The 72089-nt window shown below is 41.2% G+C and overlaps 1 long non-coding RNA gene and 1 pseudogene across 1 annotated transcript; one reads left to right on the forward strand and one right to left on the reverse strand.

Annotated features, from left to right (window-relative positions):
* Positions 1 to 15764: 15764 nt before the first annotated feature.
* LOC147439539 (BURP domain-containing protein 3-like) lies at positions 15765 to 16773 on the reverse strand (annotated as a pseudogene).
* Positions 16774 to 33683: 16910 nt separating this feature from the next.
* LOC147439540 (uncharacterized) lies at positions 33684 to 37868 on the forward strand. The gene is made up of 2 exons (XR_015184472.1): positions 33684 to 35971; positions 36883 to 37868. It is a non-coding gene; the product is annotated as an uncharacterized LOC147439540 (long non-coding RNA).
* Positions 37869 to 72089: the final 34221 nt, after the last annotated feature.

The raw sequence follows: 72089 nt of genomic DNA on the forward strand, positions 1-72089 counted from the left end.
CTTCAACTCCTAGTTGAGGATTCATTGGTCTAGAAGAATATCTTGGCAGTGGTGGTGGTGCTGGCATCCTTTGTTTGATACAAAGGATTCACTGGTGGGTTAGGTCGGTATTGTTGGTTAGGCTGATAAGGCCCTTCTGTAACTTGACACCTATTATAGTAACAATCCTCAATTGCATGGTTAGTCCACTTACGCACGCTCAATGGCACACCACTTCTATCTAAGATATTCTTATGGCATCACAAGACACTTCTATGTCGTTGGATGATCTCCTTCACATGTCAAGCAACATATCAATGGTGGTATTCTCTAGTTTTGGACTCTTATCGTCTGATCCATTCTCTTCATAAGTTAATTTGTAAGATGATCCATATTCACTTGATGTTGTATCGGCACTGTAGTTGCATCACTAGATGTAGCTCATGAGTCATTTGAAGCTATATCCACTTCCTATGATACCTCTATGTAGATTGTGCAGTTGTCTACTAAATAGATAGTTTCTCTTATGACCACTTCTAAAGTCGTGCATTTTTTCAAGTGCAGGTCCTTCTTGAGGTGCTTGTTCTTTATCCCCTCAATGAATAACACTACATGCCTATCTTCTTGGGGTTTCTCACATGGTGGACATCTCTCAATATACTCCTTGAATCGCAATGCAACCTCTCGTACTCTTGCATTGTCTTTCTGTTGAGATGGAGAGAGAGAGAGAGAGAGAGAGAGAGAGAGAGAAAAGAGAGATGTCACAGCGAGATGTGCTCCCTCCTTAGGGCTTCCGTCTGTACAGCAGAGTGCAGTCCAAGTTAAAGGTCTGTACAACAGAGCGTAGTCCACTTGTACAGTAGAGTGCACGTTGCCCAGCAGAACAGAGGTCGACCTTTGCCATCTCTTATCGCCATTGGGTGGGGGATGTTCAACTGTTTACACAGGTGATAACCATCACCTTTGCATTTGTCTCTTGCAAGCTTGAACAGGTCCACCTTTGATTCTCTTGAACATGGCTCTCCCCACCTCATTTTGTTTGAACCCTAGAGAGGCCTCCATGGCCCCTGAGGTTGAAGGTTGTGAAATTCTGTCTACGATTGAATTGTCTAATTGTTTAACGGAGGTGCTCACCAATGACCCCCAAGTTAAAGGCCTGCATAAAGTCACCATTTCTGCTCAAACAGTCCTGACACAGGTTTTTGTATTTAAATATCGGGCCATTGTGCTGTATTTTACGGGTAAGCTCGCCGCATTAAATGAAATAGCCAGATTCTTTGATCAGGGATTTAAACGTGCCATAGTGGACAAAATTTTCTATAACGGTTCAAGTCTGTGTGAGGTCCTTTTTTCCTCTGCTGACGACCAGAGAGCATTCAAATCATCCTCCACCATTATCTTATGTGGACAAGTGGTGCATGTATTCCCCTGGCAGCCAGTAAAGCAAATTAGAGAGGAGCTGCTCTCTAAATGCCTCATCTGGGTAGATTTTGTTGAGTTACCAACCTTCTTGTGGCCTTGCATCAGAGAATTGGTTGCCTCCCTTGGAAAAGTCCAAATAGGAATAGAGCTTGTGTTATGTGGAATACTGACAAACCGATGCCAAATACTATGGAAAAGAACTGGAATCAATTGGTAGAATTGTGCTTTATCTCAAATAGGGAAAATTACCTGGCTCTTGTTATCATTGTGGTCGCCTAGGGCATTTTTCAAAAAACTGCCCGACCTTGGCCAAGGAAATGTGGAGCTCATGCCCTCGTACCCAGGTAGTAAGCATCTAGTACCAAAAGAACAAAACTTTGGGAAAGCCCTTGGCACTCAACTAGAAAAAATCCCAACTTCACCTCCACAAACAGCCTCTCCTAAATATGCCACCCACCCTGGCAGATACAAAGCAGCTCTAGAAGTAAATAAGCCCAAGAATCCCCCACATGCAGAGAACAAGGCCCCTCATCCATCCTCCTCTAAACACCCTAGGCAAGGTGATAAAGGTAAAAGGGTGGTTGACTCAGAAGGGTATCAATTATCCTAAAGAACATTTAGGGCCAGACCTGGCAGACCTGGGATTACAGGGTATACCTCCCCTAATGTCTTTGATGTTCTACAAGATGTCCCATCACCAGTTACACTTGCGGTTATAGATTCCATGATTTTGCAACACTCAGTAGCCAAAAGTAATATTGTTGAGCCTTCTGGGGTGCATGTTAACATAGAAGTACACATGACCGATACCCCCAGTGATGATGAAACACAGCAAGGTTTAAATACCCCCAATCATAATGTACATTGCATCTTTCAATGTAAAGGGATTAAGCCAGCATTCAAGTCTTCTTGCATTTCAATGCTAGCTCCTAAGCTCTGACTTGGATGTGTGTTTGGATCAAGAACATAAGCTACATGCCAAAGCTGGGTCTGTTATGCATTATAAGGGTTACACTCTCTTTTTTTGGTAAAAAAGGTCAGTATTCTGGCACTCTTACCTATGTCAGAACATCTCTAAATCCACAATGGATTCTAGATGATCCTTTAGGGAGATGCTCTATTCTTCACATTGACTCCTTATGGGGCTTATTGAAAATTGCTAATGTGTATGCATCTAATGATGCTGTTGTGAAAAATGATTTATGGAGCTGGCTGTCTCAGCTCGACTGGAAGCAAGGGGTGATGGGAGGTGACTTCAACATGGTTCAGTCTACTGATCATACTACCTCCTTGTCCATTGTCATGTCTGTGCTAGAGAGCAATGCATGGGACCGGTTTGCAGGGGAAGCTAAGTTGATGCATGGTTTGCTGCCACAAGACCCTGTCCAGGCTTCACTTTTCACTCATTATCTCATCAAGGATCATGGTCAACTTTAGATAGGATCTACTTTATTGGGACTAATTGGTTACCCAACTCTGAAAACATGCAGGTTGATGTGTCTTCTGCTTTGTCTGACCATTTTTTAGTAACTCTGCAATTGAAAGATGCTATTCTGGATAGTCAACTCTCATTTGATCACTCTAAACCCTTGATTAATAATTTCATTTTGAATCATAAGTGCTTTAGACAACAACTTGAGCAGCTCATTTCAAAGTGCATCTGGTCTATATACAAATCCTCTGTCTATCTCATTGCATGTAGTCTTTGGGATGCAACACTATATTAGCTCAGTTGGTAAACAACTTAAGCAGCAAAGTAACTTGAAACTGAAAAATGCAATTCAGTTGGCTGGGAACTGGTCAACAAAGCAGGTTGCACTGTACTCTGTCACAAGGATTTGTAGGACTTGGCTGATGCAAGAGCAACCATATTAGAATGGGAACTGGTACAGACTACTAAGCAGAGATTCCTATGCATACAATGGGTGCTGGCTGATGGTAATGATGTATCAAAAAGATTTTATAAGAAACTGAGGTGCAAGAGTAAGAGGAAAAATCTGTCGGTTCTCCATCAAGATGATGGGCCTCCTCTCACAAAAGGATCTGCCATTCTGGACATGGCCACTACATATTATAATGATCTGTTGAATGTACAGCCTGAGGCTTCACTTGAGAGGAACAATGCTATGCAAAATCTCTTGGGGGTAGTTGATCCATGCATTGATGTAGGAACAGCTGGCAGGTTGGAACAACCACTTGAGGAGGCTGAGATACTACATGCTTTGAAAAAACTACCAAATGACAAATGTCCTGGCATATGTGTGTTGTCCATTGAATTTGTGCTATCATTTTGGATGGAGCTGAAACCAATTATCTGTCCTTTGTTGAATGCAGTCTGGCTGTCTCAATGCATGGACCCTACTCTCAAGTAGGGGATTATCAAACTGATTCCTAAGACCACCTTTCCTAAGACCTTGGCAGATTGGAGGCCCATCACCATGATGGGGATTCTGTACAAGATTTTGGCAAAACCTGTTGCAATAAGGATCACACCTGAGCTTAGAAAGCATATCCACCCGGCTCAGGTAGGGTTTAATAGTGGTAGGTCTATCTACATTAACATTCTTACAGTGCAATTAGGGATAGAGCATGCAATAAAGTCTCACCAAGATATGGTGATGTTTCAGATAGACCTTGCAAAAGCCTTTGACACAGTGCAGTGGGACTTTGTTTTCAACATATTGCAGAAAATGGGATTTGGGGCTAGAATAAGTGGGTTCATCAACCTGTTGGGGAACAATGCATTTTTTCAAATTGTTGTGAATGGTAGACTGTCAACTCTAGTGCACATAGCTAGATCTGTCAAGCAAGGGTGCCCCATTAGTCCTTTGTGCAGATGACCAGTGGCAGCCAAAGAGTCCAAATACAAATACAGTGGATGAGTAGCCACAGCAAACATTGCAATTAGGGTCAAAGCAAGTTGATGGAAAAGGTTTTGCTGATGACACTTTTCTGTTTTTGAAAGCCTATAATGTGAATATTCTAAGATGTGTTAAAGTGTTGGATCTGTATGCTTTGGCAGCTGGACTGAACTTGAGGACTGAACTTGAACCTGAACTTGAACCTTTCCAAGTCTGTGCATTAATAGACATCTCAGCCAGATCTTTTGATGCATTCATTTGGTCTGGGAAGAGGTACCCTAAAGGGCATGTCTTTAGACACTTAGGATATCCAATTGGTGTAGGAGTATCTCAGCAGCAACTCCAACAATGGGTGGTTGACAGGGTTCAAACCAAAATTTCAGCATGCTTTTGTGATGAGTGGCCACTGCATGTGAGGTTGAGGATTGTACAATCAATATTCATTCCATATCTATTGTTCTATCTGCCCTTTTTGGATTGGTCTAAAAAATGCTATAGAAATGTACCATGCCTATGGTTAAGTTTTTGTGGAATCTCAAATCTGCATTTGCTACTCTTGTATCACAGGATAAAGTATGCTTTCTATATGCATTGGGGGGGCTTCATATTTTGAATTTGATTTCACATGCACATGCTAGGAGGGCTTGTCTGTTGAAGCATATGCTAGCCTCAGATACTGACTGGTCACTTTGCATGTGGAGACTTGTAGATACAGCTGTTGTATATTTCCATGGGGTGTGTCAAATGTCTTCTTGGGATAAACTCTTTATTGTTGCTCCTCTAAAAACAGGGTTTGATGTTTCAACTATGCTCTTGAGGTCATGGAAAAACACATGCTCAATGTTGATTTGGAATGGTAGAAACAGATACACAGGGAATTCATTAGGAGCTGAAAACTTGTTTTGGAGTTTTGTTTTCAAAGTTCCACCTGCTAAACTAATGGGAAAACCTGCCCTCTCCCTTTTTGAAAAGGGAATTGTTCAAATTGTTATATGCTATTTGGTGTATTCTTAATTAGTTTAAATTCAAAGTTTTTCTATGGAAAGTATGTACTGGGGTCTTGTCTATTGCATCTAATCTTCATAGGAAAGGGTTCACTGATGGTAAGTGATGTGTATGTAAAAGGGATGATATTGTCAGACACGTTTTGTGGCATTGTAAGATGGATTTAGAATGGTGGAGATGGGCTAATCTCATGTGGAATACTATGGTGGAGATGGGCTAATCTCATGTGGAATACTACTTGGGGTGTACATGTAACAAAGTTTAAACTCACTTTTTCTCAATTGAACACTCACCAAGACACTGCCTTGGAATTTTCTATTCAGTCCTTCAGAGTATGGTTTTTATGGTTCATCTAGCCCATGAGGAATATGGTGCTATTTGATAACCACATTGGGTTCACCCACACTGTTCCAATGTCGGTCATTAGGGATAGGATGTTGGAAGATACTATGGTTTTACAGGACATGTCCTTCAGGGACAGGGTGCTACTGATCATTGGGAAGCTGAAGGTCTGAGGATGTGATATTATTGAAAAAGAGAGAGAGAGAGAGAGAGAAAGAAGAAGAAAAAATAAGATGTGGATTTTTGACGTGAGGGATCTGCTTGGAGTCTCTGATGCTTCTCTATCTCTATGAGAGGCCGAGGTGTATTCTACTCAGACTCAGAATTGGACCTTCTCCCGCTGCTCCCAATTCAACCGTCTTATCTCAGGTCCTCGTTTGACCACTTTGCGCCATGGCTCTACCAACGGTGTTTTGTCTGAATCCTAAGGAAGAATCCATGCCACCTATAAGGGCTGACAATGGCACGCTCTCTGAAGCTGAACTAACCAATTGCCTAATTGAGGCATTAACCTTCGATCTTCAAGTTAAAGGGCAGCATACAGTTTGCATCCCTGCCATAACATTCATGTCTCAGGTCTCAGCTTTTAAGAGTCATGCTATAGTGCTGTATTTCACAAGCAACTTCCGGCCCTAAATGAGATAGCAGGTTATCTGGACCAGGGCTTTAAGAGAGTTGTAGTCGACAAGGTTTTCTACAATGGGTCAAGATTGTATGAAGTTCTGTCTTTTTTTCCAAAGTCCAGAAAGCCTTTCATTCTACCTCAACAATTATCTTATGTGGGCAAGTGGTTCATGTTCTTCCCTGGTAGCCGGTCAAGAAAATTAAGGAGGAATAGTTGTCTAAATGCCCAGTATGGGTTGACTTTGTGGATTTACTTGCTTTCGTGTGGCCTTATATCAAGGATCTGGCTGCCTCCCTAGGCAAAGTTCTATTTGCCCCCACTATCAACTGTCCCAACAGGAACACAGCTTGTGTTATATGGAACACTGATAAGCATATGCCTGACACTATGGAAATTGAGTTAGAATCTATAGGCAGGCTGGTCATTTTCCTTAAGTGGGGAAATCTCTCAGGATCATGTTATCATTGTGGACCTCTTGGACATTTCTCCAAAAATTGCCCTACATTGGCTAAAGGCTCAGTCGAGTTGATTCCTTCTTATACTGGCAGTAAGCACTTGGTGCCCAAAGAACATATTTTTGGCAAAACAGGTTCAAACTCTATAGAGCGACCTTCCCCCCTGCCTGCTCAAGCAACTACCCCTGAATATGCAGTCCCTCTTGGTAGGTATAAAGCAGTAGTTCAGACAGGTAGGAGTAAAAACTCCCCTCATGTAGGGAGCCAAGCAACTCCTCTCCCTCTTCTTCTAGGAACCCAAGATTTCTAGACAAGGGTAAAAGAGTGGTTGACTCTGATGGATACTAGTTATCAAAGAAAACTTTCAGGACTCGACCAGGTATATCAAGATATACCTCACCTAATATGTTTGATGTTCTTCAAGGTATTCCTTCGCTAGATACTTTGGCAGCTATTGACTCTGTGCTCATGCAACACTCTGCCACTAAGAGCAATGCAGCTCCAAACCATGTCAATATTGAGGCGTTGATGACAGATAGTCCTAGTGGTGAGGACACTCAGTTAGTTATGGATACCCCTCAATAAATCTCCTCATGAAAGTTGCATCCTTCAATGTTAAGGGCCTTAGCCACCCTCTAGGCTGCTAGTATTTCAAAATTGGTTGCTGACCTCTGATTTGGATGTCTGTCTAGTTCAAGAGCATAAGTTGCATGATAAAGCTGGGGATGTAATGCACTTTAAAGGATACAATCTGTTTTTTGGTGGGAAAAAAGGACAATACTCACATATATCAGAAACTCCCTAAAGCCTCAATGGATCCTTGACCATCAATCAGGGAGATTCTTTGTCTTCCAAGTGGAATCCCAATGGGGACCAATGCAAATAAGTAATGTTTATGCTCCCAATGATGTTGCATCTAGAATAGAGTTGTGGAGATGGCTCACCCATCTAAAGTGGTCACAAGGTATGCTTGGAGGAGACTTTAACATGGTCGAGACCTTTGCCCAAACCACCTCCTTATCTACCGTAATGTCGGTTGCTAAAAGCTCTGAATGGGACACATTGCAGAGCCAAGCTCATTTGGCTGATGCTTGGACTGCTGCTTCTAGATCCTCTACAGGATTTACCTTTCACTCCCTATCCCACCAAGGATCCTGGTCCAGATTAGATAGAATCTACTTTGTTGGACCTGCTTGGCTCCCGAACTCAAAAAAAAATGGAAGTTGATGTTGGTACTACGCTATTAGATCACTTTCCTATTGTCTTACAGCTTATTGATATCGAAATGCAAAATATCAAGGCAGCTGGACATTCCAAACCCTTTATGATTAAAAACTCATTGCTTACTCACAAGCTGTTTAGGATACAGGTCCTCGATCTTATTCACTCTGCATCTGTTGCTAACCCAAATCCTCTCTCAACCTGGCTGTGTATAGTCTCTAACATGCAGCATTGCATCAGAACTGTTGGTAAATTGAATGCTCAAAAAGGCAGTCAAAAGGTAATGCAAGCCAGAGAAAGAGCAAAACAATTTGTGCTCAAAGCTGGTAGACAGTCTATTTCATTGTGTCACAAGGAAATACAAGAGCTAACTGTTGCTAGAGATGTAATTTTAGATTGGGAAATGGATCAATGTAAAAAATAGAGATATCTATGTAGACAATGGGTGGTTGCAGATGGGAAAGACTCATTCAAATCCTTTTATAAAAAACTCACGTACAAAAGGAAAAGGTAGAATCTGTCAGTTCTTCACAATGGTGATGGGCCTCCTCTAACCAAGGGAACTAAAATTATAGATATGGCTACCCAGTATTGTAGTGCTCTGCTTAATGTAATCCCAGATGTATCTTTTGAAAGAATAAATGCTATTGAATCTCTCTTGATTGCAGTCACTTCATGCATTGAGGTTGCAAAAGCTAACAGCTTGGAGCAGCCACTAAATGAGGCAGAGTTGGAATATGCGTTGAGCAAATTACCAAATGAAAAATGTCATGGCATCTGTGGATTATCCAAGGAATTTATGCAGTCTTTTTGGTCAGAATTGAAAGGAAGAGTGTGCCCATTGCTGAATGCAATTTGGATGTCTCAATGCATGGATCCTGTCCTCAAGTAGGGAATCATAAAGCTGATCCCTAAGAACACCTTCCCTAAAACTCTGGCTGATTGGAGGCCCATCATCATGATGGGGATTCTTTACAAAATGTTGGCTAAATGTATTGCCATCAGAATAGCACCTGAGCTACGAAAACACATTCACCCTACCCAAACAGGCTTCATTGGTGGCAGATCTATTTATGATAACATACTTACAGTCCAGTTGGGTATAAACCATGCTATAAATTCTAAGCAGGACATGGTTATGTTTCAAATTGATTTTGTCAAGGCTTTTGACACAGTGCAGTGGGATTTTGTGCAAAGTATACTAAAGAAGATGGGGTTTGGTAACAAAATAAGAAACTTCATCAACTTGCTCGGATAGCAGGCCTTTTCTAGAATTGTGATTAATGGTAGACTCTCTGAGAAGGTGAGTATTGCAAGATCTGTTAGGCAAGGTTGCCCTATAAGTCCACTTTTTTTTGCGATTGCAACTCACCCTTTGTATTCTTATTTGGATGCCTTGGCTGCAAATGGGCACTTGCAAACTCTTCATCTGGGCTCCAAACAAGTAACATGTAAAGGATTTGCAGATGACACCTTTGTGTTCCTCAAAGCAAACAATATCAATGTATTGTAATGTATAAAAGTATTGGACTTATATGCATTAGCAACTGGGCTAAATCTAAATTTAAGCAAACCTGCCTTCATCGATATTTCAGCCAGGGACTTTGATGCTTTAATCTGGTCTGGGAAGAGGTACCCAAAAGGCCATGTATTCAGACACTTGGGGTACCCATTGGAGTGGGTGTGTCTCAAACCCAATTGCAACAATGGGTAGTGGAGAAGGTGCAAGCCAAAATTGCAGCTTGGTACTGTGATGAATGGCCCTTGCATGTCAGATTAAGGATAGTCCAATCTATCTTCATCCCTTACATATTGTACTACTTGCCTTTGTTGGGCTGGTCCGACAAAATGTTACAAAAATGTACAACGGCCATGTCTAGGTTTTTGTGGAGGATTCATTCTGTCGCCGTTGCCTTGATTGCCTGAAATAAATTGACCTTGCCATACACATTGGGTAGTCTGCACATTCTAAATATGAAATACCATGCCCAGGCAAGAAGGGCTTGTCTCATAAAGCACATGTTGGATAGTGATACTGACTAGTCAGTATGCTTGTGGAAATTGATTGATACAGCCGTAGAGTACTTTCATGGGGTTGGGCATATGAATGCTTGGGATAAACTGTTTTTAGCTACTCCATTAAAAATTGGGTTTGATATCTCCAATATGCAGATAAAATTATGGAAAAAGAGCTACTCAGTTTTGCATTGGGAAGGTAGAATCAGGTACACTGGTAATTCTTTGGGTGCTGAAAATGTATTTTGGAGCTTTGTGTTTAAAGTTCCTCCAGCCAAAGTGATGGGAAAACCTACTATTAACCCTATTCAAAAAGGGTATTGTTCAAATTAATCAAATGTTGGACTCTAACCTTGAGTTGAAACTATTTTCTACAGCCAGACGACAATACAAATGTGGAGTCAGGTTCAGAGGACTGTGGCACCAGCTGGGAGCGCATGTATTCAACCTACTTGTTTTTGGCCAGTCGAACTTGGAGGACAGACATAGAGACTGGACTTTGCCAAGATGTACGACCAACTGGTGGAAATCATACTCTGCAGTTTTTTACTCATCTTCTTTACCAGATTCTTGTATTGATGAAAGATGTAATAAATAGTGGGGAGTACATATGCACAATAAATGGTGGTTGAATGTATTATCTGCTATATGGTTAATGTACAGGGGTATTGCCTACAGGTTGTAACCTTAAAAAAAAGGGATTTACAGATGGGAAGTGCAACAGATGTAAGGGTAATGAGATTGTTAGACATGTTTTTTGCCATTGTAAAATAGTTACGCTCATCTTCTAAAACCAATTACAATCCTCATTTGGATCAATGGCTTCTTCGCAAATGAGCATGATTCTCCAAGTTTTCAGTTGTTTTGGTTTTGTACCTTTATGTCGATAAACGAATTAAATTTTTTGGAAGTGGTTACCGAATTAAGAATCACGTTCGGCCCAAAAAAAGGACCTGCGACTCTGTAACCTTAGGTCAATTCACAAGGAGATGACAATACCCGACACTCGGATACACTCTCCAAGCATTTGCATAGCTAAAAGAACGAGGTTAGCACACTATTTACTATACATAATTACTCCCTTCGGGCTTTTTCATTTTCCTAGTGGGCCCGCCGGGCTACTGTATATACCCGGCGGTCCGCCGAGAAAATGAAAAAGCCCGACAGGCTCCGCAGGGAAAATGAAAAAACCCGGAGGGCTAATCGGCTCTTTAGGTTTTTGCAGGTCAAAATCAAATTCACCTTAACAATTAACGTGATCATGTGATTTTTTTGTGTAAATACTAGAGTTATTTACGTAATCACCCAATCGTCAGTACGCTAATGAAATCCCTGAGAGTATGTTTCAAAATGTGTAGTATGCCAAAAGACCAAGTATGATAGAGGAAAGCAACATGGATTACTCCAGCCATTGCCTATCCCAAATTCACCACGGGAGAGTATATCCATGGATTTCATCTTTGATTACCCAAGTCTATCCATGGGACTATGGGAATATGGACACTAGTCGATAGTTTTAGCAAGCAAGCACATTTTATTCATGTCAGAAAGACTATTAAGGCACATCAAATGGCAACTCTCTTCACATCTCAAATTTTCAAGCACCATGGATTACCCACATCCATCGTGTCAGATACAGATCCTAGAATGACCATTAATTTTTGGAAGGTCTCTTTGAAAATCTACGAACAAGATTGAATTTCTCTTCGGCATATCACCCACAAACGGATTGGCCAAAGTGAGATAGACAATCTTACCATACTCGATCTACTCAAGACTTATGTTACCAAAGTAGATCAACACTCACAATGGGAAAAGTACTTACCTCTTGTTGAGTATGCCTACAATAATACTGTACATACTTCTACGGGAAAACCACCTTTTCATATCATTTAGGGAAAACCTAAAAGTCCTTGCTTCTCAAAGTACATGGGAAGATCTTCGCCACCGATGAGTATAGCCGTGACCTACAAGAATCTTTTCAAAAGATTAAGGAGGCTATATCCATCTCTCAACAAAGGCAAAAAGCTGTTGCTTATAAGCACAAAAGGGCCTTAACATTCAAAGAAAATTATTGGGTCTTACTCAAGTTTCCTAAGGCTTGATTAAGGCAAACGACGAGCAAAAATCCTACGGGCCATCAAAAGTATTATGCTAAACTAGCAAGAAGATATTATGGTCCTTTCCAAATCATGAAGCCTATCAAATGAGACGGCTTATCAACTCAAGTTGACCAACCATTGGATTATACATAATGCCTTTCATGTAAGCCTACTTAAGACCTACAAAGGAGAGCCACCAAGTGAACCAATTATTGAAGACCCTCCCGAAGTTGAAGACCAAGAAGACCAAGCAGAGGTGCTACAACCCGAAGCTATCCTTTGGCATAAAGACAAGGTACTAAGACATGGTAAGATTATCCGACGGTATCTTATTAAGTTCAAAAATTATCCTTTTGAGGATGCTAGATGGATGCAAGGAATACAGCTTAAGGATAGTATGAACCTTGCCAATGCTTACAATGCTACATTAGAGTATGCAAATGTACAAAATTCTTTTAAATGACTCATGTTTTTGTCTTATAAGACTAGTCCTCTTTTTAATTGTGCACAAATTTAACTCGTATGCATGCTTAGAATCATGTTTGTGATGACGACGTCTCTCAAACACCAAGTAGAATTTGTCACTCTACTTTGGGAGAATGAATGGACTAAAGAGCAGACATGCTTACGGCAGCAGTGTCTCCCAAGTACCAAATGGATTACTCATTCATCTTAGAAAGATGTTGTAGGGTAAAAAGGGATCCTCTACCCGCTAAGTAAAATTGATTAATGACTAAGGCTTTATCTCTTCTACCTCATAGTCGAGGACGACTATGATTTCAAGAGAGAGGTAATGTCATAAAATCATATATCTAATATCTAACCAACCCAAATTATTTTCTCATGTCAGACTCATCACTTAATGTGGGAGAATAAACGGGAACAAGGGTTATGATATGTGCTTATAGATCTATCTCAACACGGGGCCAATGGTAAAGGTGCCCAAATGAGAGATGGTCTATGAAAGAGCAAGGCTAACCAATGGAGCATAATAATTTAGGGTTAGATTCCTTGAAGACCTTCAATAATGTGTGTAATAGTCCTTTGACCTTAGATAAGCTATGGCTGAGCTTGAGCCAGCAACCCGACCCAGCTCGAGGTGCTTGTCCTGCTTATCATGCTTGGTGATTGAGATGATTGAGGTGCTTAAGATTCTTGAGGTGCTTGATGATTGAGATGCTTGAGGTGCTTGACATGCTTGAGATGCTAGGGTTGCACTTGAGGTGAGAACCTTAACGTGCTTAAGGGCCAAGCTTGTGGTGGGAACTGCGCCTATGCATGAGGGGCTTGAGGTGTCAAAAGGTCAATATTCAATCCCTACAAGAAAGGGGTGATCCCTAAAAGAGGAGGGATGAGAGAGAACACCCACACACTCACACAAGGCATGCATGGTACAAAGAAATCAGAAGGGACACTTGTCAAGTCCCTCCTCATGTTGCCCTCATGGTGTGCCTGAAGCCTATTTGTTGGCCACCCAACTTGTCCAATGATAATTTAGGAGATTTAATTAATTGATTTTTCATTTATCAAGTCCTCTCTCTCAAAGGGAAAAGGGGGACACTTGTCCCAAAGCTACCCTTGTTGCTTGTAATGCCTCCTGCTTGTGATTGGCTAGGCCTGGAGGGGTCCAATGCGCTTCAAGCATGGCTACAAGGGGGGGCGGGGGGGGGGGGGGGGGGGGGGGGGGGGGGGGGGGTCGACCCAAGCAAGCTAGGGGGTTGCTTAGGGGGTATACTCACCCACACACACTCACAAACACTCTCATTGTGTGCTATGCAAAGTGCAAGAGCTCCCTCTCCTTCTCCAAGAAAGTAGAGGTTGAGAGCCTATACCAACACTCTTGGCTATGGAGTGCAAATCCAACCAAGAGCCATGCTTCAATGCTTAAGGTTTCCATATCCTTCTTCTTCATTACTATGCTATTATGTATGCTAGCAAGAAGAGTTATGATAAGTGAGGAACTAATTATTTCTCCTATGAAATGTTTCTTCTTCCTCTTCCCTACCCTCATTCCCTGCTAGCTCTCTCCACCTTTGACGGTTTTTGAAGTCTTGGGACTGAGACTTGGGATAGTTACAGCTTTATTCAAGTTTATGCTATGCTTGTGATGCATGAAGCTTTCCATCTTCATTGCATCACCTAGGTCACAAGGAACACAAAGATTGTATTGTAAGAAGTCTATCTTAATGGGAGAAATCATAATACAAATGCCTATTGGAGGGGGGACCGGCTCCACATAGATCTGGTCCTCAACTGATGTCATGTTCTCCAAATTCTCTCTCTTGCAAAAGTATTGTTCATGCCAAGTTAGCTAATTGCTATGATTATGTTTCTATGCTATGCTCACAAAGTCATTTCTCAAAAGTACTCTCATTAATTTCCACTACTCTCAAGTTAAATAGGCCAATTCCATTACATGATTGGGGTGGGTAGTTTGAGTCAGTGATAAATTTCTTGCACATCCAAGCATGCCTAGGTAGATGGATATTATGGTGACACATTTTGGATTAGCATAGTTGATTATGTGTTGGGGATTTTAGGGTATTTAAGATAGTGAGAACTATTGTTCGTAACAAACATGTCTCAACATACAATCATCCCTTGGAAAGAATTGCTTGACAGTAGGGAAGAAGTAAAGAATGCTTCTCAAAGATTTAGCAAAACTTGTTCTTTGGAAAAAGAGATGTCGTGAATGGGTGCTTAGCAAACATTTTGAGTAATCAAGGCAATCCACAAAGATGGAGAGCCCTAATTACAAGAATGGTAACTAAACAAACATTTTTGATTGCCAAGTCATGGTTCCATAAAGGAGAAAAGAAGCCTCTTGCAATGACATCATTACCTCTTGAAGGACAAGCTCCGTTGGCACAATTTGTTGCACAATTTTTTGTGAAGCCATACGAGTGTTTGGGGTTAGCCATTATCAAAGAATGCTAGTCTGCATTCTCGCAACCTTATCACCCAATTGAACATGAACTCACGCCATCAAGCACCAACACATCACCCTTGCCATGCACTTATAGTTTTTTTGTGTTGACATGGGAGGTGTCTACATCTCATTTATGGTCCATTTGTGTTAAAGCCTCCACATACCTTCTGCATGCCAATGTGTTGGCTACAAAATGTGTATCTTTTCTCTGTCGGTTCTCTCTACTGGACCTAGCTGAACACCAACGAGAGTACTATCTCAAAATGAGCGAGAGACAAAGGCGACCTTTCCCCAAACCTTAGGTGATTGTTGATATCTAGAATAACCTGAAGGTCATCATGTGATAGATGACAAAAAGTGTAAAGTAAAAATGTTTGTAGCCTTGACTTTATTGGAGCCATTAAAGGATCTCGTTCATTGTTATCACACACATACGATTGCCTCATTGTGCACACATCGACGAGAAGTCTTTGAAGGATTTTCACTAACGACAATGATCATGAGCTACGGCATTGTCGCATGCACTCAACCGCGCCCTAGCTTTGCACCAAGAAGAGCAGTAGCTCAAAATGAGTGAGAGACACTTGGAGAAGACCTTCTTGGGAGTGGTTGACATGTAGAACAACATGGAGGTGATTAGGTGCTAGATGAAAAAAAAAGTAAAGTAAAAATATTTATAGCCTTCACTGTATTGGAGCCATATAGTATACTTTCAGTTCATCGTTCTTCACTATATTTATGTTATCATATAATACGCTGCCACCAACTTATAGCTAGATATCATATAATTATATAATTTGAGCTAGCTTAGGAGGGCGCGGCGTAGACGACAGCATTGACGAGGAGGTGGCAGACCTCGCCCTGACCGGGCTTGATGTTGAGCTTGCGCATGGCTGGGTGGTTGGGACTGAAGCCGTTGGTGTCCAGGTGGCAGGAAACGCCCAGGTTGTCGTAGGTGGTAGTCTTGCCTGACATCTTGTCGGTGACACTGGCCGACGTCTTGTAGATCTTGGTGCTAGGCAGGTTGTGGCAGTTTTGCGCCGTGAAGGCGAAGGACATGGTGTGGCAGGAGTACTGCTTGGTGCCAGCGGGGCTGACCAGGTCTAGGCTCAGGATGGTGAGCGGTTGGTCCACGATGGTGGCATCGTAGAAGAACTCCATGGACTTGGGTGTGCTGGTGCCCAGCCTGCTGGTAACGAAGGAGGTGAGGTCCTCCAGGGAAAACGAGCACGTGCGATCATTGAAGCCCTTGGGATCCTTGTCCTTGCACATTTGCAGGTTGGTGGCCATGTTGGAGGTGGACGCGATGTCCAGTGTGCTGAGTACGCTGGGCATCTCGTTGACGGACATGGGGAGCAGGTTGGAGATGGGCTTGGGCAGGAAGGACCTGGAGGTGGAGAGGCACGACCCTAGCAACTCGGGCTCGGAGACTGTGATCGTATTTTCGGGCTGCATGTCGTTGAAGCGGGTGAAGAAGAGCTTCAGGGTGGTCACGGCTTCCGCCGCATGCTTGCTACAGCATTGAAGGATGGAGTCATCCAGCAGCCTACGGTGCCTGGACATGCGCGTGCAGATGTTGAAGGCGAGAGGACGAGGCCGTGGCACCGCATAGGATGCGGGCCTGGCCGCAGAACTCCTTAGTATTGGTGAAGCGGCCGGAGGAGGTGAGCTGCTGCGTGTAGGTAGCCACCTGGCCTGCGGAAAGAGGGGACTTGAGTGACGCTAGGCCTGAGGACAGCAGTCCTTCTGCCGCTGCGAGTGAGGCGAATAATAATATGGATGCTTGCACTAATGCGGCGGCGCATGACAGGCGCATGAGCAGGGCACGCTGACGTTGCCAGGTGGAGGCCGCCATTTTAACTCTGTTGATCAACTAAAGCTGTGCCTAGGGTATTGACAACTGTGCACTGCTGCTCCGAATTATCAAGGATGTATATGTACTATGGAGTGCCACAGACGACAAATATTCTTGCTCCTCTGGCCGATTCTCTCGAGGCGGCCAGCTTATATATTTTACTATCTGTAGAATAGTTGGATTAAGGATTCTGTCGAGGCGGCCAGCTTCATGTGGAGAGTCTAGTACTGTAGCGTCCTGTAGACCTCGCTGATTGCGACACACAGAGACTAGAGAGAGTGGACCGTCCACAGTACTAGATAATGTTCTTGCCTCATCGGAGCTGTTTGGCTTCCTCGGTGCTAACATATAGAGATGTCATTGGAGATGTCGTCAAAGTTCAAACTTTGACATCTCCGTGGGGCCGCTGGCTCCTGAATCCTTCGGGGCTGTTGTACTTTCGTCTTTCCTTTTAATTAATTCAATACTGCCCTCGTTGCCTCTGCGTGTAAGATTAAAAACTGTGCAAGAACATGCCCAACAGTAAATGTTGCAGATGTAGTAGAGCATAAACCATGAGACACATGTTGTGGAACTGTTTTGTAGTATGAAACTCGTGGAAATGGGCCACTTATGCGTAGATGGAATCACGAGGCATTAAGCTCTCTAAATTTACTGTCACTCTTGGTATTATTGACAATATCAATGATGCTATGCTATATCATTGAGAGTATGGTTCGTTATATTTATATGGTCTATGATAATTTAGTTTTGTCTTTGATAATGTTGTATACTTAAAAAGTAGTCTTTCATGGAAACTTCTTAAAAGTACGATGTGGGAAGATGGTATTGAGGTAGAAACAATCAAGATACAAGGATAACTCCTCAATTTGGAGGATTAACCTATACAAGAACGCATTCATTTGATACTCTAAAAGAACGCATTCATTTGATAATGGTCTTTTGAATTGCATTCGATCAAGGTTAAGGATAAGCTTGGATTTATTTCACTAGCCAAAAAAGAATTTGGTACTATGGTATTATGATCATGAGAGAGGTCTTCTCACATATGTAGGTGTGAGCTTTCTCCCTTGTTTGTTCTCATGTTATTCAACATGATGAGAGACATTCTTTGGAGAGGTATATCATACTTGAGTTGGCAAATGTGATTTTGCAAGTAGTAACGGATAACTTCCACCCCAAGCAAGGTATACCCTTTGCCCAACCGCATCCAAGGGTATAGCTTAAAAATTATACGGTAGTCTACAGTTTGGGAATGTCTCTAAGACATTTTTCCAAGAGAAGAGAGAAGCTCTCTTTTCATTGGGTCTCAATTCTTTCTTAGAAGGGATCATATTCTTATATATTAGGAGGGATCATACCACGGTAGGTGTTATGATTGTCATAAAATCTAATATCTAATATCTAACCAACCCAAATGATTTTCTCATATTAAACTGATCACTTAATGTGGGAGAATAAACGGGAACAAGGGTTAAGATATAGACATGTGCTTATAGATTGATCTCAACACGGGGCCAATGGTAAAGGGGCCCAAATGAGAGATGGTCTATCAAAGAGCAAGGCTAACCAATGGAGCATAAGAACGTAGGGTTAGCTTCATTAAAGACCTCCAATAATGTGTGTAAATGTCCTTTAACCTTAGATAAGCTAGGAGCTTGATGCAGGAACTTGACCCAGCTCGAGGTGCTTGTCCTGCTTGATGATTGAGATGCTTGAGGTACTTGATGATGAGGTGCTTGATGATTGAGATGGTTGAGGTGCTTGACATGCTTGAGATGCTAGGGTTGCACTTGAGGTGAGAACCCTACCCAAGCTTAAAGTGCTTAAGGGCCAAGGTTGTGGTAGGAACTAGGCCTATGCATGAGGGGCTTGAGGTGTCAAAAGGTCAACATGAAATCCCTACAAGGAAGGGGCAAGCCCTACAAGAGGGGGGATGAGAGAGAACACCCACACACTCACACAAGGCATGCATGGTACAAAGAAATCAGAAGGGAAACTTGTCAAATTTCTCCTCATGTTGCCCTCATGGTGTCCTTGAAGCCTATTGGTTGGCCACCCAAGGGGTCCAATGATAATTTAGGAGATTTAATTAATTTATTTTTCATTTATCAAGTCCTCTCTCTCAAAGGGGAAAGGGGGACACTTGTCCCAAGGCTACCCTTGCTGCTTGTAATACCTCCTGCTTGTGATTGGCTAGGTTGGAGGGGTCCAATGATCTTCAAGCATGAGCTACAAGGGGGGGTCGACCAAGAAAGCTACGGGGTTGCTTAGGGGGTATACTCACCCACACACACTCTCATTGTGTGCTATGCAAAGTGCAAGAGCTTCCTCTCCTTCTCCAAGCAAGTAGAGGTTGAGAGCCTACACCAACACTCTTGGCTATGGAGTGCAAATCCAATCGGGAGCCATGCTTCAATGCTTAAGCTTTCCATATCCTTCTTCTTCAGTACTGTGCTATTATGTATGCTAGCAAGAAGAGTTATGATAAGTGAGGAACTAATTGTTCCTCCTATGAAATGTTTCTTCTTCCTCTTCCCTACCCTCATTCCATGCTAGCTCTCTCCACCTTCGAAGGTGTTTGAGGTCTTGGGACTGAGACTTGGGATAGTTAAATCTTTCTTCAAGTTTATGCTATGCTTGTGATGCATGAAGCTTTCCATCTTCATTGCATCACCTAGGTCACAAGGAACACAAAGATTGTATCACTACAAGAGGTTGTGTGCTCTTGTGACGCTGTTAGCGACGGAAATACACTGGGTTTTTATAACCCCCGGCGTCGCTATAACCGTCGCTAAAAGCGTCGTTACGAGAGCGTCGCTATCTGCGTCGCTATAGGCGTCGCTATATAGCGACGCTCATAGCGACGCCTATAGCGACGCCTATAGCGACGCTCTCACAGAAGAGTATAGCGACGCATATAGCGACGCTATAGAGCCATAAATAGCGACGCTTATAGCGACGCCTGAGAGAATATTTTTTTGGTGGCAGGGCATTGAATGCCCTGCCACCCATCAACCATATTGTACTTGATTCACTTTTTAAAAAAAGTGCAAAGGTAAATAATAGACCCAAAATAGTCACCCACAAGACGCATTGTTTGCAAAATTGACAATTGTACACATCATAGACAAACTGAATTGATTGGCAAATGTAATAATGACAATTGTACAACATCATAGGCATAAAGAATTGATTGGCAAAAGGAATTGCGGTGACAAATGTAATAATATACATGGTTCAAAAAGACGTATAAAATCCGTCTCATGATACATAAGCTATGAGAAACCCTAAACTAATGCTATCTAGCTACGGCTAAACTGACGTCGTCTAATCAGACGTCTCATCGCGTCCAAGCGGCGTATCTGTCGGATTCTGCAAAAAAAGACAATAAGACAGTTTTCAGTAAATATAAACATATAACGACATTTATAAAACAATACAAAAAATAAAAAAGAGTAAACCCTAATACTAACCATGCCGCCGCGAGAACTGAGAATGTCCATCAGGGCGTTTAAGCCCTTCCTGCCTGCGTACTCGCGCTCGTACGGTGTGGGATCACGTCCTGTCATCGACCACTGTCAAAACATACAAAGATTTCATTATGTTAGAACTAAAAAACTCATAAACCCTAAACTATCGAACATGCATAAAGAGCAATGTGAAAAGACTTACAAAATCGGCCTCAAATGATGCCCATCCACCGCTCCCCAAGTGGTGCGAGCTCCCTGCCTCTACTCGCGCTCTGGCTGCATCCTTTTGTTGCTTCCACTTGTCGGGATTCTCGCGCGCTGCTTTCTTCGCATTCTTCCAATCTTCTTTGGCCAGCCAATCTGGCCTATTCCACCCATTCTTGATTGCTTTTTGCACTTCGGAACGCTTGTGTTTGTAGTATTCGCGCATTCGAATCTTCATCAGGTCTTCATTGAAGCGCTGATCCCGTGTTGGAACGGGAAACTCATCATGAAGTATGCTGATGACTCTGTTTTTTAAATCACTTGGTACTTCACTCCATTTGTTTAGTATATAGTGTCTAAACAGCTGAGAGCAAAGACCACGCATGCGCGAGATCACCTTCTTGCCGTCATCATCCATGATGATGCCGCCGCTGATGTCGACGGAGTAAGGCAAGCCCTCTGGCCGGTGACGCGTGAACCTGGGTGTCCCGGCAGGGGTCTCTAGCGGCGTGTCGATGGGGGTACGGACGTCAGGTGTCTCCACCGGCGTCTGGGCGCCGAAGTGAGGAGTGTCGAGTGGGGTGGCTCCTGGCGGAGTAGGTAGAGGTGTGTAGCTTCTAGGAACAGTCAGCCGTGCAAAACCTGGCGTAGACGGCGATGCTGTGGCTGGTGTGGGGGCGGGCAAAGAAGGGGAGGGTAAAGAGCCTCGTCGAACACGAGGCGGTGTGGAGGCATCGGTGGCGGAATCCCCACAACAACCGCCACCGTCACCACTAGAGCGCCGGTGTCTAGACGAGTGTGACGCTCGTCTCGTCGACGCCGAAGCTTCGGAGCGCGCCGAATGCTTCGAAAGAGAGGGAGATGCGGATGGTGTAGGAACGCGCGATGATGCGCCAGAGCGATGACGCTCCACGTACCACTGTCTCTGCTGCGGTGACAAAGAAGAAAGAAACTCCTCATCATCCATACCTGCATTAAACACACGAATATTTAAACTTAATATTGAATGAATAGAGTAGACAATGACGCAAAGACCATTAAATACAATGACGTAATGACGCATATAAATACAATGACGCAATGAATCGAGTGATAGAAGAGGCAAGTCGAAAACTCAGAATTTTCAATCAAAAGATGTGAGCGCGAGTAGAAAAGAGCGTTACACACCATGGAAGCTACTTAGAGACTAGAGCTTTTACAGCACGGAGCAAAATTGTTCAAATACAATATTTGTGGCTTTAAGAGATCTCTCTCTCATCCTCGCATAACTCAGCATAACTTCCTATATCTATATAGAGCTCTCCGTTTAAACACATATCCTCTGTTTCATTTTGTAGCTCCTCTGCATGCACCCCATATAGAGTAGTAGCATCTTGATGCTCGTCTGGCACCACCGCAGCGGCTTCTGATTGAGCATCTTCTCTGATCTCCTCCATTGATGTCGTTGTGATTGGCACATGGTAGCCTTCATACGTCCTTGCACTACGAGGGGCTACCTCTATGACGTACCACCAGTTTGATGTAGACTTTGTAGGATGAAATACTACCTGCCAGAGCCACATAACTTACATGAGAGCTTTCAAGCACATAACTTGTAAAAGGGGGATGTTAACTATTTATATACTTACTTGTTCACAATGCTCGGGTAGTACGAAAGTGTCTCTTAGGTCAGTCCATTTCTTAGTAGAATCCACCTCAAGAAAACCAGACTCTCCTCTACGCACAGTAGCGTTTCGACCCTCCATGATTATCTTGAACCATTGCACGTCGAACAAGTCGACAAAAAATCCTCTGTAATCGATCCTCAAAATCTCTTGCAGCGTGCCGAAGTAAGTGAGTTCCGCCACCACGGGATCTGCATCAGAGGAACGTCGTCGACTAGACTGTTCAAATTTTGCCATGATTCCACAATCTTGAGTAAAACGCTTTTTGTCGATTCGTTCCACCCTAAAATGTCGACCTTTACACCATGCTGCTGTGTATGACTTATACTACAACGAACAAAGATTATGAGTGGCCGTTCAAACGTTTATAAATAAAGTCACTTGCTAGTCGTACATTGCAAACTTACCTTGGTCGCGCAACCCCGAGAGTACTCCCACTCTTCTTCAGTCACTTCGTCACCGCATTGTTGTGCGCTTTTCAATTGGTTGTGCAACCATCTTAAGCTCATGAAGGTTGGTAGGCTCTCCAGAACCGCTGGATAGTGCATCGGTGGTCGTCTTCCCCGTCTCCACTCGATTCGTGCCCTTTGTCGCTCTTGCTTTGCATCCTCATATTGTGAAATCCACTTTTGCATCACTGGATTGTGAAGCATGCAAAATCGGTTGATTTTAGCCTCTAGATCTTCCGTCATCTTCTTCTCAACACCGAGATTGCACATGACAATCCCAGATATGCGCTCATCATCTATGGTTCGCCATAGCGTGTCCCGGGATTTATCAAATCCGTCTAGCCACTCTCCAATGTACACTAGGGACTCTGATACCAACCAACCTTCTGCCATGCTACCCTCCGGACGTGCCTTTTGACGCACATATCCCTTAAGCGTTTTCATGAAACGCTCTAAGAAGAACATCCATCTGGAATGAACTGTGCCAGCTATTTCCACCTCATCAACTATGTGAATAAGAAGATGCACCTGAATGGTTAGCATTGTAGTAGGAAAATGTTTCTCAAACATGCACACAAGCTCCGCAGCATTTAGTTTGGCGAATGGTATGGAGTCTACGTCGATCTCCTTTTGTGAGATCCATTGCACCAGCTTTGCAAGTTTGTAGATTGTGTTACGGATGTCGAGAGACAAACATCCCTCAATGGCAACCGGTAAAATAAACTGTAAAGTATGTGCAGCAATGATATTAAAGTCCACATTTTATGCAATGATATTAAAGTCCACTATGAACGTACCTGACACATTTTATGCCAATCGTGTGACTTCAAACCGGTAAGCTTTCCTTCTTTAGTAAAACACGTTCGGAGCGAGTGCATTACGCCAGTGGGGGTCCGCAAAGATCGAATGGCCTCTTTTACTTTGCGTTCTTGGGCTCCTGTGAAAATCCATGGTGCTTTAGGAAGTTTTATCGATCCATCAGACGCTGTTTGCGGCCAATATTGCTCCATACGATCCACATTTCTAAGGTCAACTCTGGCTCCCAAAGTATCTTTCTTGCCGGTCAAATGGTCCCATAGTAGATTACCCACATTCTTGAATATGTGCATTGGATCGAGCAAGTGATTGATCACGAGTCGGGGCCAGTATGGTAACTCGTACCATAGAGATAGTCTCTTCATCCCTGGAGGCAATCCGTCATCGCACATCTCCTTCTGCTCTAACCATGCTTGTGCAGACATCCTTGGTGGCTCTCTTCCCAAAAAGCCGTCGCGTAACACATGATTCTCCGGAAGATACGCTTGATGACCTTCGTAGATTTGCTTCTTCAGTGAGGGTGCCCTACGTGCATTCAGTCTAGGTCCACATGTGACACATGCTCTGTATCCGCTTGTTTGAAGCCCTGCATGTATACACATGATAATAGATCAACTATGGGGAAAAACAAGATTTACAGTGTCTGAGAGAGGAGTGTCAATAGATCACCTGAGCATTCTGTTAGCCCGGGATAGTCATGCATGGTCCACATTAGAATACCTCTGATCAAAGCATTCCGTCGTCCTGTGTGTCGGCTCATATCCACCACCTCTATGCCAATCCACAATTGTTGTAGCTCTTCCAATAGTGGACGAAGATACACATCCATATTCCCCACTTTATATCGCCTTGGCACAATCAAGCCATAGGTGCCCCTTCTTCGTAGTCAACCACGGGGGAATGTTGTAGTTGACGATGACAACGGGCCATACACTGTAAGATGTTGATCTTTGACCAAATGGATTTACGCCATCCATAGCCAGGCCTAAGCGCAAATTTCGAGCTTCCTTGGCAAAATCCGACCATGTTCCATCTATATGTTTCCAGGCTGCGCAATCTGCAGGAATTCGTAGCACACCATCCGAAGATTTATTCTCCTCATGCCATGATGCTAGGGCGGCCATGGACTTACATTCGAAGAAATGCTTGATGCGAGGAAGCAAAGGAAAATGTCGCAAAACCTTTTGTGGAATTTTTGTCCCGTGGAGATCTACTCGATATCTTTCGGAATCACATTTCGGACACTTCTCCATGTCTGTGTATTCCCCTCTGAAAAGAATGCAGTCATTAGGACAAGCGTGGATAGAATTGTAATCCATCCCCAAGTTTCGCAAAATCTTTCTTGCTTCATCTCGGGAATCTGGCATCACATTGTCAGCTGGTAGAATGTGCTCTTTCAGCAATCTACACAACATAAAAATATGATACAGTCGTGTAAAAATCTATCAGATCATTATACATTTAGAGTTCTATTAAAGTAAACTAATTGTAATAGATCACCTGAAAAGCGCTGTGACGCTAGTGTCACTCCATCCAAACTTTGCCTGCATGTTGAGAAGAACCAGGAGTGCTTTCAATCTAGACATACGTGCTCCATTATACAATGATGTATCGGCTTCACTTTTCATATCATCATAGATAAGCCTTTCTGAATCCATGATCGTCTCGATCATTTCATCAATCTCGGGCTCAAACATTGCCTCGTTGGGAATGTGCTCTGCATGATCATCCCCCGAGCTGTCAGAGGCTACATCTTGTGGCCTCACATATGCTGCTTGACCAAAGCGCCTGCGAATACGTCTATTGGGTTGCAAGATTGCTGCTTGTTGGCCAGCGTCAGAGTCCGACGAGTTATAATTGGCAACAACTCGATCTATAATAGATGGATCGAACTCGCCAAATTCGCGAACGTGCTGCAAAGAAACACGTCTTGTCCGTCGCACAGCATGCTTGCATTGATTACAAGGACATAAGACCCTCGTTGAGAGATAGGTGTTTCGGTTGGACGGTCCCACATCCTCGTCGCTACTCATAATGAGGATAAAAAACTTATAACCTGGACAACACATTTAATATTCTATTGGCATTCTTCGTCTTATCTCTCTCTCTCTCTCTCTCTCTCTCTCTCTCTCTCTCTTTACCTCACATTCTCTAGTCATGTCCAATCCCCGCACACCTCGGTCTAGAGGTGCACGGAGATCAGAACCACCGGGTTATAATCTCGTCTTTATTGGTCAATACCTATATTTGTGGGTACAAGAAATCTAGACACCCACGTCTACATGATACTGCATGTAGTGGACAAAATCCCTTTGCCTCTTCTCTAGCTGTAGCACTTCACTTCATCTTAACATCTTTTCACAGTAGATCTTTTCACTGTTCGTCTAACTCTAAACCCTAAACCGTAAGTAATTCTTGCGTGGACTCGATCTAACGTAAATAAGCGTAAATCTAAATAAACGTAAATCTAACTAAAAATAAAGCTAAATCTAATTTAACGTAAGTCTAATGACTAGAGGTTGTCTAGATGGTCATTGTGTCGGGGATGTAGTGACTCTTGCCGCCCTGAAGATCCACCTTCTTCCCTATCTTCTGAAGACATTTCACCAGTACTTTTGGATCGACGGAGCCCACCATGAGTGAAGGCAGCAATACCCTATATTCCATTGAGGGCTTTCTTCACCCGCTTCATGCAGGCATCGCAGTCTATGGAGACCCGCATCTAATCTAATATTACGTAAATCTAAATCTAGCTTAAATAAACGTAAATCTAGTTAAAAATAAACCTAAATCTAATTTAATGTAAGTCTACATATAACCTAATCTTTAACGTCTTTTAAGATAGTTTCCTACGACGTTATAACTCTCTTCTTCCTGTGTGTGTGCGCGTGTGTGGATGTGTGTGCCAATAAAAAGAGATAAATGGTATAACCTTTCTATCACCCATGCCAAGTATGATAGATTGATTATGCCATTTCTCTCTTGAATAATAGGTCTTCAGTTCAACTCCTCGTCGGCTAGATCTTTAGGTCTTTTAATTTTAATTAGTTTCCTACGACGCTCCCTTAGTTTCTCTTTCTTTCTCTCTCAATGTGTGTGCGTTTTTTTGGATCGTATGCATGTTTTCTTTCTCTTTTCCTCTCTCAATGTGTGCGTTTTTTGTTTATGCATGTTCTCTCTCTCTCTTTTCCTCTCTCAATGCGTGCGTTTTTTGTTTATGCATGCTCTCTCTCTCTTTTTCTCTCTCAATGTGTGTGTGCATTCTTTGTTTATGTATGTGTGTGCGTTTTTGTTTTTGTTTGTACTCTCTCTCGCTCTCTCTCTCTCTCTCTCTCTCTCTCTCTCAAAAACACTATGTGTGTGTGTGTATGTGTGTGTGTGAGAGAGAGAGAGAGGGAGAGAGAAAGAGGGGAAGGGAACATGAGAATGAGGAGAGGGAAGGAGCATACCTGGCTCTCCTTCCTCTCCTCGTGTGTGTGTGTGTGTGTGTGTGTGTGTGTAGAAGAAAGAGAGAGAGAGAGAGAGAGAGAGAGTGAGGGAGAGCGTTACCTGCTCTTTGCTTGAGGGCGCCGAAAAACTCAGATCTGAGATCTGAGTTTTTGGGCGCGCTCGGTTATTTTTTTTACCCCAGCTGGCGTCGCTATGAGCGTCGCTATAAGCGTCGCTATGAGCGTCGCAAATTTACAAAGAAATTTGCGACGCTCATAGCGACGCTTATAGCGACGCTCATAGCGACGCCGGGATTTTTTTTTTTGAGCGTCGCTGTGTGAGCGTCGCTAATATGAAGAGCCTCTTGTAGTGTATTGTAACAAGTCTCAATGGGAGAAATCATAATACAAATGCCTATTGGAGGGGGGACCGGCTCCACATAAATACGGTCCTCAACTGTTGTCATGTTCTCTAAATTATCTCTCTTGCAAAAGTATTGTTCATGCCAAGTTAACTAATTGCTATGATTATGTTGCTATCTTCAATTATGTTCACCCGCTATGCTCACAAAGTCATTTCTCAAAAGTACTCTCATTAATTTCCGCTACTCTCAAGTTAAAGAGGCCAATTCCATTACATTGGTATCAAAGCATTTGGTTTCTCTTTCTTACTTAAGAAGAGAAGTCCTTAAGTAGCCTATAAATAGTTGATGTTGTTAAATATATTAGGGTAAGTGGAACTTGGAACTATTATCGGTTTTGTTGAGCCCACTATGTGGGATATGGTGCACACCTCGAGAGCTTTGGGCTTAATAATGGAGTCTTTTTAGACTTGCCTACGGCTTTACCATTATTGAGCAATAAGAAGTCCGAAAGAAGCTAGCCCTCAGCAACTCTGCTATTAGACCTACTCCTCTACTCTCTATAATTTAGCCACTTTGAGCCGTGGGTGTAGATACTTAAGAGCCGATTTTCAAAGGCTAAGAGGAGTGGCAACTAAGGTTACACTAAGTACATACATATTTTTTTTAGCATGGCTACCGACATAGTGTTGGCCTTCATCCAGAAATCTGATGTGGCCTTTGGAGACGAGGGCTTCAGAGAGTCCTCCAAGCTATACCATGTCGCTATGCACTTCCAAAAATTAGCTCGTCAATGGTGGGCTAGCCTTCGTGGCAATGGTGAAGCCCCAAAGACATGGAAAACTCTACGAGTTTCCATCATGAAGCAATTACTTACAAGCAATGCAAAGGAAAAAGTGCTTACCGAATTGCGCAGCTTGAAGCTTCTCTCTCATGATTCTATCCACAAGTATTAGATAAGTTTTGGGATTTACATCTCAAGGCTATTGTCTTTCAAAGGATAGACTTTGCCGAGCAAAGGTAGCGATTCTGTGCGGGATTACCTGAAGAGATGGCCAAATACATCAACTCTCAATGGCCTGGTACTATTAGTGAAGTAATCCATCACACCATGGTTTCTTCACGCATCAATTTCCATCAAGGGGCTATACCTAATGTCAAGCCCATGGAAAACAAAGACAAAAATGATGCAAAGGGGAAAACCAATGTTCAAATTCTTCCCAAGGTACTTCCAACAAGAACAACAACAATCGGTCCAAGGAGAAGCGAGTTTACAAAGTTAAAAACAAACTCTCTACTGAAGAGCTTGAATATTTTCACAAGCACCACAAGTGTTTCAAGTGTGGGGAGCAAGGACACGGCTATCGTTCTTGCCCCAAGAAGAATACTTGCAATGAGACTCCTAGGGCTTCCACCATCGAAGCTCCAAAAAAGGATGCTCATTGCAAAGGATCATCACTTTCCTATGCTTGGGGAAAGGTAAGAGAGCATGATGCCTTCATCTTGTTTGACCCTGGCTCTACTCCCAACTTCATATCAACGGAGTTGGCCACCAAGTTGGGCATTTAAGCTTTTGAGATGGGAGATATGGTAATGGCTGATGCAGATTTCAAGGGACAAGAAGCCTCCGTTACTCCCTTTCATGCTTCATGTCCAAAGCTATGTCGACAAAGACGACTTCTTCATCTCTCCTCTCCAACATGAAGATGCTATCCTAGGGGATCCATGGTTTGATCGCATGGCTGCCAACACTATTGTGTGGGTTTAACTAAGGATATGGAGGAATATGTTAACTCTTAAAGGCCACGCATCATATGTGCGGTCATACACCATACCATGGTGGCTTGAAGAATCAACTTCCAACAAGGGGCTAAGACAAATCTTAAGCCCACGAAAAACAAGGACCGTAATGAGCCTAAGGGGAAGGACAACGTCCAAAAGTCTCCCAAAGGCAACACCAACAACAACAACAAAGATAAGGAAAAGGGAGTTTATAAAGGCAAAACTAAACTCTCTCCTGAAGAGCTAGAGCGTTATCGAAAAGATAACCGTTGTTTCAAGTGCTCCCACAAGAATACACGTAATGAGCCTCCTAGAGCTACCTTGGTCAAAATTCAAGAAGAGGATGCTCATCACAAAGGATCTCCTCTATGTCACGCTTGGGGAAAGGTAAGAGAACATAATTCTTTCATCCTCTTTGACCTTGGTTCTACTCACAATTTCATATCCACATAGTTGGCCACCAAGATAGGCATCCAAGCATATGAGATGGGTACCGGCCGATGGTGCTGTCAAGAGGTAAGAAGCCTCAGTCACCCCCTTCATTGGGAAATTGTGGCACCAAGTCCAAAGCTATGTGGACAAGGAGTATTTCTTCACTTCTCCTCTCAAGTATGACGATGTAATCCTAGGGGCATCATGGTTTGATCGCATGGTTGCCAATGTTAAATTCCCAGAAAGGAAAATCTACTTTAGGTTCACGGAAAAAGATATGTACATAGATGCTAAGGAGTTGGGTAGCACCATCCACATTGTACAATAGTAAGCTTTCAATAAGTCAATAAAGAGCTCTATTTCCATGTACATAGTTTCTGTTAAAGATTCTCAAAATGAACCTAATGTTTCAGCAAAAGAAGATATAACCAATCAAAAGTAATTACAATTATCCAAGTTCCTCAAGGGATTTGAAGATCTTTCTATTGAATACATCCCTTGAGAGCTACCTCCCAAAACGAGGGGATGATGACCATGCAACCTCAAGCATCTTAGTGAACAAGCACAACAAGCACGACAAGCACCTTAGTCAGAAAGCACGACAAGCACTCAAGCACCTTAGTCATCAAGCACAACAAGCACCTCAAGCTTGGACCGGGTTCCCACCCCAAGATCAACCCTAGCTTACCTAAGGTCAAAGGACTTTTAGCACTAACCTTTGGAGGTCTTTAATGAAGCAAACCCTAAGGTTTTTAAAGCTCCATTGGCTAGGCTTTCTCTTTGACATACCATCTCTTATTTGGACCCCTTTACCAATGGCCCCGTGTTGAGATAGATCTGTAAGCACATGTCTATATTCCAACCCTTATTCTCGTCTATTTTCCCACATTAAATGATAAATTTAATTTGAAAAAATCATTTGGATTGGTTAGATATTATATTTTATGACATTACCTCTCTCCTTAAATCATAGTCGTCCTTGACTATGAAGTAGAAGAGATAAAGCCTTAGTCATTGGTAAATGTTTCCTAGTGGGTAGAGGTCCCTTTTTACCCTACGACATCATTCCAAGATGGATGACTAATCCATTTCGTGCTTGGGAGGCATAGGTTCCGCAAACATGTCTGTTCTTTAGTCCATTTCATTCTCCCAAGTAGAGTGATAAATTCTACTTGGTGTTTGAGAGACATCGTCATCACAAACATGATTCTAAGTATGCATACTACTTAAATTTGTGCACAATAAAAAGAGAATTAGTCTTGTAAGATAAAAACATTGGTCATTCAAAAGAAATTTGTACATTTGCTTACTGTAATGTAGCATTGTAAGCATTGACAAGGTTCATACTATCCTTAAATTGTATTCCTTGCAGCCATCTAGCATCTTCCCAGGATAATATTTGAAGTTAATAAGATACCATAGGATAATCTTACCATGTCGTAGTACCTTGTCTTCATGCCGAAGAATAGCTTCGGGTTGTAGCACCTCTTCTTGATCTTCGATTTTGGGAGGGTCTTCAATAATTGGTTTACTAGGTGGATCTCCTTTGTAGGGCTTAAGTAGACTCACATGAAAAGCATTGTCTGTGAGCCAATGGTTGGGAAACTTGAGGTGATAAGCCATCTCATTGATTGGCTTCGAGATTTGAAAAGGACCATAGCATCTTTTTGCTAATTTAGCATAATACTTTTGATGGCTTGTGGGATTTTTGCTCGTCGTTTGCTTCAATCAAGCCTTGGGAAACTTAAGTAAGACCCAATCAATTTCTTTGAATGCTAAGGCCCTTTTGTGCTTGTCAGCAACATCTTTTTGTCTTTGTTGAGAGATGGATATAGCCTCCTTAATCTTTTGAAAAGATGCTGGTAGGTCACAGCTATACTCATCGGCAACGAAGATCTTTCCATGTACTTTAAGTAGCAAGGGACTTTTAGGTCTTCCCTCAATGATTTCAAAAGGTGCTTTTCTCATAGAAGTATGTAGAGTATTATTGTACGCATACTCTACAAGAGATAAGTACTTCTCCCATTGTGAGTGTTGATCTACTTCTGTAACATAAGTCTTTAGTAGATCGAGTATCGTAAGATTGGCTATCTCACTTTGCCCATCCGTTTGTGGGTGATAGGCCGAAGAGAAATCAATCTTGTACTTAGATTTTCAAAGATACCTTTCCAAAAATTATTGGTCATTCTAGGATCTCTATCTGACACAATGGATGTTGGCAATCCATGGTGTTTGAAAATATGTGATATGAAGAGAGTTTCCATTTGGTGTACATTAATAGTCTTTTTGACAAGAATACAGTGTGCTTGCTTGATAAACCTGTCGACTATTGTCCATATTCCCGTATTCCCATGGATAGACTTGGGTAATCCAAAGATAAAATCCATGGATATACTCTCCCATTGTGAATTTGGAATAGGCATGGCTAGAGTAATCCAGGTTGCTTCCCTCAACATTGCTTGGTCTTTTCGCATACCACACATTTTGAAACATACTCTTGTATGTCCACTTTCATGGTAGGCCAATAGAAGTACGTTTCCACTGCTAGGAGAGTAGACTAAATGACTTATGCCCCGCATAGGGAGGAGCATGGGATTCATACATAACTTTCTCACTAAGGGAGTGGGTAACACATAGCCTATTGCTGTGGAGAAGATAGCCATCCTCCAAGGTGAATGGTTCCTCTTTCTTCCCCAAAGCAAGGGCTCACATTGTGTCTCTAAATTCAGGGTCAGTAGCATACTCATCTATCGTAGAAGATAGATCATTGTGAGTTGCTATGGACAAAACATTAAGTTTTGGTCGTCGTGAAAGTGCATCCGCCACATGATTGTGCTTACCATCAATGCAGGAAATATGAAATTAAATTGCGAAATAAAATTTTCCCACCTCATTTTTTGGTCGGAAAGCTTGGTTTGCTTCATGAAGTACTTGAGACTTTGGTGGTCGGTTCGTAGACGAAATGGAGTCCCCAATAAATAGTGCTTCCATGTGTCTAGGACATGTAGAATAGCTGAAGGCTCTTTCTCATAAATTCCAAAGATCCGTTCATGCGTACTGAGCCTTCCACTCTCATATGCTATGGCATGCCCTTCTTGAAGCAAGAGTGCTCCAAGGCAATCACCACAAGAATCACATTGGACCTCAAATGGCTTTGAGAGATCCAAAATCATGAGGACTGGTTGGGACATAAGCTTCTCTTTGAGCTTGTCAAAAGCATTTTTCTCCTTAGAAATCCATGAATACTTAATGTTATTCTTTGTTAAGTCATGTAATCGTCCTACTATTTGAGAGAATTTTTCTATCAAGCGTCTATAGTATGCACACATACCAATAAAGCTTCTTAGCTCATGTAGATTCCTTAGAAGTGGACCATGCTTTTATTACCTCCAACTTTGATGGATCCATTCGGATACCATCTTGAGAGATAATATGACCAAGTATTGAATCTCGTGAAGAAAAAAATCGCCTTTCTTTTGGTTGAGAAAAATCTTGTTCTCAACCAAAAAATCACTTAAGGATGTTGCTTTTGTTCCTCCAAGGACTTGGAGTAGGTGATGATATCATTGAAGAACACTCCAATGAATATGCGATAGGGTCTAAAGAGTTTCTCCACTAGACGATTGAACGTGGTTGGTGCATTAGTCAAGCCAAAAGCCATGACTAGATATTCATAAAGACCAAACATTGTACGGAACGCAGTCTTTAAGATATCTTCAAGTCCACTATCCTTATTTGATGATAGCCACTTTTAAGGTCAATCCTACTGAAGTGGGTAGATCCTTGTAGCTTATCAAACATATCTTCTACCCGAGGCATGGGAAATTTGTTTTTGATAGTGATATGGTTTAGTGCTCAATAGTCGACACACATACAATATGTACCATCTTTCTTTTGCACTAAAAGGACTAGAGAACAAAAGGGAGAGGAGCTAGGCCTCACCATCCCCTTGTCAACCAATTCTTGCACTTGCCTCATGATCCCCTCTTGTTGAGCTTAAGGAACTCGTCGATAAGGAAGCTTGTTAGGCAGTGAGCTTCTTGGTAGGAGCTCAATTCGATAGTTGTCATCCTCTCGATTTGGAGGTCAGTCCCTAGGGGTATCAACGATAAAACATCTTGGAATCCTTTTAGAAAATTAGACAAGTCTGACTCTTCTTGATCCTACCATTTACAGTTGATGAAATATTAGGACCTTTTAGGGACTCTTTGACAAAAATCATGTACGTAGAAACTGAGCTCTTCATTGATTTATCAAAAGCAGGTGAATTTACAAGTGGTGTAGTACGACCAGACTCACTAGCATCTATATACATGCTCTTTCCCTTGTAGGTGAAGTAGATTCTCCTTTTAGGGAACTTCATGTTGGCAGCTATGTTGTTGAACCATGGTGACCCTAGGATAGCATTCTCATGCTAGAGAGGAGCGACAAAAAAATCTTCTTTGTCGACATAGCTTTGGACATGAAGCCTCAAATTCCCAATCAAGGGAGTAACGGAGGCTTGATGTCCCTTGAAAGCGGTGTCGTAGTGTCTTTTGTCTAGCCGGGAACACACAAGATGCTTGGCTGTGAGAGTGTGTCTGGTAAAGATGGTGTAATCAAAGAAGCGAGTAGCAAAGAGATAATTGTCATGCTTGAAGAGGAGAGCCACGCACACCCACCAAGGCACCATGACACAAAATCACAACAACCTTGTTTATATCCAAATCTTTTGCAAATACCTGTATTTATCACCCTTCTACATGAAAGAGACTAATGGAGCTTAATGAAAATTGAGAGAGAGATTAATTAGATATGGAAGCCAATATATGAGCTTGGGCTTTATGAAGGCCAGAGAAAGATCACGTCTATGTCACCTTTTTATGCGCACCCTTGGCCGTTATCTTCTCCAACACTTCCTTCCGCTGCCGTCCCTACCCTTCTTGCCTTCGTGGCCCTCTGATCCACAACTATCGAGCTCTCAGCACCTTCCTGCTCCGTTATCTTCTCCCACGGCTATCACCCTCGTTGTTGAGCATAAATGAGCATCTTTATGAAACAAAGTCCCAAATCGTTTGCCCTCTCTGCTATGTTTCACCTTCTCATGCATCCCTGAGTGACCGGTCCACTGCAATTGCTCTTTAACACATGCTTATGCAGCTCCTCCCCTTGCACTACTTTAGAACCTCCTCCCCTTGATTGAAGCTCTTGGCCATCTCAATTTCCCACGGCCTCCTTCAACTGCAGGACCCCCATACGTCCCTCCTCAACTGGTGCGACCTACCCTACTGTCTCCTCCTTTATGTAAAATAACCCTAGAAAATCCCCTCTTTTTCACACCCTGGTCGACTCTCCGTTCAACCCGTTCCTGGCCGCTTCCTTAGCTCCCCTTCAGTGCTCGTAGCACTTCTACGTGCTGCAGCTCTGATCGCCCTCTCCCATGCACTACCAGGTGACTATCTCACCTGATGACAGCACCTCAACCTGTCTTCATGGCCCGCCAAAGCTGCTGGAAACACCCACCCTTTTTTTCTTTGCACTCCCTGCTTACGGTCCTTTGCATTCAGCCCAGCAGCCTGCTATAGCCTTCTCCCAGCACTTTGTATCATGCCCCAAGGCCTCGTACATTGCCTCCACTCTCCCCTCTTAAGCCCTCTACATCATCCACTCCACCTCCTTTTTCCACTGCAGCCAACCACCGCTGTCGGGTCTCCAACTTCCCCCCTCCCCCCCTTCTCATGCCGTTACCGTTGTCCTCAAGTCGACCACCTCCTCCAACTGATGGCACCCAGATGGAGCCCTCCTCCTGAGTTAACTTGCCGACTGTTCCCCCACTCCCTGATCCTGCCTTGACTTTGTTTTAATTAGCCCCTTTTACTAATTCTGGCTTCTCTCTTTAAAAAACTTCAGCTCTGCCTTGTTTCCCACGCCCACATCTACCTTTGCCGCATCATTCTCCACCTTGAGTAAAATCAAAACACTTTTGCTTTAATGAGAGTGTCCCATGGGTGAAACATCCGGCCGTACAGCGAGTGGATCCGCATACCACAATATGCCATAGGATAACCACTACATTGCTTGTTGGCAAGCATCAAGGCTCTAACATGTAGCATAAAAAGAACTCCCCAATTGTTGCATCTTGGTTTGGAGATCCTCTTGAGTCAAATGAAAAGCTCAAAGCTTCCCTATGTGCTCCATAAATGCCAGTTAGATAAAAAATAAAGCATTGGCCGTGGCCATCCCCTGTAAAGCATGTATATGTAAGCCTTTTCCACCTTTAGATCCAAAAACAAGCGGATTTTGTAGCTCTTTATAGCATGGGTCTTTGTCACCCTGTATCCACAAGCCCCCATACAAGTTGTATGCATATTTACCACCATCTATATCCCTTGCATCGCATCCAATACTCCAGCCATCTGCTAGAGAGGACCCCATACCATATTCCACTTCAAAAAAAACCCTTGCAAAGTTTATCTCACAAATAATCATGTTGCGGTCTTTTAGCCCTATTTCCCAGTGTAGAAGTGCAAGGACACGACATCCACCCCCTCTCAACCTGCACAGCCTCCGGTATGTGTGCAAACTTCTTCAATCTGCTCCATGATTTAGATTCATCATCTAGTAGTTGCACTTCATAAATCTTTATTCCATAATCATTGCATATCCAAACCCCATAGATTCAAACCCTGTATCATGAACTTCTCCAAACTTAAGTATGCTCCAGCTAATCGTGACACGTCTTGACCATTAAGCTTGATTCTAGAAGCTCTATCAAGCTCAAGTATGCTCTAGCCTCTCTTGCACACGAAATGGCCGTCAAGTCCTCTCTTGTGATATCAATCCAAAAGAAGTGAAGATAGCCTCTCTTGCACACGAAATGGCCGTCAAGTCCTCTCTTGTGATATCAATCCAAAAGAAGTGAAGATATCTCGATTGCCTAAAGAGATTGAATGAAAGCTAGCCCTGTAAGCTAGTTGCTGACCATAGGAACCACGAAACCCAAAAGAAAAACTTTCCCCGCATAGCATAAAAACAAAAATCCATCGTCACACAATCTGCTGCAAAAAAAACAAGTGCATTGCCTTGAAACCTCAATCTGCACTTCAATATCCTCCAGGGTCCCAAGGCATGTACATTAAGCATCTTCATAAGGAAAAGTTTGGACTCAAAAAAGGACTTTTTGGGCGTTAGAGAGAGAATGTTGTTCGATCAATAGAGTTTGAGTCACCACAATGGTAGCTCCAATTTATTTGATTTTTATCTCAAATTTGTGCGTTTTCAAAAAAGAGTTTTTTTTGTTAAAAAGATATGAATAAGAAGATACGACGTGATTTGTGCAAATTATTCCCCTGCCATGGGCGACGAACGTCGAATGTGTCATAACTCACATTCAATGAGGCACACCTTTTGATGAACACTTTTCAAGCTACTACTTCTTGTGTAAACTAGTGAGCCTCTTTTCTTTTATCGTTTTTGCGTAGTGTCACTTCGCAGCTAATAGAAGCAAAGATGGAAGGAAGACGACCACGACAACCATCCGCCTCTGTTAAATCTATGGAACTATTCAACAGCTTTGACTTAGACCATGGTCGCTGGATGTCTACCACAGTCACCATTCGTAGTTGGGTTCTGCTTCAAACAAGAAGAAGAAAACGGATGTCAAATGAATTCATCAACAGCTACAAAGGATGTGTGAAATATTTTCGCTTGTCTCAAACGAGAAAGACAATGAAAGAGGTGCTCATTGAGCATGCATATATGCACTCCGAACTACGACTACAACAGTCACCTTTGGGGTTTCCTGCTCATAGACCAAACTGTGTGACTACTATATTGCTAAAAAGTCTTTAAAGATCCTTCAAGTTATTTTGTTGACTATTTCTTGTGACCATTCTCTTATCTTTTGTTTTTGCAGATATTTATTCTTCTAACAAAGAAGATTGGCAACCAGTTGAGTACATAATTGGTATTTTTGATGCTTTTCATGCTTCGGTGGGAGAACTTATGTACAAAACTAGTGTGAGAAGAGCTCTCGTAGAGAGGGGAGTTTTCTTTTACGACTACTTTTACAACGCCCCTTGCTCTGTCCATGGATTTGGCACTTTGAAACCTTTCCCTCTTCCCCAACAAGATCCCCAAAGTGGCCAGTTTCAACTTCAGAAACCTCTGAGTGTTTTGAACTCAAGCTTCATCAGGAAATTTTGAAGTGTTTGCAACCAAACATTGCAAGCAGGCAAGTATGAGTCAATCTATTTATGCCATTACATGTCTTTATAGATTTCTTCCACGATTAGAAGGTTAGAAAAACAGAAACCATGTTCATATGCAAATCCCAAACTTGCCTTGATTTTTTGGATGATAATTGGGATGTCAGTGATTCTGAAGGCATTTTGTGCAAAGTTGACAAGCGCTCGGTAGTGTGCAAGTGTATGATAGCATCACAGAATTTTATAGTTTCTTTCTACTACATGAGGTGGCATCGAGTGAATGGTCAGTTGGTAGCTATGGATCAAGATTTAAGTGACAATGCTTTTAATCCCTTGATGTCCATCGAGATATGGTTTTCAAATTATTTGCTTACAATTGTTGTGGTTAGATCAAATGTCACTTTAAGACAGGTTTGAGAGGATCTGTTAAATGAGTCCGATCTCAATTTGCCTTCAAAATTTGTTTTCAAGTGTAACATGTGAAAGGTACTAAGCTACATGTATTACTTTTATACGTTGATTTTTCTATCGTGCTCATGTATCTCAATGTCTTATCACGTACGTTGCATTGCAGGTACCTCACAGACAAGAAAAAACGACTCTTTGTGCATAGATTACCAGTGAGACAGACTTGAAATAGTGAACTAACTGTACACAATGATTCAAATACTATTCTCAAAGATTACTCGACAAAGCCAGCTCTCTACATTACCAAACACCATTGGATCCTCACTCTCCCATTTTTTTGGAAAACTGTACACAACATTCTGTAAACTTTGAACCATAATAAAAAAAAAAGTCAAATTTCGATCCACTGCTTGTAATCAATTTGTCAAAAGTACATTTCATAATCTCTTTCTGATCTTGTGTGTGCGGTGATGTGGGGGCTATTGGTTGAGGTTGAGGAGAGGTGGTGTCTTGGGGGTTTGGGGACTCTGGAGCTGCTTCATGAGTAGGAGAGCTGCTGGGTGGGGGGTTTGGGGTCTCTGGAGCTGCTTCATGAGCAGGAGAGGTGCTGGGTGAGGGGTTTGAGGGTTCTGGAGCTGTTTCTTCAGGACAAGAGCTGGCGGGAGCTTGGGTTGGGGAGGCATCTGCGGAGATATTCATATGTGCTTGTGTTGGTGTGGCAGACACGGGGTATCTTGTCAGCGTGGGCCTTGGTGCTGGCGGGATAAAAGCATCACGTGCTCCGTCTGGACGCATGGTCACGGAATTGATCAAGTTTTCAATCATTCTGTTTCTAAACGAAGAAACATCAGCCTTTGAATAATCTGCCAAATTTCTTACCTGCGTTAAGAACATCATGTTTATTAACATAGCTACTAACTTATTAAGATACAAATCTGTAGACGAGTGTCAAATGCTTACACTTCTATGACTTCCATCAAGCATGACCCCTAACAAAATTTCTGCATTGAATAAGACCCTCCATCCACAAGAGTAGGCATCGTCCTGCTTAAGGACTTTGCAACTAATAATCGTATTCTCATATATTTGCTCTTGCGTTAAAGCTTCAAGAGCAGACACAAGCTTCCGAACAGATCTGCGCAAAATACAATTAAATTTCATAAGCGACTTTTAACAAAATTCTATGAGATGTCGAACAAAATACAAAACCTCTTACCTACGTACTTCACCATGAAATCCATGGGATGAATTAGCAAGGTAGCACCGGTTTCGTTCAAGGTGTAAGAGAACAAGACTCCAATGAGATCTGTTACAAATAAACATAAGAAAAACATATGTCATCACAACAAATTAGAGTTCAAGATAAAATAATTTCACTATTGCAAACATTGCGTATCCTTCATGATAAGCCAGAACAAAATTTTTTGCCGTATCCATGTTCACTGACTAGAACCAGTCAACTACTTCCACTAAAGATGTATCCTCGGCCGTCAAAACGACCGAGAGGTTCGAGTCAAGGACGACGACATCATCACCGAGAGGTTCGAGTCAAGGACGATGACATCATCTTGCATATTCCAAGGCAAATTTGAAACTACAAAACTGTAAAGAAATTCGTGTCATACAAAATTGAATATATTAAAAGAATTTATTGTGAAAGAAAGAATAGCACGCACCAAAGCAAGCAATTGATGATTGAGTCTGTGAGTTCCTTTGTCCGGTTCTGTAAAATTGCAATCTCGTGGGGGTGATAAGGAAAATACAGAATGCGTCCCCACAAAGGAAGGCCAACATGGAAATAGGGAAACATCAATGACAAATCATCAGCGTTGGCGTCGCTGATGGCATCTGCCATTTGTTCCTCCATCATCTCAAGGCATAACTGCTCCAATCTCTCACTATCGTCTTCTGTTGTGTCCCGCTCGGTGTTGAGACCGGTGTTGAATCGATGCATTTGTGTAGACACTTCATGAACTTTGACCTTGTCAATAGGTGGTATTCTAAGAATATTGTCTATCTTTCGGTCTGAAATACCGGCAAGCGGTATTGTTTTGTCATACCTGAACTTGAGAAGGCAAAGTGTAACTGCTCCAATCTCTCACTATCGTCTTATGTTGTGTCCCGCTCGGTGTTGAGACCGGTGCTGTATCGATGCATTTGTGTAGACACTTCATGAACTTTGACCTTGTCAATAGGTGGTATTCTAAGAATATTGTCCATCTTTCGGTCTGAAATACCGGCAAGCGGTATTGTTTTGTCATACCTGAACCTGAGAAGGCGAAGTGTGTTGATGTCTCGCGGCATCAATGTTGTCCTATGGGCGTGGGCCGAGAGAAGCTGTCCTGGAAAAGCTCTACAAAAAAATCCTCGGCGGCCCCATGCAAGCACCCCATTGCACTTCGAGACCACCGGAAATTTAGGTTGTGTTGCTCGCAAATCTTACGAACAACTCTCTGGAATGGTAGTTTAGGTATTGCCAATGAAATGTGCTTTTGGAGCTTACGAAGTTCGAGTAGAACGCTCCTATTCTGCTCGTATCTTCTTCTTCGCATTGTTGCCCGTAACTGCGGCATGGTCCTGCCCGGAATCACCTGCGATGTTGACGGTTGCACTGTAGACGAGCTAGCGTGGCCGTGCGGACCAGACTGGCCAGGATAAACCTTCCTTGTTGTTTGCTTTGTGTGGGCCATGACCTGAACGAGGAGAATGCAAGGAAATATGGAAATATAGATGTGGGTAAAAAGGCAGAGTGACTAGAGACACTTCGGAAAAAACGATGAGAAAAAAAAGGGGGGGGGGGGGGGGTTGTTTATATTAGTGGAATAAGTATAATGAGAAGAGGCGGATGCATTAATCATGACATTGCGAGGTATGGCAGGAAGCGTGCGAGCATAATGATTACACGCCACGTGGCACATCGGGACTCAAGCGATATTGGTGGTGCCGAAATTAGTGGCACTGCCTATTCACGGGGTGGCTTGACGAGGAAAGAAGCGCCCCAACGGGTTGCCCTAGCAACAATGGTATGTCGCGGCACAACGCGAGGAGGCGGACCAGAGTACTCTGCACTGGTCGTATCGCGTTATGACGCGACAACAAGTTGTCGCGCCAAAACGCGATAGCGGTGCTTTTGTGGAGTGGCGGCACCAGTTTTGCGTTGTGGCGCGACCGTTCCACAACGGCTGACACGTGGCATAATCATCACGTCGACTGCATGATGCACGCGTGGCGCGACAAAAAAGGCGTCACGGCACAACGCGAGGAGGCGGACCTGAGTACTCTGGACTGGCCGTATCGCCTTATGACATGACAACAAGTTGTCATGCCAAAACGCGATAGCGATGCTTTTCTGGTGTGGCGGCACCAGTTTCGCGTTGTGGCGCGACCGTTCCACGGCGGCTAACACGTGGCGTAATCATCATGGTGACTGCATGATGCACGCCGGCCCCATGATGCACGTCAATCGATGTCATCATTGTCCTCGGGAGTCCTATAAATATGACTTGCTCCCCCATTTGCCCTTTGTTTGGATGTTGTGCTCTCTCGTCTATCTTCGCTTTTGAATTTCCGTTATGGACCCCTTCAATGTTGAAGCAGAGGAGGAAGTGCCTTGCTCTGAGGATGCCCACCAAGACAAACTATCTCATTTTCTATACTGCATTGGGCTTCAACAGCGCGAGACAAAGATCAGGCCGATGTTCAATCCAGATTTTTCTTTGCATGAGTGGATTGTCTCCACGCAACATTACCTATCAGGTTTTGAGCAGACCTACCAGCAGCAACCAATTTGGACTCCTCCAAGAAACACATATTTTCTAGGAGTTGCCTTAAGCTGTCAGTGCACTTGCGGATAACAGACTACAAGTGTATACTTCATAACCGCAAGTGTCGAGTGGCTGAATATTATGCAGGTTTTATTTTATATTTGCATTTAATTTTGGATGAGCATGCTGATGTTGCAGAGGCCTGGCTAGAGGATCAGACTGGGGAGGGTCAAGAGCCCCAGTCTCGGGGAAGCCTTGCCTTGCAGGTTTCAGAGGGAGTCCAGCTTCAGGAGGGTGCTTTGCCTACTAGTGTTCTACCTACCATACCTATTGGTGATTTGCAGTATGTCATGCTTAACGACATTATGGAGCTTTTTGACCTTCGAGATGACTATTGCCTTGCCATTGTGGCACAGAATCTCGAAGAGGGTGATGCTGTCATTGACCCTAAGCACAACAAGTATTCTGTTATAGATGCCCATGTAAATGACGATGAGTTCTTTGACCCCACAAGTGCACTTGTGATGATTTACAATGATGTTGCTAGGTATGAGCGCACGCTTCCAACAGAAAAGGAGTTCATGGAAGTGCAAAAAAAGCTAGGGATTGAAGAAATGGGTAAGGCAAGCACTTCTTCATCATCTTTGGCCTCAACCTCCAATGTGCCCACTGGAGGTCAAGACGGCATCAACCTATGGAATGAGGACTTACTTGAGGAAGATGAAAACCAGAAGGTAATCTTTTTTATTTGCCTTACCTTTTTGGTTTCTACTTATCTCATTTCATAACTTTAATTTGTTGCAGTTGGTGGTCTATGATGATACCTTCATTCCTCGCCCTCGTGGAAGAGGCATGGGAGATTTAGGAAAGAATTCCTCTCTCGGCCAATACTTAAAGAATCTAAGTATCCGAGTTTTTTGGTCTTCCATTCGTCCTTCTCCAATGACAACGTAGAGCTACCCTTGATGACGTTGAAGACACTTTCAAGATATTTAGGAGGGGCTGTCATTAGGTGGAACGCAGATAAAATAATGCTTTTAGAAAAAAAGGCCGAATTGTATATGTTTGACCACGGGCCAGGAATGTATGGTTTGCGTAGTCGCTATTTTTTGACCCAAGCAGCATATGGTTTGGCATGCGGAATCACTGACCCTGCGCAATTACTAGAGTATGACAAGAATGCTATGTTTCGCAATAAACAACCAATTGTGCATCTGCCTATTGAAGAAATATCTCTTGTGGCTGTGGAGGTGGAGACAAATGTACTGTCGACAAACGAACCTGCAAGACTAGGTTGCAAAAGACCAAGGCAAGAAGAAGATGATAACACACAACGGGCAAAAAGGCCAGAATATTTTGTAACTTTTCCTGACGAAGATGAAGAATAGAGAAGCTCCAATGTATATTGTCGATGCCAAAAAATAGTACATTTTCTATCAAAACAATGAGTACATTATGTTTCTCACTTTTGTGACAGGTTTTCTTCTCTTGGCACAAAAAATTATATTGTGTTACAATGCGCTATCTTTAGGAAGTCTCAAACAACTTGGGTCGGAGTTCTCCAAGTTTTTCCAATGCGTTCTTTTTGAAGTCGTCACTCTGCATGTCGCGATGCCGCAGAAGATGCCTCCCATATTTCCTTCTTCCCTCGTTTGCTTGCTAATCTCATTGCTTGGCCAATCTGACTATCTTTGACACATTCCTTTTGGTGTGATCTATGCATAAGTTTTCGATAAGTCCATTGATGTAGTTCCTCCAATCTGTTGGCTTTGTTTGCACCACCTCCGTGACGAGTGTGGCTGAAACAGCCAGTACGGGCTTGGTAGTTAGTTTTCTCCATACCTTGTGTAGACCACCCAGGGAGGTCACCTAATAAAAATGTAACCTATCACGTGAGTTCAACAGAAGGGTATTTAAAGTTCTTGAAACTTACAAAAATATATATACAAAAGGGCATTATTTTCTCAAATTTAAAAAAAACTTACAGATTTTAAAAGAAAAGGGTATATTATATTCTTAACAGAATTCACAGATAAGGGGTTTTACAAACATGTCTTGAACGCACGTGATATGGTAGTTTTACACATAGTGAACCCCCCAAGGTAGACCATATAGCCAAGCTACCATACTACCTAGCAAACCAAGGCATGTGGTTGCATATGATATGTTGCAAAAAAAAACCAGCCTATTGTTTATATGTAAATATATAATCACAATTTTATCAAATAAAGTAATATACCATGTAATGAGTTATGTGTTGATTTGTCCATGTAGCTATAAAAGACCTGTGGAAGGTCTCCAGAGCGTCTTGAAACAATATATAGTCGGTATCTCTCCAAGTATTGAGCTCACAAAACTTGAATATGGAATCCAAACTTTTCCACACGTTCGCTTTGCGAGTCCTTGCTGCACCATTGTTTGCGTGGTCAACCACTGCATTGTGCAGGTTTCTCCACCGGTTGTATCTCAATGTCAACCTTTCGTGAGCACTTTGGCTTTTGCGTTGTCTGCCACTTGTTGGCATGGACAAGAAGAGATGGGCTTTCACACTGCCAATAGACAACTTCTTTGGCACATCTCGACCATTCTTAGACCTCTTCTCGTCCAGCTCTATTTTCACATGTCCTCCATGCAAGCCCATATCTGAGAAAACTGTTTCCAATGATAATATAGCCCTTTGTTTTGTTGATGCTGGCTGAGTGGTCCAAGCAAAACAAATGTACAGAAACATAAGTTAATTCTCAATGATTCTGCAGAGTGCATGCATCGTGAAAATATGTACTTTGGATAGTGGAATATCCAACACTGGGCGGAAGTTAAGGTCCTGCAAGTGCCTGTCTGGTGCTCTCCTCCAATTTCTTTTGTCAAGACCAATGACTCCTCCCATGCAATACAAACAAGGGCTTTTACTTGTTGCTCCTTTTGAGATGTTGTACATACACTTTAGGGTTTTGAGATCTCCAGCCATATGCCACTCTACTGTGTATGAACCCATGCCTAATACATCGAGTGTCTTTCCATTTCTTTGTTTGCTTCTGACTTTAGGAATACTTGCTTGATGGAAAACCCAGTTAAGAATATCGAAATTCTCTGCAGGCACCTGAAATGGGAAAACCAAACCAATCAAATGAAACATGTCTAACCATTTTTTAAAGCAAAAACTTGTTGATATCAAACCTTGAATGTGGCTAATAAGAAAATATTGTTTTCGGATTGCACGCTAAAATTTCTAGGGTCGTTTGAAGCAATTCTTTCATCTAATGCTCTATTCATAAGTGTTATTGTGACACGCTCAACCTTTGTCTCTTTCACTAGCTCGCACTCATCCAGTTTAAGCACAAACTTCAAGACTCCATTGCATTCCTCTTGAGAAACCTCGAATAATTGAACAATATATGTCTGCAAAGCTACTAAATCATATGTATTTGTCATAGACCACTTTCTCTGCTTATGGCGATCTGTACATTGCTTCAATGTGAAAAGGAGTGCCCAATGTCCGAAGCACTTCCTGGTTGACCTCCAGTCTTGTCTTTCGAATGGAGAAAGGATTTGGCAGCAACGTGTGCTTGAGATTGAACTTCTTACTTTGTTGCTGCATAGTTCTATAAATAGAAAATTAAGTAAATGGACTATTTCCAAGTTTTCAAATGCTACACATATCCAATATACCTAAAAATTGCATACATTTGATTTGACAGGTGAAGACAATTGATTCAAACACCAGACATGCCTAAAAATTGCAGAATAACCTTTGTTGGATATTCCGGCTTCATTTAGAATTGACTGAACATCACGTGTTTGGAGTTGATTCTGTTTCAAAAGAGTGTCAAGTTGCTTAGCAACAATCTTGCAGTAGCGCTTATCGTCCAAAAGTCCGACGACATCTTTGCATTTTAGTATGAGACCATAAGGAATTGAAGAAGTTGGTATATTGCTGTCAATATTTGACTGAGGATGTAACAACGATATAAACATAAATATGAAAAGTAAGATATAAAACTACAAATGTAAAAATGAATTAAACCTGCTTGAATGATAATCTTACTTGATTGCTTAAACCCTCTTCTTCAAACCCCCAGAACCAACCTTCAGCTGATCAATGTCTCGTAACCGAGGACCCAAGACAATATTTTTTTCTCTGAGATCTTGCGTGAGCTGCGTGATGCTTTCGTCCTTGCCGTTCAGTTGCTGAGTGCACTTTGTCACAGTTTGCTTCAAGCAAAAGTTTTATTTGTGTGCAAGGTCTCTCTCAAGCTTAAGAATATCACTTTTGGCCGTCAAATGCTTGGTGTAGCCATATAAACCAGAATAACCGTCTCCTACATAGTTCAACAATGACGTTATGTTTCTGAACGGTGGAGTTGAGTTGGTGATAAGATGCTCAGGATATATCCTGCCATCCACCCAAAGATCGACGCTTTTTTTACCTTGAAATCTAAAGTTCTCTTTTGAATCTTCGGAAAGGATGCCTCGCTTATTCTTCTTGTGGAGGGGCTCGTATTCTCTGGACAGTTCGATATGCATATGATACACATCGTTTTGACTCCTCGTCTGAGTTCTGTGTGAAGATGATAATGACATTGAGACGACTTGGTGAATGAGAAAGCTCAAAACAGAGGAGAGCGCAAGAGTGGAGAAAATGGAAGAGAGCTCAAGGGAGGAGACTGCGCGTAGGCGGAAAGCAAGAGAGACGCGAAACTGAGGAGAAGAATAACATTCAATGTACCTTGTTGAGCGCCAAATTTCTTAGTTTTGAAAAATCCAAAAGATTGAGACAATCGGCGTTCAATTTGGAGGCGTCGTATGTTATCATTGTCTGAGCACTTTTTGAGATTTTTAATAGACGTACCCCCCAAATCTGATATCCGAGTTTTTTTGAAAGTGAATATCAAAAATGAAATTAGGGACTTTTTATTATCTCTCTCTAAGCTGACCTGGCATTTCTTACAAGGCCCATTTTTTACTCCAAACTTTTCCTAATGAAAGCAAGTGCACCATGATAACCTCCTAGATCAAATGGTGTCAACCACTATAACTTCTGTATGAGGTACCCACATAATTGCATACATTTGTAGGTAATACGCTTCGCACTTATGTCAAAGGACCGCATCATAGAGCTAAGCATCTTTATCATTGATGTACATATCAACAGTTCACTATCACCCCCTCTAGTTGAAGAGGTCCGAGCATCTGAAAGTAGCACATTTGGTGCTCTGACATTCATAACCTTGTTTTGATCTTCAAGGACGACTGCTTGAATGACATCTGCAATAGGCACAAAAACTAGAGCCTCATCGTGAATCTGCATCAACTCTTCTTCATCTGCATTATGTTTTGGATCACTTTGTCGACTTCTCGAAAAATAAGGGGCTCGAAATCCCTCGAGTGCATCATCCAAGAGATCCAATAGTTCTTTGTCTTTCTTGTCTGCATAGAGTCATTGCACTACCTTTGCCACCTCTGCAGTCTCTCACCCCGGCTGCTTCGCGTCGGGTTCACCAAAAAATGTCACAGTGTATTTCGTGTAGCCGAGACCACACAAGGTGCCTGGCTGTGAGAGTGTGTTTTTGTAGAGATGGCGTAATCGAAGAAGCGAGTAGCGAAGAGACAGGTATCACGCCTAAAGAGGAGAATGACGCACACATGCAGTCACCAAGAGACCATGAGACAAAATCACAACAACCTTGTTTATATCCAACTCTTTTACAAATACCTGTATTTATCACCCTTGTACATGAAAGAGAACTATGTAGCTTAATGGAAATTGAGAGAGAGATTAATTAGATATGGAAACCAATATATGAGCTTGGGCTTTTTGATGGCAAGAGAAAGATCGCGTCTATGTCACCTTTTTATGCACACCCTCAGCCGCCAACACTTCCTTCCATCGCCATCCCTACCCTTCTTGCCTTTGCGGCCCTCTGATCCACAAGTATCGACCTCTCAGCACCTTCCTTCCCTCACTAATATCCCACAGCTAGCTATTGCTCCCTTCAACCCATCGCCCTCGTTGTTAAGCACCTTGATGTTATTTAAGGCCCCATAAATGAGCATTTTTATGATTTCCCTTTCTGCTACGTTTCACCTTCTCATGCATCCTTGAGTGGTCCCTTGCCCACCCTAGCAATTGATCTTTAACACCACCTGCTTATGTAGCTTGCGGCACCTCCTCCCCTTGCACTATGTTAGAACCTCCTACCCTTGATTGAAGCTCTTGGCCACCTGAATTTCCGGCTATGGATAAATTTCAGCTAGCTTGTATGCGTGTAGGTGAAGCTGACCTGCACAGTCGGTAACGACGCTTTTTGGGGGTGTCATCACCCTCGCAAGTGCACGCAGCTAGCGTAGCAGTAAGGGCCACTCATCCTAGGGAGGAGGTCACGTGTTCGAACTTGCCGTGTACTGTCTTGGTTGACCTTTTGGTCAAACCTTGCCAGTAGGTTGTTTTCAATTGGCGACCGGTTTCACGTGCTTTGCCACGAGGGCTAGCAGGCCAAAATTTAACGAAATCCCTCCTGATCATGCCTCGACTTTTTCGCGCCTACCCAAAGGGCCATAGCGATGTGTTCCCTTTTTGGTAGAGAAAAGGGGAGAATATTTTTAAACAAAATGCATAATTTTATGATTGGCCAAGCAACTCATTTCCTAGACAAGCCAATATCTTTACATGATACATGTACTTTAAATCATGGAAATAATATTTGCATTATTGAATTCACATTTTTTAAAACTCCCAAAATGTGTTGCCTCTACTTTAATGTACACACACACACACAAAGACACAGAGAGAGAGAGAGAGAGAGAGAGAGAGAGAGAGAGAGAGAAGAAATGGCATCCTCGGAGTAGAACAACAGTGGGCTTGCAAAGTGATGGAGCGAATAGAGAAGTTGAGCCTAGAACAAATTTGGTAGGTGAAGAAGTAGGTGGACTATGAGCAGCTTCCACCACTGAACGCATGTCGTTTTTGTCTTAACCCATTGCTTCAACAACTTCATGTAGTTGTGCATGTGATCACTAGAGGTTGGCTTGCAGCGTGCCTGGACTTTGGTCCTTGGAAGCTGGAAGACTGAAGTTCGTGGGCTAAAGAAGCAAGGGATGCCTCAACATTCAAGGCCTTGTGGTGCGAAGCTACGAACTGCTGCAGCTTGTTTTGTTTGAGTAGCTCTCCGTGAGTCCTCTCTCTCTCTCTCTCTCTCTCTCTCTCTCTCCCCCCCCCCCCCCAATATCCCTACTCATGCTACGGATGCCCAATGGTCAGCTTGCATTGCAAGCTTCTCCAAGACGTTCAAGAATCAAAACACTTCAAAGCTCAGATCCCGACTCCCACTGCCCAAGGGACTCTAATGATCCAATCTCGGGTCTCTCTCTCTCTCTCCCCCCCCCCCCCCCCCCCCCCCCAAAGTCCCTCCTCAGGCTGCGGATGCCCAATAGTCAGCTTGCACTACAAGCTTCTCCGAGACGTTCAATTGCAAGATTCAAAACGCTTCAAAGCTCAGGTCCCGACTCCCACTGCCCAAGGGACTCTAATGATCCAATCTCGGGTCTCTCTCTCTCTCTCTCTCTCTCTCTCTCTCTCTCACTCACTCACACACACACACACACACACACACACACACACACACACACACACATTTCTTGTTTTTATGGATGATAGATTGCAGGCTAGCGACTAGTGTTGCTTTCTTTCTTAGTGCTTACTCTCTCTCTATCTCCCTTCTTGTTGGGCATTCAAGCATTGCCAATCGGCTTGCTAGCAAGCGTCTCTCTCCCTCTCTATTCGCCTTGAAAGTTCGAACTTCAAAGACTTGAAAAGTTAAAAATCGCAGGCTACAAAGTCCCGACTCGCGAGGATTGGAAACTTCTGAAAAATTATTTGAACATCGGTCTCTCTCTCCCCCCTTGAGGCTTGGACGCGATGCTTGAAAAAAACTTTTCCCCAAAATCTTGGCAAGCCTACATATGAGAAACAATAGAGGTAAACTGATTAAATCTGAAGGTTTTTACACTAATTTTTTTCAAATTTTGTAGGTTTTCTCACCTTCAATTATAAAACTTAGAGGTAAATCCCAAAATTTGTAGGTGGGGTTACACTAAACCTAGGTTTTTTTCAAGCACTGCAAGTTGGCCAGTGTCTAGAAAGTGCTCTCTCTCTCTCTCTCTCTCTCTCTCTCCCGCCCCCCCTCCATGTATACATAGGAATGGTTGTAGTAAGCAGGCCTCGTGATTTTATCACATTTTTCTTTTGTTTAATTAGCCCCTTTTGCTAATTCTAGCTTCTCTCTAAAAAAAATGCCAGCTCTGCCTTGTTTCCCATGCCCATAGCTATCTTTGTCTCATCATTCTCCACCTTGAGTAAAATTAAAACCCTTTTACTTTAATGAGTGTGTCCCATGGGTGGAAACAGCTGGGCGTACTGCAAGTGAATCCGCATACCACAATATATCATAGGCAAACCACTACATTGCTTGTTGGCAAGCATCAAGGCTCTAACACGTAGAATAAAAAGAACTCCCCAATTGTTGCATCTTGGTTTGGAGATCCTTGACTTTGCAGATATCGATAATCCAGCATACATGCCATAAGAGGATCACTTCTAAGCTTCCTAACTAGTAGAGCCCAAAAATCATAATTGATCTGCAAAATATTTTATTTGGCATACACATCACAACTGGATATGTTGAACATTGCATCACATATAGCTTCAACCACTTTGCAATTTGCTTGAGAACCTCCATGTATCAGTTGTTGAGAGAGAGAGAGAGAGAGAGAGAGAGAGAGAGAGAGAGCGAGAGAGAGAGCACAGGAATAGAACTCCAAAGTGTGTAGAATACACACATGAGATGATGTATATATAAAGAAGCCATATATTGAGTAGCTTCACATATAAGCTCAACACCCCCGCTCAAATAAGGGTCCCTAACTGTGGATGAAAAAACCTTGGGGGATCAAGGAAAAAACCCACAGCTCTATATACACCCACCGTTATATTATAAAAATCATTAAATATACAAATGTTCATGAGGAGCTACATCACTCGCTCCTTTTACAATGAATATTTTATGAGGAGCTACATCACTCATTTTATAATGAATGTTTTATGAGGAGTTACATTACTCCTATCCTATCAAATACAATAATGAATACAAAGGTTCAATAAAGAGGTGTAAAGGCTATCGATTAGCTTGTAATTAGAAGTGTCTCCATGAATCTGCTATGTAGCTTGTCATCACTATCGCATCACCAAACATATCTTCATGTTGTCATCAATATGGCATCACCAAACATGTCTTCATAAATCTTTTATTGTCACCAAGTTTGTCCTCATGAAATTAATTCTTTGATCAATCCTACATAGATCATAGACTCAAAAAACATAGTCATAGAAATTATTAGCATCGTTAGTGAAATAATTACGTTCAGAATGCCATAAGAGATGGTTCGCGATGCCACTCTTATGACGACATATATACGCACGATAACATGTGTGGATATAAAGTATGAACATAAAAAGTAAAAGATGTCTGATACATGATGCAAATGATATGTGTATATACTACATAAAACGACATTTATCAACATAGTGATATCAATGAGTATTATCAAAGTATTAACAAAATGTCATCATTGTATCAATAAAAATGAATAAATCATCATGATATTAACAAAAAGAATCATAGAATAATCATGGTATCAACGAAACTACATCATGGTATCAGCGAGAATAACCATGGTATCAACGAAACAACATCATGATATCACCGAGAATAACCATGGTATCAACGAAAAACATCATGGTATCACCGAGAATAACCATGGTATCAATGAAACAACATCATGGCATCACCGAGAATAACCATGGTATCAACGAAACAACATTATGGGATCACCGAGAATAACCATGGTATCAACGAGACATCATCATGGTATCAACGAAAATCACCATGGAATCAACGAAATATCATCATGGCATCACCGAGAATAACCATGGTATCAACGAAATATTATCATGGCATCACCGAAAATAACCATGGTATCAATGAAATATCATCATGGTATCAATGAAAATCACCATGACCAAAGTACTAACAAAACATCATCATGGTACCATCAAAATCACTATGGTATCAACGAGAAATTATCAATAAAACGACGTAAACTATATCTCTAGAAGAATAATTATACGAGAATCAATGAACGAGTATACCATATAACAAAAATCATGTACCAACAGTAGCTCGATAGAATTTGGACGATCATCAACGGCTCGACTGAATCGAAACGATATGTAACTGGCTTCTGCAGCAAAGTTACGTCAGTAACAAATATATGATTGATGAAGAAAAAATATAATTGAAAAGTTTTCAATTATGACGAAAATCAAAAGCAAAAAGTAAAATTTGCTTTTCGAACATATTCGCAGTTCGAGACGATAACCCAAAATCGGTGCAGAATTTAGAGAAACTTTTTTCTGCAAAGTTGTAGACCACATCGATTTCGATGGCTCAGCGAATACTTTTTGCAAAATCATTCTCAATTAGGAGAAAAATCAGAAAACAAAAAAACGAATGTTGCTTTTCAGGCATGTACGCAGTCCGCCAGCCAACGATAACTCAAAATCAGTGCAGAATTTGAAAAACAAACTTTCTTCTGCAAAGTTATAGAACACGTCAATTTCTTTGCCTTCGCGGGCTGTTTCTACAAAATCGTTCTCAATTAAGAGAAAAATCGAAAACAAAAAGCGAAAGTTGCTTTCAGACATGTACGAACGATAACTCAAAATCGGTGCAGAATTTGGAAAAATTTTCTTCTACAAAGTTGTAGACCACATTGATTTTGATATATTTAGCAGCTAGTTTCTGCAAAATCGTTTTCAATCATGAGAAAAATAAAAAACAAAAAGCGAAGTTTCTTTTCAGGCATGTACGTAGTCTGCGGAACAATAAGTCAAAATCGATGCAGAATTTGAAAAAACTTTGTTCTGCAAAGTTGTTGACCACATTGATTCCAGTGCCTTTAGCGGCTAGTATGTGAAAAATTGTTTTCAATCAAGAGACAAATCAAAAACATAAAACGAAAGTTGCTTTTCAGGTATGTACGCAGTCCGCGAACAATAACTCAAAATTGGTGTAGAATTTGAAAAAACTTTCTTCCGCATAGTTGTAGACCACATTGATTCCGATCCCTCTAGTGGGTAGTTTCTGCAAAATAGTTTTCAATTAGCAGAAAAATCAAAAACAAAAAGCAAAAGTTACTCTCCAGGTATGTATGCAGTCCGTGAACGATAACTCAAAATCGGTGCAGAATTTGAAGACCACATCGATTTTGGTGCGTACGAAATAGTTTTAGCAAAATCGTTTTCAATCAAGAGAAAAATCAAAAACAAAAACAAAAACGGACTGCTCTAATACCATGTTGAGAGAGAGAGAGAGAGAGAGAGAGAGAGAGAGAGAGAGAGAGAGAGAGAGAGAGAGAGAGAGAGAGAGAGAGAGAGAGCACAGGAATGGAACCCCAAAGTGTGTAGAATACACACATGAGATGATGTATATATAGAGGGACCTGGGTGACATATATAAAGAAGCCATATATTGAGTTGCTTCACATATAAGCTCAACCTCGGCTTCTAAGCTCTCTTTCCTCGGACCGCCGACCAAATCTAGTTGTATCATCATTGCCCACCCCCTAGTTGAGCATTCATGATCAACCACATCATTATTTAGATATATGATAAGTCTCCATAAGAAAAAGATGATATATATTATGTACATAAGCAGAAAGAGATAGAGAGAGAAAATAATTTGTTGCATCACCCTCCTAAGTCAAATGGAAAGCTCAAAGCTTCCCTCTATGCACCATAAATGCCACCTGGATAAAAAATAAAGCATTGGTTGTGGCCATCCACCTGTAAAGCATGTGTATGTAATCATTTTCCACCTTTAGATCAAAAAACAAGCGGATTTTGCAGCTCTTTATAGCACGGGTCTTTGTTACCCTGTATCCACAAGCCCCCATATATGTTGTATGATTTTACCACCATTTTATATCCCCTGCATCGCATCCAATACTCCAGCCATCTGCTAGAGAGAACCCCATAGCATATTCCACTTCAAAAAAAGCCCTTGCAAAGCTTCTCACAAATAATCATGTTGCGGATACTTTAGCCCTATTTTCCACCGTGGAAGTGTAGCGACATGACAGCCGTATCGGTAGTTACAGCATCTCCCATCTCGAAAGCTTGAATGCCCAACTTGGTGGCCAACTCCGTTTATATGAATTTGTGAGTAGAGCCAGGGTCAAACAAGATGAAGGCATCATGCTCCCTTACCTTTCCCCAAGCGTAGGAGAGAGGTGGTCCTTTGCAATGAGTCTCATTGTGAGCATTTCTCTTGGGGCAAGAACGATAGCCATGTCCTTGCTCCCCACACTTAAAACATTTATGGTCCTCGCAAAATGCTTCAAGATCTTCAGGAGAGAGTTTTCTTTTACCTTTGTAAACTCCCTTCTCCTTGGACAGATTGTTGTTGTTGTTGTTGCTGGAATCGCCTTGCGAAGAATTTTGGGCATTGGTTTTTCCCTTTGCATCGCTTTTGTATTTGTTTTCCATGGGCTTGACATTTTTTCTAGCCCCTTGGTTGAAATTGATGCACGAAGCAACAATGGTGTGGTGGATTACTTTGGTGATAGAACTAGGCCATTGAGAGTTGACGTACTCGAACATCTCTTCATTTAGTCTCGCACAAAATTGTTGCTTTTGCTCGACAAAGTCTATCTTTTGGAAGATAGTAGCCTTAAGATGTAAATCCCAAAACTTGTCTTCATATTGTGGATAGACTCATGACAAAGAAGCTTCAAAATGCACCATTCGATAAGCACTTTGTCCTTTGCATCGCTTGCAAGGAATTGCTTCATGATGGAAACTTGTAGATTTTTTCATGTCTTTGGGGTTTGCCGTTGCCATGAAGGCTAGCCCACCATTGAAGAGCCAATTTTTGGAAGTGCATAGCTACATGGCATAGCTTGGAGGACTTCGTGAAGCTTTCATCTCCAAAGGCCGCATCAAATTGCTGGATGAAGGCCAAACCTTGGTCGGTAGCACCAAAGGTGAGAAAAGAGATACTCTTTACTCCCTCTTTGAACTTCTTGATCTTTTGTGACCTTCTCCATGCAGGGTAAGGTTTGTGATGTCCTCCCCTCTTGTGTTCTCTAGGAGAATAGCCATAGCTTTCATCAGAAGAGTAGGAATGTGAAGAAGAAGGAGAAGAGGGTGACCTCTTTCTTGCCCTTTTCTTCCTTTGTTTCCTCTCTTCCCTTTTGGAGTGACAAGGAGAAGGATTGTGGGTTGACCGTTTCCTCTTGGGAGGAGTTGGCGATCATCTAGACCATCGTTTTCATGGAGCCACATCTTTAGAGGAACTTAAAGATTCATTACTTTCTTGATCTTTGGATTCCTCCTCTCGTATGGGAGAGAGTATTCTTTTGGGGTCTCTTCAAGCCCAGGGCGGTCACTTTTTAGAATGTGTATGATATCACGTGAGTTAACCGGAGAGGATTATTAAAAGACCAAAATGTATAAAAATGTATACATACAGAGGGGGGTGGGGTTTTTTTAAATAGGCTCACAGTGTAAGTATAGTATGTATATTGGGGTATTATTAATTACCTCTTGAACGCACGTGATATAGGGGTCTTTTGATAAGTGACTGCTCCGGGTCTTCAAGAGGCCTCCTAAGCTCTCTCTCCTCTTGGAGAGGAAGGAAAGTTCCATAAGCACTTTGGCTTGCAAAATAGGGTTACCCATAGCTTGCTGCAACCTAGTAACAAGATAATTAACAAACATGGGAGCATCATTATTAGCACCTTCATGTGCAAAACCAAAGACTAGTTATCAATGTTCATTCTACTCTCTTGGTTATTGTCATCCATGCTAATTAAACTTACGTGTTTACTTAGTGTATTCTTTAGCAATTCAAAACCTTAGTTGCTACTTCTCTTAGCCTTTGAAAATCAGCACTTAAGTATCTACAACCACGACTCGAATTGGTTAATTATAGAGAGTAGTGGAGTCGGTCTAATATTTCAAAGCTACCAAGGGATAGCTCTTTTCAGACTTCCTATGGATCAATAATGGTAAAGTCATAGGAAAGTCTACAAAGACCCCATTATTAATACCAAATCTCCCGAAGTGTGCACCATATCCCACATAGTAAGCTCAAAAAAATTGATAATAGATATTCGTCCCACTTACCCTAATATAATTAACAAAATCAATTGTTAATAGGCTACTTAAGGACCTCTTTTCTTAAGAAAGAAAAGAGAAACCAAATGCTTTGATACCAATGTAATGGAAATAGCTTATGAACTTTGAGAGTATTGAAATTAGGAAAATTAGAGAAAGCATTTTTGAGATTACTGTGTGAGCATAGAGATGAACTTAATTGATGGTAGCAACATAAACATAGTGCTTAGTTAACTCGGAATGAACAATACTTTTGCAAGAGAGAGTTTAGAGAACATGACAATAGTTAAGGATAGGATCTATGTGGAGCCGATCCCCCCTTCCATAGGCATTTGTATTATAGATTCTTCCATCAATATAGACTTGATACATACAATTTTTGTGTTCCATGTGACCTAGGTGATGCAATGAAGATGGAAATCTTCATGCATCACAAGCATAACATAAACTTTGCAAAAAGCATTAACTATCCCAAGCCTCAGTCCCAAGGCCTCAAACACCTTCGAAGGTGCAGAGAGCTAGCGGGGAGTGAGGTAGGGAAGAGGAAGAAGAAACATTCCATAGGAGAAATAAGTAGTTCCTCATTAATATCACTCTCCTTTCTAGCATACATAATAGCGTAGTAAGAAGATGAAGAAGATTGCAAGCTTAAGCATTGAAGCATGCCTCTTGGTTGGATTTTCATTCCATAGCCAAGAGTGTTGGTGTAGGCTCTCAACTTCTCTACTAGCTTGGAGAAGGAGATGGAGCTCTTCCACTTTGCACTTCACACAATGAGAGTATGTGTGTGTGGGAGAGTATACCCCCCAAGAATCCCTCCTCTTGCTTTGGTCAACCCCCCCTTGTAGCTCATGATTGAAGCTCACTGGACCCCTCTAGGCCTAGCCAATCACCTGCCAGAGGCATATCAAGCAACATGTGTGTGTGTGTGTGTGTGTTTAAGAATGATTATCTAACAATAGTCTGATTTCACAAACTATTGAACCACACAATGGGACTAGAGACCAGAAAATGTGTATATAATAACCAAGAACTATGTCTACATTAGATAAAATAATCATTAAAATTGGCAGAGATAAGACTACAATTGACATATAGACTAGACTATGACATACACAGTGTTATTTGTAAATATATGAAATCATCAAAGAAGCTTATACAAGGGCTATCTATCAATCATACAAATAACTGGACGATGGGTGATCTTCTGTTATTGTTACAGTTGTTATCATAATCCCAAGGAAGTAAGTTCTTACCTGCCACAATCCAAAAAATGCAAGTCCATCAGTACTTGACAATAATTGGGGAGACAGTCTTCAACGACTCCCTCCCCTTGTTATTGGTGTCAAGAATTAAAACAAAAACTAACAACATAGCACAGATCAACTATGTTTGGAGATTGAGTCATTTACTTGCATCTTTTCATTCCAAAAAATATCGGGCAACATCTCCTTTGTAATTAGGATCCATTTCAAAAGTCCAGTCCAACGCCATCTGAATCAAGACCTTCACATGAGGATCAAGGATTTTCTCAAAAACCCATTGGAGTGATTTCAGAGTAAAATACTAGCACTAATTTCAAAAGTTTTGCATTTGTTAAAGAACAATCAACAATACAAAATTCACTAATGTGAGTATACTTAGCTACCACCATAATGCTACAGTCGTACATATAGGACTATGAATGTGAAAAAACCAGCAAAAAACATGACTTCCCAACCCAAAAACATGTGTGAGAGATCTTTAAGGTTACAACCAAATTGTTCAAGATATTTGACATTTGATAACGTTCTAAAAACCCACTTCCATCTCATAGGCTCATAGCATCATCTGGTAATATGACTTTTTTAGAGTTCCCAGAAACTAATAATAAGTGGCTATACATGTAACAGCATATCGCTACTCACAGGTAAAGTAAGTCACTTCAGGATGATAGCAAAACAACCAGCAAAAAAATCAAACAATGTAAAGTAGGTATCAATGCAAGTCCATAATCCGAAGACAGTAATACCGACCATACTCAGCAGGTTAAGATGCCCATATGACAGTATGTAGAAAAACATACAAAGCTTACTAAGACCATGTGTGTGCACTTCTCATGTGTGTGTGTGTGTGTGTGTGTGTGTGTTTGTGTGTGTGTGTGTGTGTGTGTGTGTGTGTGTGTGTGTGTGTGTGTGTGTGTGTGTGTGTGTGTGTGACCATTTCTATGTATGAAGCCCATGTTTTTAAAAAATCGCCAACATTTTCTTTGTAACTACTCATACGTTTCAAAAAAACCAGTCATGCAACCTCTCATGAAACCCTCACATGAGGTTGTAAACAATTTATATAGTGAATGATTTCCACATACAATTTTTTTTTTTCCCCTTTTGCACTCTATCCCGCCTTGGAACCCTCAGCTCGATGCATTGACTTGTCATACAAATCCATCGCTACGTAATCTACATACTCAATATTTTTCGGCAATCCATATAGTTCAAGGCCATATCTCGCATAGTCAATTCTCTCAAAATCAAGACACACATCATAGTCATTTACAACATCAAGCATGATTATCACATTCTAAATTGAGTTACCTATTGTATGTAGATCACAGCATGTCAATAATGAAATGCATTAACAACCCATCATTGGGGGATTACCACACCAGCAAGTTAAAAACATAGTTTGAGTGGGCGAAGAGCCAAATTCCACAACAACTAAGAAACATCCAAAAGTGTTCTCATCTATACATTAAAAAACCAGATATACTGAGTAGGTGCATGAGTATCTACTTGTACCATTGTCAATTGGTGTCACCAAGGTTCGACAATCTTGGCGGGTGTAGCCCAATTTACGCATATGTCCCAGCATGTGTTTGTAGCCATCTCCGAGCCTCAAGGTACATACTGGTCGATGTCATTCCACTTACTTGTATTTGTGTGTATACAAGCATGAGGAAGTTCATATGGGTGTGCCCATCAAAAGAAAACAATCCTGTCACTGAACTTGGTAGCCATGGTGGCCCTGTTTTCCAAACCAACCCCATGAAATATTTGGATAATTTGTATGTTTTCGTGTCCTGATCATGCAACCATGCCTATGTGTGGAAGATATGAAGGAAGGTGTTGTATGGCAGGTATGGTTGTGTGTGTGTGTGTGTGTGTGTGTGTGTGTGGTTGTGTGTGTGTGTGTGTGTGTGTGCGTGTGTGTGTGTGTGTGTATGTAGCTGTTCTAACATAGATAATAAGACATAATTGAACTTTTTACATTCAAAAGACAACTGGCTTTAGAACAAAGGAAATGATAAGTACAAAACAATTCATTCTTAGAATTAATTTTGTACAATGATTGTAGGAATGAAGCACCATTCCAATATACAATTTAACAAAAGAACTTCCCAAGCAGTAGGTACATGTGTAATCTAGTGTTGGACAGCTCGCTAGTTAAAAAACCTTTCCAAGATAAGATAGAGTCCTTACCTGCATCCATCCAAACAAGACAGCAGATACGTTAACCTTGGATGTGTTTTACAAGTATCAATGTATCATACCAATTGTTATCCATGTCCATCTTACAAACATTTTTTGAAAACTTACAAGCTTAGTCCAAAAGTAATTTATGTGTTCCAAAATGTACATCTCCTTTCATAAAAAACCCAAAGTTTTTAGCAAAAAATACTATTATTTTGATTAGAAGTCCATTACCCCTTCTAATCCAACTGTCTTAACCGCCCATCAACATCTTTTACCGGTTTATTTAAGTTATCTTTCAAGATTAGTATAGCTTCACCACAAGAAGCTATATAGGAAGCTTTTCAATATAGAGAATTCTTTAATAGTTCAAGATATCAAGCTCGTTTTAGTTTAGGTTAAATATAGTTTATGCCCTTCATGGTAAAAATAATCCAAATAATTTCCCTTTTTGTATATCACTTAACTTAAACCTCTAATAGCATGCCAAGTGGCAAGGAGCCCTGGCAGTGTCAATCCAATCCTTAAGTCAAACCATGGAGGTAAAGGAAGAAGAGCCCATATGTTTTTTGCATTTTTACCTATCCTTGTGAATGCCAAAGTACTGTAGCACCTTATCAAGACACCTAGTCTAGTAATTACAATCGGGCCAAAACCCCAAAACAAAATAACTAACAATCCAATAACTGTAAGCAGCCGGACCAAGCTCCCTAGTTTACCATAAGCCAGAACTGTGCTCGTAATGCAACGAGCAACAAACCTTAAACCAGAAGAAAACCCGGTGTAAAAACCGCCCTCATTACAGGTTCCAAAGAATGAAAATAATGTTGATGCAGTAGGGGTAACCATTGAAAATATCCCCCACCTCATTGTTTTTTTTTTTTACAAACTCATACCAGTAAGCATTTAGGACAAAAACCCTATTTGATACGACTTATATTGTGCGACCTGTAAAAAAGCCAGTAGAAAGCGCAGGGAAAACCAGTCCATACCATAGTATATACTACTACAATAGCACGATATTGTCAATCAGGGCCCTATATTGCCAAGCCATGTGGTAACAACATAACTTAATATTGTCACAACAATAAAACGTAGAAGGGTAAACAATCCATGCCGAAAAATTGCATCGTCTCATATACTCATCGCCCAGCCAGGACCATAACCAGGATCTGTTAATGCAGAGCAGAAACAACATCAAGAACTACCTTATCAAAATAGGCTAGTGTAAAAAACAAGGTGAATTAGCACCCCTCCTTTTTCCAAAAAAGCAGTGTGCAAAAGATAAGCAAGGGCGGAGAAGCCAACTTGACAAACCTGCGTTGCAAGCTCCATACTTCAAGCTGACACAGGTACTCAATTTGTACTTAATGTAAGCAGAACAACAACCAAAGGTAAGTGAGGGGTAGAGATGCGCCCTCACCTCTTTAAATAGAGGAGGGAAGACCACCTTCAGGTCAGTGTGATGAGCAGACTGCCATGAATGGTGAGACGCCCATAGCTACAGCAAGGCGCCTTCACGGCAAGTAATATTACAGGCAGTAAACCACCCTATTTTGTAAAACACCACCTTGATCCCCAAAAGGGTTAATTCCCATGGTGGACTCCTAATGTGGTGAAGCTAAAGGTGTCCAATTAAGCTAATGATCCTTAGGTAATACAATGTGTGTGTGGGTGTGGGTGTGGGTGTGTGTGTGTGTGTGTGTAGGTGTGTGTGTGTGTGTGTGTGTGTGTGTGTGTGTGTGTGTGTGTGTGTGTGCATTACAAATGTATATGAGCAGATGGGGGCAGGCCAGAGAGAAATAACACAAAGGTAGCGGTTTGCTTCTACACATGAGGAGGAAACCAGATAACGTGATCCAAGAGCCGACCCAAATAACCAAGTGCATCAAGTGCCAAGAGTAGCGAAAGGACTGCATACTTAAGCATGGGTGTGGGGCGTGGTTTGAGGTGGTGTAGACCTGCGAGATCTGAGTATTAAGCGTCAAAAATCAAGAAGGGGGAGATGCATGTCGTCTAGTCAAAGCAAGAGAAAGGGAGACAAGGGTAAAAATAGAGGCCTTTGATTCTAAAATAGGATTATCATTAAATTTTCAACCAACCATAGAAGGTCATGAGCCCATGTACCCTCCATTGTGTATCCCAAGGATGTAGATACATCTGTTTCATAATTTATGTTTTATTCAAACATCTAGGTGTTATTGAATTTGGTTGTGTATGGGTCGCCATCAGGGAACCATGTATCTTGGCCACTGAGAGATATTTGCCTATCAAGGCTAGGAATCAATTTTTGGTGGTTTTTTACAGATAATGAGGGAGATATATATATATATATATATAGATAGAAAAGCAAAGACTTAAAGAGAAACTATATTTACTACCCATGTCACTATGTGTGTGTGTGTGTGCACGCGCACGCTTGCGCGTGCGTATGTGTGCGTGTGCGTGTGCATGTGCATGTGCATGTGTGCATGCAAGTGCACGTGCGCGCGTGTGTGTGTGTGTGTGTGTGTGTGTGTGTGCGTGCGCGCGCAAGTGCAAGAATCCCAAAAGAATGTGCCAAGGAAGATGCATATGCTGATGCATCTGAGGGTCTTGTCAAGAGCCTCAAGGGTGTGATAGGGGAATCAAAGATACAAAACCCATTAAATAATAAGTTTGTGCATACCAATCTATGAATATCTCCCCAAACATAAAAGCACATTTCTTCATGTCAAGGCAAATGTGTGAATTTTTGTATGTATTTATCTATGTTTGCAACAGCCTACAAGAGAATTTCCTCAAGAGAAAGATACTAAGATCACATTGTATATGTACTACTCTGGTGTGTGTGTGTGTGTGTGTGTGTGTGTGTGTGTGTGTGTGTGTGTGTGTGTGTGTTTCTAATAACAATATACAATATACACCAAAGAATCCTTTCAGATCACAAAAGACACTAGAAACTATCTCAATGAAAAGGTGGTATAATTCCCATCCATAGTACAGAACGGTCTTTATACATAAGTATTGAAATCAAGAGTCAGAAGATATAATAGTTTGCTATCTTCAAGCCAAGGAACTTTGAAAACCATAGTTGAGAAGGTAACCCTCACAAGGGTTTTCAATCTCTAAAAAATAACCGAACAATGGATGATCTTCTGTTATTGCTGCAGTTGTCATTGTAATCCCACGGAAAGAATCTCTTACCCGTCACCATCCAAGAAACACAAGCCTGTTAGAACTGGCATTACTTGGGAAGACAGGTGTCAATGACTTGTTCCCCTTGTTATTGGTGTCAAAAGTTACAACAAGAAACTAACAACATAACCTAGAAATATGAATTTTTAAGGAATGAGCCATTTATTTTTGATAATGTTTATTTCCAGAAAAAATGGGACAGCATCTCCTTTGTAAATTGGATCAAGTCTCAAAAATCCAGTCTAATGCCATCTCCTCTGAGACCCCCACTTGAGGATTAAGGCTTTTTTTACCAATATTTGGACAGTTTTCAAAGTACATTATAGCATCAATAAACACTATACAATTGTGAATTCTCCAGTATACACTTACCTTCATCAAATTTGAGTTCTTGCATAAAAAGATAGAATAAAAGAACTTTGTGTCAAGGACCAAGTTCCTATAAAGTTATGGTACTACGTTGCGGGATTTATTTACTGTGTTATTGCTATCCATACATTCCTGGTGGCCATGAACACTAGTTAAAGTAGTGCCCAGCTAATAAAGTTGGGTATGGTAGCCCTGAACTGACGCTATAATACCCTCAAGTCACACAAATTGTATTTTTAAAATATTCAGTCATTACCACTTCTTGCACGATCATTACCAGATGCATAAGCATATCAATATAATTAATTGAACTTGAACGATCATTAATACCTCAAGCTAGAAAGTGAAAAATCAAACTTAATACAATCTATGTAAACCAGGTCTGAGTGTCGAGATGTAATCCATGTGGGTAACCCAATGGAAGCTATAAGCCTACCAAGTGTGTGCTTAAAGGATCCCAGATCTAGTCTACCCGAGCCACGTTGATAGATAAATGTTGGAGTCTCTTTTTTTTGCAGTCAGTATGTAAAAGTTTAAGAGAATACCAGAGCTAAAACCATGTTTATGCTCAACTTAAAGCCTAGACAATGTTTGGTCTCAACATAAAGTAATTCTCAACCAGGAATACCCATCATTACAATCCAGAGCAATTTCATCTCAATATGTTAGTAAGTAAAAGGCAAAACTACCAGCAACTAGAAGTCTAGCAAATCAAAGGATAAGCTTAGGTGCCAGAAAACTGCAAATTGTTTGTGTTTGTGATCATTTTTTCAAAGAAAAAACCTTACCCAAAAAGTGCATTACAGGACCCAAAAAGTGCATCAAAAATTGCATTACAAAAAGCGCATCAAAAACTTTATCAAAAATTGTATACAGACTTACATTATGTATGTCTGTTTGAATTGTGTAGGAATTTTGACAATGTTTCCTTCGTATCTACTCAATATTTTCAAAAAATCCAGTCCCAGCCATTATCTATGATACCCTCACATGAGGTTACCGACACAAAAGTTAGTGACAATCATCTCATATAGAGAAGGAATACAAACGGGTTTGACATATGTGGCTGCATATCATACCAAACCAAGAAAGTTTGTGTGTAAGTGTATCCATGCATTCATTTGCATCTTTAACATAAAATATCAAAATAGAGAAAAGTTATTATTTGTACATCCACCTACCTTATGAGATCCACAACTATAGTCTGATATAGTGCTATGTATCCTTGTGTACAGTCATGCATGATACCAAGATGATGGCACTCCAAGATGATCAAAAGAGATAGTTAAAACAAGCCAAGTTTCTCTATAAAGTACTCCTCAAATGCAGCATAAAAGAGCAAGCAAATGTGCAACAGAACCCCCGATGCATCATGCTCAATACAGGCCTCCAAATTTACCCTCAAGTTAATTATGATATTGAGCATAAAACAACATTCATTCAAAATTAAAATCGTTCAACCAGTAAGTATATCCTAACATGTATCATCTTTAGCCATATAAAAAAGCAAATCAAAGGAGCACAGTAAGAAAACTCTGAATGTACTGAGTAGGTACAGATGTACCTACCTGTGTGTCATATTTGTCTAGCGTGGTATTGAAATACAATTATGTGTTTGACAGAGGAGCCGATACTCTGGAGATTCGACTATCTCACATTAGCTGTGTACTCGCGTGTGTTACATTCCAGTTTGGAACCAAGACTCGATGCAGGAGCCCCTCTCCAATGTTGTGTGCTCGAATCTGCATAAGAGGTGTGTGTGTGTGTGTGTGTGCGCGTGCGCATGTGATAGAGAGAGAGAGAGAGAGAGAGAGAGAGAGAGAGAGAGAGAGAGAGAGAGAGAGAGAGAGAGAGAGAGAGAGAGAGAGAGAGAGAGAGAGAGAGAGAGAGCAATTTATAGAAGGGGCGGTGAAGCACCATATTCCTCAGGAAATCATCGACTAGATGTTGATAAAGTGTGCACAAGGGAGTTCAACACGCGTGTGGGTACAGGGATCCTCCATCTCACAGCATTCCTAAATGGGGTTACGAAGTGAGGATGTGTAGACAAATGAAATAACCTCCATGTTTATCTAGAGTGCAAGTGAAGAACATGTGTCCAGCTATGTATGGCTTTACTCACCTCATTAGGTTAGGTGAGCTATATCAAGGGAGGTTAGGTTTAGAAAGTTGCCTTGCATATGTTGTAGGCCAGCTAATTAATAACCGCTAGTTAAAGACCTCCACAATGCAAGGGCAATCTAGCTATACTTAGTAAGCGAACACCTCATGTGTTATATTAGGTTGGAGACCAGTACAATTAGTAAGCCGTCAGCTTAGGAAAACCAAGCCCAAGGAGTATGGTAGGCAGTAAATACATCTAGCTATATTAAGTTGAGGAATTTTTTGGAGACCATGGCCAACGGTTGATACACCCAACCCTGGCATACATGTCTTAATTAAGCAACCCCATGTGGATCAGTTTTTTCAAAAAATTCCCGAGTAAATGACATCTATGCTCTTTGATGTTCACCGCAGGTATGTGAAGGCTCCTATTTTTTTAGGAGCATTCATGTGTTGAGTAGCAAGATCTACATCTACTGCCCAATCATGACAATCTTTGTTTTAATTCGCTATATCGATCATGCATGTGTGTGGGGAGAGAGAGAAGGGGCTCAAAAGCAGTTCAAAGATGGATAATGCACACTACTTGTCATTGAGACCTATAAGATGAGGGATGTATCAAGATATGAGCTATGAACCCTGATCAACTCAAGACACAAGACATAATTTGTTGCAACCTTTAGTGGGACAAGAAATAGAGGTTGCACAGTTGTCGGCAAATTAAGTACCTGATCAAAAAACATGCCATACAATTCTTTGAGTGTGTGTTGTCATAGATTTCCTTCAAAAGGAAGGTGTGAAAGGCTTAGCTACATTTGTCTAAGGGCAAGTGGAGTGATTGTATAGTCTATAATCTATCTGTGAGAGTGTGTGTGTGTGTGTGTGTGTGTGTGTGTGTGTGTGTGTGTGTGTGCATGTGTGCGTGTGTGTGTGTGTGTGTTTTATGTTTTAATCCTAACCACAATTGGAATCATATGCGTAAGTACAATTTAGATTGAAGTTTCAACACAAAATAAATTATCTTTATGATCATAAATTAGAAAAGAATATAGCATTAATCAGCTTTACAAAGATAAATTCACAAAGAAATGGAATTTTGTAGGAGATGTTTTCTGCCACAAGCATTCCTAGCTGAGGGATGAGAGACTCACCTGCCAACCAACCAAACAACACATAGTCAGAATTAATCATCTATTGAATGGGTGACAAGTGTAAAGCGTCCCCCATCCACGTGTGATAGTTGTCACATCTAGCAATGCGTAGCATCTTGCATTCTCCAATAATGAGGTAACTTAACCATTGTGTGTGTGTGTGTGTGTGTGTGTGAGAGAGAGAGAGAGAGAGAGAGAGAGAGAGAGAGAGAGAGAGAGAGAAATAATCACCATTTAATAGAGATGAGTTTTATCTTGATAAGTAGAACTTTCAACAATCTCTTATTCTGTAATCACACAAGTTGAGAACATCTTCTCAAGACATTGAATTCACATCAAAAATATTATTGTGAATATGCATGTATCTATAAATGTAGAGGGTGTGTCCGTGGAACTTATAGATTTAAAACCATCACCATGTTTGTTGTATATAATCCCCTATTGTATTTATCACAAAACCCCAATTCTCATTGTATGGATGTAAAAAATAAACCAATATACATATGCACTATGTCAAAATTTCTTACTATGCGTTTGTGTGTGTGCGCGTGCGCGTGCATGCACGCATGCATGTCGATTAGAAGTATATTTAGATATAATCTCTAGCTTTGCTTACTTAAATTTGAATGAGTGATTGTGTGTGCACACGTGCACACAGGAACGCACATGCGCAGAGGATTTTAAACATGTGCATGCATTTTTGCAGGTATAGTGTATTTTCAAGTGAGGGTGTGTTTTGATTTGCTTGTGTGCTTGTGTGTGTGTGTGTGTGTGAATACATATGAAAACATTTGTACAAAAATTGCAACAATTTCTTCACCAAATTTAAAATTGATGACAAAACGATGAATTAAACAACATTTGTGAAGTTGTGGCAAGAAGTAATGCCATGTTGCAAATTACCTCCAAGACTGTGATGTCCGAGGGGTACCATGATGATTGATAAAGTGCTACAATTTATACTTTGATTGGCTTCGTAATATATAGAATTATGATGAATTGAAAGTAAGAAAATAGTCTTTCAAGCTCTCTTGGTTTGCAGCCATTACTCTTCTTCTCCTTTTATCCTCATATGTCCTCAATCTGTTGAAGAGTAGAGTGACTTATTATTAGATACACCAATTTCTATTTTTCATAGAGACAATAGTGTAAGAGTGTGTGTGTGTGTGTGTACATGTGAGAAGGAGAGAGAATGATAAAAGACAACAAAGCTGCAATCTGTTTCTTCCTCTTTTAGCAATACTCTTTTCTCTAAAAATCAATGCCTAGGAGGGAGTTGTGTGTGTGTGTGTGTGTGTGTGTGTCCAAAACTTCTTTTGTTTGGTGTGCATGAGAGCTAGAGGGAGAAGCTTTTAGAGGGTATGGAAAGTAGTTTCCCATCTTTTGTCTTTGTTTGAAAAGAAAAAGTATAGGTGATGGTCCTACATGTTTCCTTGTCAATGAAGCCACTATATTTCAAAACAAGTGAAAGATATTCAAAAAAGTATTTGGATATCTTATTTATACCCTTCCAATTTGTGTAGAAACAAAATGAGAGCTTTCTCAAGGCCTTGAGAGGCCGCACTTATATGACTTTCTTTTTTGTGCATCTAGTGAAAAGGTTGTTTTAATGAGCCTTCAAAATGTAAACTAGGACCACCATTCAAATTTGAGGGTTGGGTGAGAGTCACATCCAAAAATATTTCTAAGCAAATAATAATAAGATACCCACCCAAAAAAGGGGGGGGGGGGGGGGTCTCCTAAATTTGAGAGTGAGTGTGTGTTTTTTTTTTTTCGTAAACAAGCTTTGTAAAACATCAAATCCTAGGGTGTGTGTGTGTGTGTGTGTGTGTGTGTGTGTGTGTATACATGTGCAAATCATACTCTTATTATTTTTGTGAATCAAATAAATTGATATAAGTTTAAAATTTATTGATACAATTTCATATAATAATAGTAAAAAAAATGGTGATGGTCTAACTCACTCTCTATAGAACATGGGTATGTGTGCATGGGCGTGATGCCATTTTGTACATGAGGTCTTTTTCAGTTTATTGTGTGTGTGTGTGTGTGTGTGTGTGTGTGTCCCTCCCCCATCCCTAGGGAGAGGTCAACATGGTGGCGGGTGAGTCCACCATGTGGACCTCCCCCCACCAAGAAATGCTATTAGCATGTCTTTATCAATCTTTAACAAGGAAATTCATTACGTTTCAAACATTCCAGAATGTTACTTGTAATTTATTTTGATTAAAACCATTCTTTGTAAACAATGATATAAGATGCATTACATCCATGTATGCTATTGAGGTGTGTGATGCATTATAAATAATTGGCATTACTTGAGATATACACACTTTATGTCATTTTCTTAGGTCTATTGCTAAAAGCATGTATAAATGAAACACTTGAACAAGGAAGCAGTTATTTTTTCCAAGCTGTTGATGTTTCATAATTACCAATAAAGGGTAGAGTAAGTGAAATATAAGTGATCAAGTAAGTGGTATCATAAGTGTTTGTGGTATTCTTTATGGTAATGATATGCAATGGGTATATGGTCCCTACATCTGTGTGATCAGTGTGATTTGTAAGTCCTAAACTTCGCAACACAAATTCATTGTTAATAATCAACAAGTCATCCATAAACCTAAATGAGAGAAGGAAAGTTTTTAGTCTTCTACTATAATTTAATCGCGATAGACGTCGAATAAAATCTAATTCAAACCATGCCAAATACAGATTACACCACAATGGGGAACAAGAATATCCCATAGGGATTCCCTTAATTTGTTTGACTACATTGAAACCTAATTTGGTATAGCAATTATCTAAGACAAATGCATTGATGCTAATAAAATCATTAAAATGAATAGATATCTCTTTTTGTTTCTTAGTGAGAATATAAGTGCTTCTAGATTTTTTAAACCCTTTATAACCTAAGGTATTTATTACTTTCAATATGTTTTCAAGAGACTCAATCGAGCTATTGGGACCATAATGAGGTATAGCTTCATAGCATGATTTTATATCGAAAGTATGTATGCTAAAGATTGTTTTAGGTAAATTAATCAGACAATCATATTGATTTTCAATAATCCAATAAGCATTGGTATGAATGTGTGTGAATGTATATATTTTGTTGTGTAAAGACTCAATGTATTCTATAAGGCCATTATTTATTGTCTTTAATAACTTCGAAGTTTAATCATGTAAATGTGTCAATAAGACCTTGTAATCACACAAAATTTTGGTAATTACATAAATATTAAATCCCTGGAATTAGTTTAAGGCTGATCTGTAACATTTTTGGAAACCCTCATAGGCGGTATATTTGCCTCATTGGAGTTTACATTTGAACTTTCACCATTGAAAAGAGGCAACAAAGTGTCATAAATGTCCTTTGAGCTTACATTATTGTCTCTAGTACATGATACCAAGGACTCAACAAAATCTTCCACAAACATAACCCAAAATACAACCTTCACAAACATGTTTGACACATGCTCCAAGAGGTGGCAAAGAAGAACCATATCAAATTTGTGCAAACGCAACAAACTGGCAGAATTCAGATGCCCAAAATGTGCATGCCAAAGTTTTGCATCTGAAATAACCAGAAAATCAACAACTGCATTTGCAAAATTTTGCCCACACTTGTCATACAAAGTGATCTTATATAGCCCACGGCATAAAATGCTAGATGCAACACTTTCATCACCAAAACTGAGATCATGTATTCTACATCTCTCATCCACAAATTGATACAAGACCAAGTCTAGCAAGTGCAGATACAAACAAAAGATTCTTAATGATCCGAGGTACATACAATGCATTAAGAAGTGTGAAGGAACTGCCATTTGCAACAGTAAGCACAATCTTTCAAACTCCCTTGGTTGGATAAGAGGCATTGCTAGCACAATGACTGAATTCCCATGAGGGGCATCCTTGAGAGAGGTAAACAAGTCACGATGAGAGGTAATGTGCTTTGTAGCACCACTCTCATAGTACCAAACTTAAGCATCTGCAAAAATTGACAAACATGCATTATGGACAGAAGGATCATAAGTGAACTCTGCACTAAAAGTGTCATAGAAACCAATATCTAATTCTCCGAAATGATTTTATCATGTTAAATTGATCATTTAATATGGGAAAGTACCAGGGGAGTAAAAGCTAGAATATTGGTAAGGCTATCATACCAGTCTCTGTCAGGGATCCAAAGGAGAAAAAATAGGATTCTAGAGGGGGACAGTCTATAAAAGAGCAATGTGCTTCAATCAGGCTTAAAAGACCTAAGGTTCAGCTCCATTAAGACTTCCATAGGCTACAGTTCCTAAATTTTACAGTTATCTAAGTTCCTCAAGGGATTTGAAGATCTTTCTATTGAATACATCCCTTGAGAACTACCTCCCAAACGAGGGGATGATGACCATGCAATTGAACTTCTTCCAGGAAGATCACCACCTAATTAACCTCCTTATCGAGTTTCTCAAGCTCAACAAGAGGAGATTATACGGCAAGTGCATGAGCTGGTTGAGAAAGGCATGGATGGCCTATCTCATCTCCATTTTTTTCACTAGTGTTATTAGTGCAAAATAAAGATGGAACATATCGTATGTGTGTCGAATATAGTGCACTAAATAGGATCACTTTCAAGAATATGTTTCCCATTCCACGGGTAGAAGACCTATTTGATAAGCTACAGGGGTCGACCTACTTCAATAGGATTGACCTAAAAAGTGGCTACCATCAAATAAGGATAGTTGATCAAGACATTGTAAAGACCGCATTTTGCACTACGTTTGGTCTTTACGAGTACATCGTCATGCCTTTTGGCTTGAGCAATGCACCAACCACATTTAACTGTCTGATGGTGAAGCTATTTAGGCCTAACCGAACCTTTACTAGAGTGTTCTTTGATTATATAATCATCTACTCTAATTCATTAGACAAACACAAGCAACACCTCCAGGTAATATTTCACGTTTTATGAGAGAATAAACTTTATATTAATCGAAAGAAAAGTGAATTTTTCTTACAAGAGATTTAGTATTTACGCCACATTATATCTCAAGATGGCATCCATTTATATTGGCCAGAAGACTAAAAGGTCCAATGAGAGTTTAAATGAATTATTTAATTACCTAAAGCTCTCACAAAAGGGAAAAGGGGAACACGTGTCACAAGGCTATCAATTATGCTTCTAATTTATGATTGGCTAAGCTTTATAGCAAAAAGCAAGAGGGTTCGACCAACTAGAGAGAGAGTGGGCATTTTTAGTCTAACTTTTTGCTACACACACACACACACACACACACACACACACACACACACACACACACACACACACACACACAACTTATGTGTTGAGCAAGAACTCCATCTCCTTCCCCAAGCATTGAGCAGAAGCATTGCTATGAAATGCAAGTCCAACCAAGAGCCAAGCTTCAAATGCATGCTCATCTCCTCTACCATGCTAATTACTAATCTAAGCTATGCTATTAGAGTAACTATGTGAGGAGAATACTTATTTCTCGTAAGATACCTCTTCTTCCTCTCAATCTTTCCTCATTCCCTGCTAGCTCTCACCATTTTTGAAGGTGTGTGATCAGGTCTTCGGGACTGAGACTAGGGACATGGGGTGTGTTTTTCAAGCATAATTTGGTGCATGAAGCTTCCATCTTCATTGCACCAATGAGTTTTGTCAAGGAACACAAAAATTGTATTGCACAAAAGTCTCCTTTGATGGGAGAAGCTATAATACAAAGCCTTCATGGAGGGAGGACCGGTTCCATGTAATCCAGTCCTCAATTGTTGTCAATTTTTCTATTCCTTTCTTTTCATGTATTGT

Source organism: Adiantum capillus-veneris, chromosome 16, assembly GCF_014529385.1.
Source record: "Adiantum capillus-veneris isolate H3 chromosome 16, ASM1452938v2, whole genome shotgun sequence".
Taxonomy (NCBI): domain Eukaryota; kingdom Viridiplantae; phylum Streptophyta; class Polypodiopsida; order Polypodiales; family Pteridaceae; genus Adiantum; species Adiantum capillus-veneris.